At 37.7% G+C, this 72,089-nt stretch overlaps 2 protein-coding genes across 3 annotated transcripts; one reads left to right on the top strand and one right to left on the bottom strand.

The window, feature by feature from the left end:
* Positions 1–44,095: 44,095 nt before the first annotated feature.
* Mic26-27 (MICOS subunit 26/27) lies at positions 44,096–58,970 on the bottom strand. 2 transcript variants are annotated; one of them, XM_071599397.1, is made up of 7 exons: positions 58,941–58,970; positions 58,350–58,549; positions 58,123–58,268; positions 57,061–57,201; positions 56,091–56,195; positions 47,012–47,124; positions 44,096–44,342 (listed from the first exon to the last, which is right to left on the bottom strand). In XM_071599397.1, exons 1-7 carry the CDS (start codon positions 58,962–58,964, stop codon positions 44,274–44,276), a joined length of 798 nt encoding a protein of 265 aa, XP_071455498.1. In that variant the 5' UTR covers positions 58,965–58,970; the 3' UTR covers positions 44,096–44,273. The 2 variants fall into 2 exon arrangements, with proteins under 2 accessions (XP_071455498.1, XP_071455499.1); XM_071599398.1 differs by lacking the exon at positions 47,012–47,124.
* A 2,962-nt stretch (positions 58,971–61,932) lies between these two features.
* On the top strand, positions 61,933–71,886 carry LOC139701083 (uncharacterized). Its single transcript, XM_071599659.1, has 6 exons — positions 61,933–62,220; positions 62,301–62,365; positions 64,409–64,555; positions 66,919–67,122; positions 69,327–69,554; positions 71,731–71,886. Exons 1-6 carry the CDS (start codon positions 62,016–62,018, stop codon positions 71,884–71,886), a joined length of 1,005 nt encoding a protein of 334 aa, XP_071455760.1. The 5' UTR covers positions 61,933–62,015.
* The last annotated feature ends 203 nt before the right edge of the window (positions 71,887–72,089 follow it).

Raw genomic sequence — 72,089 nt, 5'->3', positions numbered from 1 at the left:
AAATACCCGGAGTCAAGCCAAACCGGAGAATATATAGTGTCATGTTCAAAATCTCGAGTAAATCTTTTTTTGATTTCTACTCAAAAAATGTCTACTTTTCCGGTAAGGGTAACTGAAGGTAAGGAGGCAGCACACAGAATATCCCGCTGTGTCAGATATTCTTCCCTTAGCGGGAAAATTTCTCTTCGTAGCTACCACCTTTGTCATCCCTTGAAAATGATGAAACTTTATCGATTACCGCAAAACCTACGGATTTTCTGAGGGTTAACGCATGGCTGTGGACAAATGAAAACTCAAATTTTAAAGGAGATGGGATGGCTGAGACAATATAAATATCGCCACAGACCTTGGCGAAGGGCAGATTGAGAATTATTTGGCAAGCAAAATAAGAATGCAAATGAAAGAGATTACGTGGATCATTCAATAAATTATGAAAAAATATCAAATCAAATCATTTTGGTTATTTTTTTAAATTTTCAGCATTATCCCCTTGTAGCTAGATACACTTTCGCCAGCGTTACGCTAATTTTTTTTAAGCATTCCAAAATTTAGGATTTCGGAAGGTTCTAAAAATAGGCAGTTGCTGAATGAGGACGATTTTTCTTGATTTCATCACTCAAGAGGTGCAATAACGAAGCAAAACACTCTCCATGTATCATTTGCCTTATTTGCAAGGTATATGATTCAGCGTTAATTCCAAAAAATCAATTGATCCTCAGCTTGTCGGAACGTTTCACCATTTTCCCCTTATTTGGATACTTATTGTCTTTAGAAGCCACTGTTTTGGCTGTGGCTTTGCCTCTGGAGGGTCATAGTGTACGTGTTCGTGTTTCCTTCAATGTTAAATATCAACAGAGAAGCTCTGATCAACAATTACAACGGAAATGCGAAAAACTACCCTCCGAATCCACCATGCGATTACGTCAATTCTCCACTGAGATAAAAAGCACCCATTTTTTCCAAGATTTTTTCCATCCCCAATTATGGTGGAAAATTGAAAACACTGTACCTTCTGATATCCCTATGGCCTTAACTACTTCGCGGACTTTGATTGGCCGATCACTTATAATTATATCATGGATTTTATCGATAAACTCGAAGGAAGTGCCCTCCACTGGACGTCCCGAACGGTGTTCATCATTTGTGGACATGCGACCACATTTAACCCATTTACCAAATTATAAACAGTCACAAACACAGGAACAAGTGTGCGATGAACTTCATCCAATTAAGGTTTGATCTTTTCCAGTGTTAAGCCTTTTAAATACGTTTTTAATCAACGCAAAAAACTATTTCATTTCATATTTCTTAATAAATGAAACTTAATTGCTTCAAACGACTAGGAGATCGATAAATACCACGTGATGCACATAGCTGAAACTTTAACAGCAGTCTAGTGAGAGATGAGGCTTACAAAAAGCAGACATATTCCGATACTACGAGCCCCATTTTTGTGATTTTATAATGAATGATTTTAAAACCCACATATGAATCTCGGCTCCAAGACAACGAATGAAAAACCAGTAGCATTCGGGAACCCGTTCATAATAAATGTCGATTACATCCTGCAGTGTATGCAACATAACATTCGAAATGTCATGCGTGTTGCGTGTGTCGCAGGACACTGAGATTTCTAAATTTGGAATACGACTGAGTAATTATTTTTCAAGTTATAACGAGAATTTTTCCATCAAAGGGCCGAAAATCAATGCATTTTACTGTATGAACATAACATGTAGGGATAAACTTCCAAATCCCATGTTATTAGCTCGCCATACTGTTTAAAAGACTCCAGACTTTAAAAACAAGGCAGAAGGGAAAATTCGAGGCAGGCTCATCGCTCCAAAAACGGATAAATAGGTTTTCCAACTTTCATATATTTCATGTGAAACCAATATCAGATACGTTAAATTGGCCAAAGGCACGACATCTGGTGAGCGCAGGTAATAAACTCGGCTCCATAAAAACTCATCATACGTCAATTAATGTGCGCGAGAGCGATTTACTCCATATCTTTAAGTGCCTCTTTATCGGGAAAACTTCGTGTGAAAACATGCGTTAAAAAAAAAAATATATATATATATATATAGAAATATATATATATAGAAATATATATATATAGAAATATATATATATATATAGAAATATATATATATATAGAAATATATATATATATGTATATATATATACACATATATGTCATTGTGATATGAATCAAATCTTTACAGCCATACTTTTAGATTATCACAATAATTGGATATTCAATAATATTTCAAGATAATCAAAATTCAAGCCATTTAACTACACATATATCATTTACAATATAAAGAATTGATACCAGTCTTGTTCATAAGTAGGTGTAAAATTAGGTTCCTAATAATAAAATTTCAAACCTCACTGCTGTTTTGACACATGTTATTAAAGAAGAAATATTTGCATCCACATTTTCCATGAATAGGCAATGAAAAGAATATATGGCACAAAACAAATTTATGGAAAATCATGCTCAATGTAAAATGTGTACTTTATACTTTTGCTAAAAATCAATATTTATTATTTGCTTTTGCAATATAGAGCCAGGAAGTCTTTCTCTTAATATGAAGTTAAAGTCTACATGCATGAGGATTTTTTTTCATGATGAATCAGAATACTTCCGGTAAAAACAGTGTACTCCCAAAAAAATACCAAAATGTAAATACTGTGGAAAAAGTATGTATATAGAAAATCCCTACCTCTTTTCCAGTGATCAAGCAGAAAACGCTTTTCTCATATTCTTAACGGAGCTTCGCTCAAAAGTTTTTACGACAATTCTTTTGACAAGAAGCACGTACGTGTAATATCCAGGAGCACTGGCCGGTAAAACCAGAGTCAGTCGCCGAAGTGCAAAGGAGGCTTCTGGGTTCACTGAGAGCGGCCCTTTCGTACAAAATTTCGAATAAGTCGAGAAAATCTTCCGCACGTAATTTTTTTCTATTGCATAAGAAATTTAAATAAATCTATGAGGGATAAACAGGAAAACTAATACACATTTTATTCAGTTCACAATATTTTGACAAAATTATTAACCGTGAACGATAGGGTGTCAGTGAAGGGGGATAATTGCCAAAGAGATCAGTATTTATAGACGAGACAATTATTCCCAGGGCATACTCTATATGCTAACAAGTCGAATACTGTTTTAAAACTTTACAAAGTAGAACAGGATAATAATAATGCATTATCTCAGAGGTTTCAAACTCTGACGTATTCATTGTGGAAGTTCCTCACGTACCGTTTTTCTCGAACTTAACCGATTCCTGGATATTTATTTTCCAGACCATCCGATTTATTGCGGAAGAGGAAACGAATTAGGCTAAAACGCAGGCAGGCTTGCTCTAAAATCCCACTTAATCGTTTGGGAATTAACGCTGGGAGCCGCACGTTCCTTCTGTTTTCGCTAAACTTTCGGCGCAACTTTCATCAACTCCAGTTTTTTAGTCTCCCTCTCTTTTCAAACTTGCCTTTGCGAACTCCGGCGCCGGAGTCGTCACATCTGAATGCAAAGTGGCGCCATCGATTCCTTCATGAGCCGACAGACGCCACCAAAACTTCGAGACTCGCTAGCAGCACACAGTGGGGCGGACAGGAGGAACTGTTTTCCCACCCCCGGTGGCCGTGAGCGGATTGTCATGACGCAGGGGAGATATTGCGATGGGACCACGGTGATTCGCGCTCGTCCCAATGGAATCACGAGAGATCGAGAGTATACACACCCCGAGCCTTTGGATGTATACATATATATGGATCTAGATTTCCCCGATTGCGCACGCTCAATGGGAACATTCAGGGTCCCAAACACGCGAGTGACGGTCGTTTGCAGGAGGCTTGAAAGAGGTCGTCTCTACTCTTCCCCACAAGGTCGGATTACTGAACACACGAAACTACCCTTTAAACTCATCCCCTGTGATTGAGCTGCTGTACTTATGGTGTAACACAATCAATTGATTTAATATTATACTAATTGTTTCTTCATCATTTAAACCATTCCACAGAGCATATACGAGACGAATAAAGGTTGCAGGGATGATATATCAATAGCTGAGTTACAGCCAAGTCGCTTTTTGGAAACATATTCCTCATTACTCAGACGTTCTTGATATTTTGAAACCATCTTCGTACCCCCTTTTCTCCGTCAATGTATTGGGAGGTTTTTTCTGTTCAATACATGAGTTAAAAAAATAAGTAATAAATACTTAATTATTACCAAAATTAACGAATGAAGCCTGGGTCTTCACAAAACCTGAACCGAGTTTATTTGGGTTGGGAAGAAAGGTACGCTCGCCGTAGAAACTCAGGTTGACTATAAGAAATCTACACCACCAAGGACGCCTGACCAATTGATTTCCCCGGACATACTTCACGGAAAAAACATACCAGGCACGCTTGCTAAACAACTCAACATTTCTTTAAAAATTTAATCACATATCTTTGGGATGATTTTTGTTTCAGTCTCTGCTCTGTCACACCACAATAGTTAGTAAAGTCGTCCTCGGTTGTGATTGATACAATTATAAACCCTATTTCCTTGTTCTCAATTTCTGCCAAAATAAAAAAATTAAGACTTCAGGCTAAAATCGCCACTGCATTCAGAATTTGGAGTGTTATTTGAAGAATTTTTTGACAAACTTTATTCATTCTCGTCTCTGATTTCAATCGCATTTCATTAATACTTTCATTGGGATGTTTTTATATCGTAATCTAAATATTGATATAATGTAGTTATATAGGCAAGAAGATAATATTTTATAGTACAAATGCAATATTTTATGGTACAAAGGGTAGATTAAAAACCCTGACGACTTTTTTATCTGCGTGGCAAATTTCCATGTTTCCTGTCCCTAAAGAAACGAATTTGAATATCACCTCGGATAGTACAGCGTTATTATGCACTTAGATTTCCATTCATTAAATGGATTACTACCGCGATATGACGTAAGTTGTAAATCTTTACCACTAAGTACAAATACCAATGTATCTTTCCACTCAACTTTATTATCGGCGTCATCCTCAGGTACAGAGTAATACATATAAAATTGAGTAAAAAGATACATTGGTATCAGTCAGTATTTACCTAAGGTTTAAATAATTAAGCTATGAAACAGAGTAAGGAGTGTATAATTAAACTAGTAATACCCTTACATGAACTATGCATATTTTCTTTTGAGAGAACTCCCAAAATTGCCATCAAGGTAGCCTAGTTGTCGTACGGAAATAAACTGCTTTAAAAGCATAGAGACGACGCTGCAACAAGTGTACTCGCGGTCCGGAGTGTGTAGACAACGGTTCGCTCGGACGGTAAGTGCTCACTCTTCCCGCGACCCATATTCATTCCATCACCGCACCCCTCTCGACGTCTTTCCTCCCTTCGTTCTCTTTCCTTCCTTCTGTTCACCCGCCCCAGTGACTCAACTCCTCCCGGTCGCTTGTTTGCCCACCCTCCCTTACCCCCCAGAAACCCACCACCTCCACCCCTCACCTCTCACCCCCTCCCCCATCTCCGCTCTCCTATCGAACGGGAGACCCCCTTCAGGAAGAGAAACTCGACTTCGAAATCGATTATACGGGAGCGACGGCCACGAAAGGGCGCACTCCGCATCTGCATCTACATATTATATCCTACAGTCCACCACCGACCCGAATGGTATGGACTGCAAAAGGCATCGTCGATCTCACAGGCTACACATTCATAGAAGGGGCGAGTCATGGATGAAAAATAAACTGTTTTCATACTTTACTCAGTCGCATAATTCGCATTTTCATTAAAAAAGTACTAATTTAAGAAATTGATCCGTAGTACTTTATATCACAGGTATTCTGTAGGACCTATAAAACGTCATTATAATTTGGTTATTCTTTTCTATCTTGGAAGACATGCTTACACTTATGGCAATGTTATTTAAGAATTAAAGGACTACGTGTGTGTATAACAAGGATAGCAGTGTAAGAACATTGTTAAAAGTTTTGGGGGTGACTTCTCGTCCAAAAGCAGAAGTTTAAAATTTAGACTGAATCTCTTGGGCTAACTTGAGACTTGAGAGTTTTCTGAAGACGTTCAGCAAATTTTTTTAAATCCCATATTAAAATGGAAGACAATATCATTCATTCAATATTAAAGAGAGAGGGAGAGACTGTAGAACCGATAGGTTAAAGATTTTCTTTTCTCCGAGAACAATTAGAAACAGTAACAGCTGCTACTCACATAAACTAGGGATTTAATAGAATCATCATTACGTATATACATGTATGTAGGTATGTATTTGTGTGAAGGCATGTGAGTATATATTTTAGTCTATGCATATGAATGCATGCAACTGTGTGTATTTATATGCGTGCATATACTTAAAGTAGTCTAGGCTATTATTAACAATAAATATATCATTAGTGTTGCATGATTTTGCTATAAATGGTGGTGGCACCATGTTCATTCCTCTGGACTCAGATAAGAGGTTGCAAGTTCATTGGCATATCGGGGTTTTTTTCTGTAGTTGTTTCTCGTGTATGGTGCATGGCTTTTCCTGTTCGTGTACTGTGGATACACCCCCTGCCACACATTAATGGCTTTCAGGGTAATATGTAGATGTATATGAGTTACATTGAGCTAAATACCTTACATGTATTATAATTTTCAAACAACACTGGATACGGTAGCTAAAACCATAATTCAGAATATTAAAAGTAGTAAATTCAACTTTGACCTCCACCCCAGGGCATTGGCATGAAGACGAGGAAACTAGTAGTCGCTGAAATTTAGATAAAACATGAGCATGTATATTTTAAGTTAAGGATCGGTTCTCCGGTAACAATTCATCAAAATGAAGCTAAAACACAATTCATAACGTTCGATAAATCGTTATAAATTGGAGGGAAATTCAAAGGCATAAGTAGTGATGCAAAAAAACTAAAACTCTATAGAACAATGGCAAGGGAATTCCCGCAGAAGGAATTGAAAATTTTGTCCTGAGATTGCCGAAGGTAAACAAAGAGGCTTAAGTCAAAATATATTATTTCAGACAAAATAAGAATATTTTGGAGAAGACATAGCTTGACTTATGAAAATCCGCAGAAGAGATGTGATAAATGAAAAGAACAAGAATTTGCAACTTAACATTGAAATAGTTAGCTATATAAGCATAGGGCATTGGACACCCACCTAAATCACCGAATGGTTCATATTTAAGCATTAGGAATAATTTTCAATCACTAATGAAGAGAGCGTGGAAAAAAATTCTACAATAGAAGCCATAAAAAAGACAAGAGAGGTTCAGACAAAATAAATGGTTGAATTTTTTTTCTTGGTGATAACACAGACAAAATAAGATAAAACTTGTTTTAAAATAAAATAAAACGATTGATACAGATTTTTTGTGCTCCTTAAAAAAGGAAAGAGATAATGTTTGTATTTATTTAACTTTTTTTAGTTCTCTTATGACTGTAGATCCCTCTTGAAAATTTAAGAAGATAATCATTTAGAGTAGTTCTGAAAACACATTCTACTTAAAGTCCCCTTGTGTCCACTTTTTATCAATAATATTATAAGACATTTCTAACATTATATATTTCAAGATACTACTTTATTGTAAAATATCAAAGAAGAATAATTAATGCAATATTTTCTTACAATGGTGCAGTAATATTCAAGCAATGACGACAAGCTTCTCTTGGAATTTCTTTCTCTTCTGAAGAAGCGCCTCGATTTACATTGCTTTTGTTAAATTTATTAGAGATCCCTCTGCTCTGTTATATCCTTGGTTGCATAAGAAGACGTTTAGTAGACGCACATCAACGTTTTCAACATTTCATCGAGGAAAACTGCTGCTCCTACACTTAGTTGCTCAAGCATAAAATTTAATTGGCTTTTTATTAACAGTAAATGCGAATCCAGTCAATCCAAAGCCCACGACTTTGAATATCGCGGCAATCATAGTGTGTTTTGCTGTTATCTAACAAATTTTCTTCAATTTTGCTCTCAGTGAACTATAACCTCAAATCTTCAAAGCACCTTAAGCACCTTTAAGTGCATTAAGTTCTGCACTCTCCTCGACGAATTAATGAGGGCAAGCACTTCAAAAATGAACACCACTATTTACGTAAAAATAGTGATATGACAAATACATTAATAGTATCACTTGATAAAATATGAGTGGAGATAAGGACTTTGTGACCGAAAAAAATTAAATGAATCAATCAGCAAGATTGTTAAAGCTATTTTTAAATTGTATATATTTCCCTCGTTATGAAGTAAAAAATATGATGCTCAAAAATATTTTCTATTTCATCGGTCACACCTGTTTACAACAAATGAATACGCAAGCAAAAGCTGCGACAATGAGGTCAATTTATTTTCAAAATAATGATCAGTCGGCGGGCCATTTTATTTTATGCTTATTCCAAAAAGAGGCCCGAATAAATTAGCTTCATGCAGAGAACCCTTTACCTGATGCATAGAAAAATGATATATTTGCAATGCATGCATGCATTAATTAAGACTGTAAGAATTGAATTTGATCTATAAAAGTAAATTTAAGCTGTTTACCTCCCCCTTCCAATTTATACTGGCCCGCTACAAGGGTACAATTCATGCTACTTCATAAATACAGTTACGGTAAACGATTTTTCAAATATAATTTCTTCAAAAAATAATGTAGTGAACATTCCAATCAAGCTGAATCCATTAAAACATATTAATAGACCGGAATTTCACAAGTTATCTTACATTATTTGGTCATAATATGAGCTCTTTGCAACAATAGTTTAAGTACCACATGTAAGCTTCATTAAAGAATATACCAATATTGGTTTGCTTTGAGAGAAGGTTTGCTCCAAATTTCACGAGAAAAATACATTAGTTGTTCCTAAAGGAAATGGATTTTTATTTCAAACCTTATATAATCCACTGAAACGACACGATTGAATGAAAAGCTTAAGACAAAGTAAGTGTATCTCGATAGACATTCAGCTGTAATCAAAGGGATCTCCTTGGATTCTTCCGAGTTTCCCAGTGTTTCTGCATTTAATTATTTAAAATATATTACATACTACAAAGGTAGCTAACTTATTGCATGTTGCTTTTAGGGTTGAGGATTAAAATGTGGGCACAAAAGTTTTCGTTTAGACTTCAGGAGTCATAAAAAATACGCACAAAAGCATAAGCATTAGCAGCTAGGATGAATTGCCTTGCAAACGAAAATGTGAAATATAATCGCGCCAACTAGGATCGCAGGCGTAAGGTGGTCGCATATAATATATGTGCCACTACCATAAACATGATTTTCACTCGCTGTAATGTAAACACCCTTTCAAGTCTCGATGAAAGAGTATCATTGAATAGGAACGAAATAAAAACGCTCCCCACACACAATCAAGAGGCAATCTTCGGCCCTTATTTCTCCACCTCCGCAGAAATTAACTGTGGCAGGAGAGCCAACTATTATAAAAATAAGAAACACGCAAAAACAGCTATTCCTTTGTTAATGACACACAACCCCCTTGCTCTCGAAAAAAAATGGCTGCCGCCATTCCGCGATATAAAGGATGCCCCAGTGGCGCCACCCAAAGGGTGCGGCCGCAGAATGAAAAGCAAACAAACGCTCGCTATCTTCACCACACCACTCGAGGAAGTCGACTGGGTTGGGGGAGGGAGTGACGGAGGGAAGGGGTGCCTGGGTTTTAGCGCCACCCGTGGAACCCTATTCCCTTCCCCAAGAATCCCTCCATAACTCACCCCTCCCCCAAAACTAAACCCTTGCTCAACTTACCCTTCCATCCCTCGCTACATCCGCCATCCTTCTCCTAGAGGTACAGCCACCCAGCGAGGTGGTTAGAGTGTTCGCTATTTTCCCCGGTTGAAAGGACTCGGCTGATCAAGGGCAAGGCGGGACAACGACCTCCTTCACCCAGTTTAAACCGCCCGTATCTTCGTCCTTGCACCGCCGAAATTACTGTTGGCGATCACGTGAAATGATTCGCGGGTCCCGACGAGGAACTAAATATGTCAAGAGGATCGCGATTTACAAGATTACGTGGGCGGTGTGAGGAATTTGAGAAGAGAATTTGCGTCGCATGTATACGGAGGTACAAAAAAAATACGAACCGACTCCAATTTGCATGCAACGCGGCCCTTAACCGGGGCACAGAGAGATAAAGATGACCCCTCTCTCTCTCTCCCCAACCATATTTCCTGTTAACTCAAAACGGTCATGCCATGGCATGGCAACGCTTGATTCGTCATGACGTAATATAATTTGTATTTTTCCCCTCACGGATTCGGTTCGTGATTTTTGGTGTTCCCTATCTGACGCCAATAATCTTCCTCGGAGGATGCAGAAAAAGAATAATAGAAAATTCTCTAAATTTCACCATAGTTAACTTACGTATTAGCGTAAAACCTTATGAACGAAACGCAAAGGTCAGAAGTATATCGAAAAATGATAATCAGTGTCGCACCTAAGATCGAACGGTATTAATGTGACCTGTACTAATTTTATCGTAGAACGCAGATCAACGATAAATTATTATTGTTACACAAACTCTTTAATGCTACGAAAACATTATTCCAAAGCTAAACAGTACAATGGTATCTTTACAGTTGTAAGTTCATGCGTTTCAAAATATATGAACGGTAACTCAAAAAATAAATCTCACTAAGCAGTTGCATATGACATAATGTTCAAAAATTTATCTTCGTACACATTCAAATTTGATCTTAATATGAATAGCAAACACATTAAGTTCTCATTTTGACACGTCTTTTTTTGCCTCACTTTTCTGTTTACACGAGGTGAACCTCAACTTTAGCGTCTTTCCACGCCTGCAAGCTATATATATATATATATATATATATATATATATATATATATATATATATATATATATATATGTTCAATATATGTTCAAATAATTAATCTTTGAACTTTAAGTCTAATATGATAAACGTGCCAAAAGTGAAAATAGGATGTGATTATTTAAAATCTAGGGTAGAACTTTGTGAAAAGTATGTTAATATGACCAGCAGGTTTAAGTATCAAACCTAAGGATCCTACACATATTATATAAACTTTTAATTAAAGATAATATGATCTAAATTAAGCAGTTGTGATATTTTTTTATTTTAGCCTAGGGTATCCAAATTACCTATTAGTTATAATGGAAGCTGTCTGATGAACAGTAAAATTATAGTGCGTGATTAAAGAGAAAAGAAATTTTATAAACTTACCAGATTTCAACGCACTACATGAAATAATACATCACTGAAAATTTCCAACGCAGACGGAGCAATCAATCGAAACACGTTCCGTTAATACCTAAAGCCTCTCGTCCTTCCCTTTCCTGGAATCCACTGTTATATGCTCAGCCTTGAATTCACGCTCAGAGCATTTGAGGGATAGGCATCAGCGCATCTCATAGGCCTACTTCTACATGGATGCTACTTTAAATACTTAAAATAGAATCACTAAATTAAGCCCAGATAAAAGTAATGTATACTCAAATTTCTCACCTCATACTGTTTCGACAGAAACCGTGCGAGTGTACTGTCAACAGATTTATCAAATTCAAGAGTAAATACGATTGATTCGTCATGAAACGGTTCATTTTTCCATGAGCAAAACATATCAGCGACGAATTTCTACTCGCTGGACACATTTATGGATACATAAACATGCAGAAAAATAAGAAAATGCATTGAATATTTGAACAATGAAAATTATAAAGCAAGGAAGAAAAATATACAAAACGATTTTAAATCAGGAAAGGATGAAACCTGGACCAAAAGAAAACAAACTTTGAATAGTAATTGTGTGTCATAGGTTGAATCAACTGCAGAGTTCTCAGAGATCGTTTAAAGAGTTTACATTGTCTAGCCCTCCAAGACAATCTCAATTTTGTTTCAAATGTATTTATTTATCATTATTTTCAGTACTTTTTCGTCGGCAGTAAATCGTAAAATAATATTATTTCAGAAGTAGAACGGCATTCATTCATCAAGAAATGTTTGCAGTTAAATATTCTCCCTAAAGTTTACCGTGCCATTCACTCGCCTTTATCTACGACTAAAGCACAATAGAAATAACTCACGAAGATATAAAATTAGAACAACAAAGCCCCAAGTTTGCCTTGCTATCAAAAGAAATCTCATGCGAAGTGCGTAGATAACCATATTCACTCGCTAAATTCCGTGCAAATGCTATGCTATTTGTTCCCTCGACAAATATTTGAAACACAAAGATATCGATTAAGCGTGGCCTCGACAGCGGGATGTGTTTCCACGAAATGTCTTCTCATGTTTCACGTGACAATAGCACATCCCATGAAATGGTCACAGATGTGACCAAAGTGCCCGTGAACATGCATCCGTGTAAATCCCTTATTCATTTGGTTATCGGGATATCATCTACATAAACTTCAACATTTTTTAGCATTTACAGAGCCAACGGATAAATATTTGTGTAACTGAAAAAATTATTTTCTAACGAACGAGATAGCTAGCCTTCATTTTTACCGTTTGAGATTTACCGTTTCTCCATGCATAATTATCTAAATGGAAATTTATTCTCGATTCAGAAAAGGCTAAGAGCTACGGTATGAAGAGGATAAATTTTCTGCATCGCCTTTTCTTCCTGAATAAATTGCAATAAATAATATATCATCGCATTCTTGTGACACAGACGCAGCAATCAATCGAGGCAGGCGCATTATTGCCTTAAGCCCCATATCCTTCCCTTTCCGGGAATCCAATGTCATTTGCAAAAACCCTGAATCCTTCCTCCCTCTCACCCTCCCTCTTTTTATCCCTTTTATCCCCCCACCCCTTACTAACACCCTACCTCCATCCCTGTCTTCCTAAATCCCACGTTTTGCTATGCCCGCTCTCCCACCCCTTTATCTCCGACGGACTCGCCCTCCCGATGCTTGTAATAAATCTACAGAATTCATCCCTGTGGGAGTTCGAAGCTCCGCTTGCGATAGGATTGGGGAGAGAGTCTCTTTTTTTAATAAAATTCTTAAATATATATAACGAATACCGATAAATATCTCTCGTTTATTTCTCCGAAATTAGATAACTCGGTATCAGGTACTGACAGTAGGAAATTCAAACCATGCAGGTTCGTTTCGATGACGAATTAACTGACTTGACCTGATAAAAATATTCGGCATAGCGAGGATAACATTAGTATTTAAAATTGCAAAGAGGCTGCACACAAAGACGTGAATCGGTGCCAAAATTTAACCTGTGATGGTGATAACTGATCACGCTATTAAGTAACTATAGTAAGTCATTAAGGAAAGATTCATTGCCCCTTTGTTTATTTATTCACGAATGCAGAGTAAGAACAATAAAGAAAATAAAAGGTTTCTCCCTAATATAAATTAAACTCATTGCTTATAAAAATTGAATTATACCTACTTTAGACTTGATTAAGACGGAGTCATAATCCATGGGGATGAAAGTCCTGAAAACGATTCTACATTTGTCTTCCATTAAACCTGTACCACTTTGGTATTTTACGGGAAATGAACGACATGCGTCCGAACGCTAACCCATTGATGACTTTGTGGAAACCTTACCTCGCCGCCAACCTTATGACCATTCCACTTCAAACCTTTTCCCTCCTTCTCCTATGCCGATTTTTTTCAGCTAGTATACGTAGTTCTTAGTTAAAGGAAGAGTGAGTTTCATTTCGACCTGACAGTCATCAGCGTATTACTCTCATCATCAATCAATATTACCTATCGATACCACGCCCTAACAATCGGATTGTGACTCTTGGACGATGAGCATCGTCGAAATCACACAGGAACATGTCAAAGAGAATTTTCCGGATGGAAACTCACGCAACCTGGACGAAATGAACACGTCGCGGGAGCGCACAGAGCCATTAAGAGGCACCCGACCCATTAACTCGCCACCTGACTTCCCCAGAGCGTGCAATGTTCTCTGGATGGCTCTTTAACCGTAAAATATTTTAACTTCCTTTCTAAACTTGTATCTCGAATAGCTTTCGGCGAAAATCAATTATTTCCCAAATTGATTGAGGAGTTACCATCATGAACAATAAAAGGAAATTTTCTTAAGTGAAAACCCCATATGGAAACAGCATACCCCATTCTTTGCGTTAATAATTTTAGAATCTGTATATTGTCTCTGTATGTTAATGAAACATCACCATTCAAAAGGTTAAAAAATATTCTTTCTTTGATGAATGTTTCTACACTAAGCTAATTCACATCAACAATATCCTGTATGAAATAGTGAAAAATGGAATATTTTTCCAGAGTTAAAAGCCCATAAAAATATACAGGGTGCGTTTCCAAAGTAATGCAATTGAATTTCCCGCGCCGATCCTATTAGTTGGAGTGGGATCAAACTACATGGAGTTGGAAGTGCCGGTCTCAGTGCTCTCCAGGCTGTGGAAGCTGCAGGACGTCAGTTATTTTAAACCTCTGCGCGCCGACCGTGTCACGAAAGACCAACCGAGAAAACATTTTAAGTAAACCTTTACAACGTATTGAAAATGAACCTGATTATTTGGACAACGCCATCACTGGTGATGAAACCTAGGTTTTTTTAATACTACCAGGGAACAAAACGCCAAAGCTCTGAGTGGCACACCGTCCAGTCCCCCAAGTCCAAAAAGGCAATTTTTATTTCGTTAAATAAATACATTTGAGCTAATAATATTTACGCCATATTAAATATTGGTTGCAAAACTTTTAATATATTATTACCATTAATACACTTTGTACTCCTCTCCTTCAGTTCAAATACCGAAAATTACAAATACTATATGTAGCGAAAGCTTATTTCTACAAAACTGGCCAATGGACAAACATATTGAACGTTATTTAGCAAGTATAATTATTTACTTCTAAATATCACAAAAACTTTCTCTGTTCTTCCTACGTTACAAGAATTTGTTCTTTATTTCCTCGTAACTTCTGCATGCCTTCGTGCTGTCTAGAAAGCCTAATTATCTTCCTTCCCCTACCCTTGTTATCGAAAATTTTCCCTTCTATCCCCGAGTTCAAAATCCCATTATTTTTTTAATAATATTTCCTCGGCCTTCTTTCTCTGCCTTTTCCGGAAAGCCTATGTTCGCCAAATATATTTAAAACTTCGCTCTTTGCCTTCCTTGATGTCCAATCTATTGTCTTCATTCTCTACCACATTCGCATCTCAAAAGCGTCCAATCAACGCTCATTCTCATTTCCTTCCGAATAATCCTGTCGGAAATGCATGTGTCCTCCTAATATCCCATCGCAAATCCCAAATGTATAGACTGCTGAACAGACTCTAGTTTATTCCTTCCTACTTGACCTTAGCTTTCCCAGCGTCTCAAGAAGATCTGTTTTCTGTTCTGTTTTCTTCTTTTGGTTATTCCTCGTCTCGTCTCTCTTTCATTGACCCTGTAAAGCAATGACTGAGCGCCCGTGGCTGTCTGACTGACTGTTGCTTGATCTTCTGTAAATTTGGCTATTAATTATCTCGCCAACATTTTTTTCCAGCTTAAGCCTTTCTCTAGAGCATATTATCGTCAACAGTTTAAAATTCTTACGAACTCTAAAACCATTAAATTACTTCTTCATTTTTCATTTCATCTCTGGAGTAAATAATTTACTATTTCTTGCAAGATTTAAAATATGAAGCCGGTGATCGGGGATATATTTTTTGAGATACATTAAAATTTATATTTTCTTCAAGTTAATTGAAATTATAGCTGTAGAATAAAATAACGCTTTAATTTCACCTATGCCAATTGACTCTTATTCTGGATTACTTCTTTTCCCATATTTAATTTCGTTGGTCACCATTTCACTAATTATTTAGGACCAATCCATGGCTGCAGGATAATAAGTTATGACAATCTTCAACGCACGCTCGCCAATCAATTCAACGGCGATAAAACAATTGCCGGTAATGGACCGAAGTATGCTACAAAGTGCATCAGTTCCAAAATGTCTTGCAATATGGTTTTAAGCGTATTATATTAAATTTACAGCTGTTATTTAGCAGCTTTATTAATGTCAACTATAGTTTTGAATAATGAGTTAGTTAGAAAAATATCGTACAAGTTAGTGCTGTAAGTACTACTAAGCTAAAAAGCTTTCATTTTTTTGGTTTTGGTTCAATACTTTCTCTCATTATTAGAAATGAGAAAGATCGCGCAATTGTCTATATATATATATATATATATATATATATATATATATATATATATATGGTCGCGGTAGTCCAGTGGGTAGAGCGTTGGACTGCTGACCGGGTCCCGGGTTCGATTCCCGGGCAAGGCACTCTGGACACCTGCAGCTCCACCCAAGCTGAAGTGATTTTTCGGGTACCAGGTCTTCCTGGGAAACCATAACCGGTACAGGGAAAGGAACTGGCCCCTCTACCCTGACGTGTGAATTTTCACAGGCCGTATAGGGCTTAGTACTGGGTGATCTCTACCATCACCTACTAAACCGACCTTCGGGTTGATTACTGTGTCTACTATGGTCACATCTTTTTAATATTTGAGTCATATGATATTAGACTTTACTTCGTGGCAATATGATGGAGTATATTTCTTCGTGGGAACCGTGAGTCCTCATTAAAAGACGTAATCGGCTGACTTGCGCGGGAGGGTCCGGAAAAACACCGGAAAGGAACCGAATGAGGAAAACACGTTTTCCGCGTAACTTTCATTTCTATTTCGATCTAATTCTGGGGAACGCGATAAATTACCGAAGGGGTTGGGGCCAAGGCCGGGGGGCTGGTTGGGAGGGAGGGAGGCGGGGAGTCGTGGGAGTTCATCAGCCACATTGCATTCACTTGCGGTGCGGCGGAACGCGTGAGGAATAAATGATTTCAAAAAGAATATGAAGAAAGGTCAATTCCCCACCCGGGGAGAGGGGCGATGGAGTAAATGGGATAAGCTTTGGGTCCCTGCCACCCGCTTTGTGAAGGGTTCTTTACCAACACATCGTCATGATTATAACGAATTATGGTCGCTTCGACCGTCTTTTTTTATCTTCCCTTCCGTCCCTCCCCTCCCCCTCCACGTCCTACCTCCCAGCCACCCCGTCAGCGCGCCCTCTCTCCCTCACCGTAAAATGGGTCCGGCGACATTTTACGAATTTGCTTTTGTCCCTCCACCCTCGCTCCGCTCCCCGCGACAACAACGCTTTCATCATTTGGCCTTTCTTCCCTCCTTCCCGCCCACCCCCCCTCTTCCACATCACCCCATTCTCCTCAAACACTCTCTTAACCCTTAAGGCTAGCTCACATGCACGCGTTTCGGACTTCCTAGTGTCCCAAGGAGAGCCAAACATATGGCAAGAAAAGTCACGTTTGAGAAACTCGTCCGCTTGAGCGAGCAGAGTTAAAGAAGTTAAATCCCTACACGTGTGGCGCTTTTAACAATAATATGGCGGTTTAGAGTGTTAGAAGAATGAACTCTACACAATCCAAACTAGGATGCGATGAAGTGTAATGCAAGGGATTTATTTTATTAGTTACCTCGCAAATTTGTCCCTGGTAAAATATATCGAAGAATGAAGATTATGAGGTATTTTTTCACAGACTTTTATTGCAAGTACAACTAGTTTCAACACATGGGCGTCATCTTCTGGACAGGGTCCTCCAGAACACCTGAATTATCATTAAAATCTTCAGTCGTCATCTTCAAGACCTGAAGATTACGCCTATGCATCGAAACTAGTCGTACCCGACATAAAAATGCGTTGAAAAACACTTTGTACTCTAAATTTCTCATAAGATGAATTTCTACTTATTCAAGCCTCAAACTATACATATATTTTAATATACAATTTTTTTTACACATTTTTACAAAAATGCAGTACACGCCAGTCACGCACAATTCGTTTCTCTCGTTCTCTGTTTTTAAATTGCTCTAGGAGCGGTCACGCATGAGCTGTCGTCAAAGTGTGCGCGGCTTTTATGTGATCTTAGGAGTGAATTCAGTGCCGGACGGACGAATACACCTACGTGCGCGTACGAATAAAACGAGTGCGTGTGTGTGTGTGTGTGGGGGGTCTTTGCACTAAACACACAGGCGCTCACTCGCGCGCCAAACCTTCCCCCAACAATCCTTTATGCCGACCCCATTATATTCCCCTATACCGTTCACCAACCCATTCTCCTTTGCCCTAGTATCTCGTCCCTCTCTCTTTCAGCCTCCCTCCCCCTTCCACCCTCTCCACTCCACCCCTACCATGCCCTCCCCATCCCATGCGACCACCTCTTAATATGTTTGACGGTCGTTTTACGTGGGTTCCGACGAGAAAATAAAAAACGCAGAGGGTTCCCTCCCTTTCACCCCACCCTCTTGGCCAACATCCCTTTACCATCCACCCCTCTCCTCCTAACCCGAGTAATGTCCGCCCATTAAGCGAAAACGGCCCCCGTAGCTCCGGGCCAGCAAAAACCTCCCCCCCTCGCGCGCCACACCGCCAAACAACCATTCTGCACAATTGTGCCACCGCTCTTCCGCTTAATTTATGTAAAGTGTATCGTACATGATTTAAGTCATGACTGCGTCAATGTCACCCCTATTTACACTGTGGGGCGGGAAGAGATTCTTTCAGTTACTATTACAATTAATATCATAATATTTTTCTCGGAAAGGGTCCGTTTTTTCAGGAAGTAAACGAGGTAGGAATGGGTTGAGGTGCTCATACGGTCCCCTCCATGGCACTAGGCTCCCATAGTTCGTCGGGATTCACTGAAAACATGGAAGGCGACACTTGTGAATAAATCATTTTTATGAATAAATTCAACCTCGTACAATGCAATATCATACTGATCGAAGCCATTTTCGAGAGAAACTCACTTACGAAATAAACTTATCTAGTTGTTTAAAATGATTGTTAAGCACAATTTATTCGCAATTTACACCTTCGAAAATTAAAATATTTAGCATAAGCGAAAAAAAAAGCTCTGCATAAGATCGCAGCTAATAGATATAATCCAGGCCTTACATATGGTGGTAAAATTATCTTCCTACATCGCACAAAGGAAACGTCGTAACCGAGGCTAGTGCATTCAGCTAAAATTAGATGGCACCAGCGTACCATCGAAATGACGACTTTGGCCAGACTTCTCCCAGAGTGGGGATCTAATCGTGCGGTCCGAGAGCACTTATACAGTGATAGCATCGTCAACTGAAGATTAGGGCGCTCGTTACCCAATTTCGTTCGGTTGCATTCGAAATGGCGAGTGGTTAGGATCTGAAGAGAATGTCGGAGAGAAAGGGAAAGAGGATGTGGAGGAGGCACTCCTGTGTGGAAGGGTAGCTCATTGCCATCAAAAATTTCGTGCGATCAGAGACACTGGCTGGTCATTCGGTGAACAGTGGACTGCTGGATTTTCGTAATTTCCATAGACACAGGTACACAATGCGTGTCGGAATAATTAGTCGCATTTATTTTTGCGTGTTTTATATTTCTCACGTGTGGGGTATAATGCCCCGGACCATAATGCCATGCGGACCAAATGTGCAAACTACGAGAGTTACTATTTATATTTAGAGCCTAATAATGAAAAGACAGTAATTTATTATTGAAAATGGCTTTAATGTGTTTCGAAATATTCTCCATGATAATCAATACACTTTTGCATGCGCTCGAACCAATTTTCGCAACACTTTTTATATCCCAGCACTTTTATACTTTAACACTCGTATATACTCGTATTAGTAATACCTTCATGTTCATTTCATGTAGGCAGATATAATGCTTATATTATACTTTAATTTTAATATTAGATATTAATTTGTAAAATATAATACTTTGTATTAAACTATGCCTCCATATCTACATGCACGTCATTCAAATCAGTGAATGGTGCATGGCAGGGGGATAAGGCATAAATTCAAAAGAATGAAAAATGTTCAGATGGTTGCAAGGAATAAAATTAGGACTTTCATTTAAGTGGTTGTCATCGCATATTTTTCAGCTGATTAAGACGGTCTATAAACCTATATTACCCCTGTTATACATTTCTCCAAACTTATACTCTTCTCTCTATTGTCAAATAAAATTTGAGCCATGAGTAACCGAAGTGCGAACCCACCGGCTAACTTTTTTTCCGATCGTTCCAATAGGGGTCCCTCTAATGATTCCCAATTTCCAACGCCCATAGTTTCCAGGACGTACCGATTCCGAGAAATTTGCAGCCTGCCTGAGAGCCACTAGTCCCGCATTCGGTGGGATCCTCACCCGCCACTCCTCCTTTAGTTACCTAAATTTTAATCGTGAGTTATTCCTGTCTCTAGCTAATGAAGGACTGGGATATAAATTGATTAAAAAGAAAAAAATTAACGTAACCGAAAATGTGAAATTAAATAAATATCATGCATCACCCACGAGAGAGACGAGGGATTTCAGATGATCATCCTAAAAAAAAAAAACCGATGACCGCAGGGTGAGGTGGAGGCCCACCGCAGGAAGCTTTCGCTCTGCCCCACCTTCAAGGCCTTCACGCGGGAATATTGGATACGTTCACTCATTAGAAGGGGAAACCCATGAAATGTTTAGGCAGTGAGAGGTTATTCGATAGGGTAATTGAGCAGAGAGCTGTTTTGGGGCTGGCTCATGTTGATGACCACTGATGACTCTGAATAAACGGAAGCCGTACGCGTCCAAGCTGAACCACTAACTAAAGGAGAACATTCACACACATCTACACGCGGGTATACATGTGTGTGCATGTGCGTCTTTTGAGGGGGCAAAAACTTCCTCCTGCTAAGTCCCTAGCTTATAAACTCGCATAAGAAAAAGACTGATCACTTAACACTGCACAAGGAGCGCCCCACGAAACTGACCACAACTTACTTGCTACGCGATACAAAAAGGAGTCCGAAGGGCTTCTTCTTCAGTTTATTGCTTGTTTTGCGTATTTTTCGTGTTCGGTTCCCCGGGTATATTCGTCAGCCTCATTTTTCTTCCTTTCCCCTGAGAAACCAAATCATATTTGAAAGCAGGTGACGTTGTACATGATTTCAGTTGAAGTTATACCAAACATATACGTGAGTCCTCTCTCGCAAGTTTCCATTCGTGAATACCTCACGAAAGATATATCTACGGAAACCAACGATGAAGTTCTAGGCATGGTAGGGGAAGAGAGACTATTGTAGGAAAAAAACTGAAGTAAGCGGGGCAAGTAGATACAAGGAATACTGAGAAAGGACATTCGATGTGGAGGATGTTGCTATACACGGTATTGTATTGGGTACGCGAGGTAGAGGAAGGTAAAGATCAGGATATTTGGATGGAATAAAGGGAGGTGAAAAGTCTGAAGTGCTAACGTTTTTATTATATTTAGAGCCAGGATTAAGTATACTTTGTGACGAGTTAATTGGGGAAAAGCCAAATGTCAATGTACAGCCCCAGGGTTAATCAAAAAACCACCATAATCTGGTAGACTGTTGCAAAATAATATCACCGAAATAGGGTGAGTAATTCTTGCAGAATAATTTACACGACTCTTTCTATGTAATGATACCCCGCACGAATTTCATTTGCTCAAATGGCCACACACAGGGCCTCTTCGTGCCATTAAGAGCGAGCGACAGTTGAGTGCAGTAATGATCGTCTAAAACAACATCCCGGAAATATTACGCTTCGCCAACGGTTCTCCCGTTCTCGAAAGCATTGTCCGAAAATGGAGCAGGAAGTCTTTGAGGCCGAGACCAATTAGGCGGTGTGACGAATCATGCTGACTTTCCGTTTCCAATTCTGACGCGCTCAGCTACAGAGGCGTCCATAAATCGAAGGGAATAGGAATATACGTTCGTACAAAAAAGTTGTGTAAACAGAATTCCAGACAACACTGACATTAACCTGAAAATTCAGACCAAAAAGTAAGTACCCCTTACTACATGAAACTTTGATCAAAGACAACGCATGTACACTGCAGGGTCATGCGAGTATAAAATTCCCCGAAATTCACCGGAAAACAAATGCAGGTGGCGATGCAAATTGGGACAATCGAAGCTAATTTTCACCGCAGGAAATTTCCAAATCTTCTGCTATAACGGCTACTTTGATAGTAACTACGAAACCTAAACTTAATGTAATTTAAGTTACGGTTTGGTAAAATAACTAAAAACCCAAAGTTCAATAGTATACATTTATCTCAATTGTTCCCGGTTCAACTTTGTGGAAACTCATGTTAACTAAATGAAGAATACAATGTATGAGGACAGTTGAAAGATACATTGTATTCTTCATTTAAGTTACATTTATCTCCTTGAAAAATGATTTCAATATTATGATTAAAAATAAATTAACTAAATTTTATTAGTGAAGAACTGAGAATTATTTGCACTGCAGAGAATAAGTTTCATCCCTAAAAGTATTGGATAAAAAACTAAATAAAGTTGAATAAAAAACTTGGACAGCAACAAATAATATAAGAACACAAAAAGAACACTCTTAATAATGTCGACGGAATTTAGCTCTGTCTTCCTCAGAAGAAAAAGTAGTAGTCAGTGTAGTCAGTCAGTGGTATACATATCGCATATGTATGAGGATTGAGGGAGAACCATATTAGTCAATAATAAGATGTCATGGGGTCAAAATGATGTATGAAGATGAATGCACTTAGTGCACCTTAGTGCTCAGTTTATTTTCATCTTCTGTTTTTTTCCGGATTTTAAATTGTTTCACTCGCGAACCCGAGAAACCTAACATTGGCTATTCAGAGAAAAATTTACACGGGGCCCAAGTGGGCTTCACTTATATCTACATTATGAGCCATTAGTTGAGAATGTAGAATGAGATTCAATTGTGTCTATTGTTTACTGCAAAACATAGTACAATAAATATTCTGGCACACATATTGCCAAAATTGGAATTTTTACATTGGTTTTGTGGAGATGCGAATCGTGCGGGGCAAAAAAATATTTTAATCGGTCGCTTGAATTGTTTCTTTTTTCATTCGGATGGGCTTGTCCGGCGGTGCAGAATATAATTTGAACGAGTCACTCCGTGCATGAAAATAAACTCGAATGGCTCGCGTATGTACGGTCCCTTAAAAGCTTTGACCTGGCCAGTTGTTATCGATGCCGTTGGTATCTCTCCTTAATGCATCCAAATATCTTGGAAGACTATATTCGTTTCAAAAGTATTCCTGATAATCTCTCTTGAACGTCATGCAACCCGCAAATAATTCATTTTATGAGCTAGGAATGCTCCCTACGTATTCCCACGTGACGAAAGAAGAATAGGCAATCCCTATTTGAGCGTCGTACATAACGTAGAATAAAACTCCTCCTTCACTGTTGTGATTATAGCTGTAATATTTGCTCACACACCGATGTTTCTCTCGTCTCATGATGAAAGCATCATATCATCTCAGCAGTGAATTTGGGAGTATAAATAGGAAGGCTAAGGTGAACATCAAAATTGTTGGGCATTAATTAGAGCACGTAGGAAAGATCAGCTAATTAGGAAGTGTTTTAGGTGAAGGTTTCGCGAGGTAGTGAGAACATAAAGAAAGAACTGCATGAGGAAAAGAACCATTTACAAAGAGGTTGGAAGAGGCGATGATGGCTGGAACATTAGGGAAAGATGTCAAGAGAAGACAAATAAAAAGGAAGAAAATGAAAGTCAAATAAAATAAAAAAGGACAAAAGAAAAATAAAGAAAGATTTGCATGGAAAAGAGGTAGGAAATTACGATTATGGCTGGGACCATAAGTAAAGATGCCAAGAGAAAGCAAATTAACGCTTTAAAGTGAAGCGTAGCGTTATGTGCCGAGAAAACTTGGTCACTGAGGCAAGAGGATAGCCATAGATTGGATGCTATTGAGATGTGCGTTTGATGAAGGATGGGCATAGTGAAACAGACGGAAAGGAAAACTTGAGAAAACATGTAGGGGAGGAGAGAAGGTTGTTGAGAGAGACTCAGAGAAAGTATGAAAAGTGGATTCAGGGTATATTGGACGGAATGAAAGGAAGCAGGGAGTAAAGGGAGTCGAATAAAGGTTAATTGTAATCCAGATTTTAGAATGTGTATTTAATTTCGTGTTAGTTGAAGCTTAAATATACAAGAGCGCTTTGGCAACGGATCCATCAAAAACATACCCGTGCAACTCTTAAAAGTTGGATATATAGATGGAATCGTAAATCACACTTTGGCGAAAATATAGACATTAGGAACATGAGAAAATCATAGAAACGAAATCTAAGGTAGATTTGATTCACTGAATACATAAACTTTGTATTCTGCCACACTAAATTATATTACACTGCCACAGGTTCTAATATATAGGCGACATCATCAGGCATTGCTATATTTTATTTGTCCGTGGTAGAAACTGAAATCATGTGAAAACTTAGAGCGTTTGAAATCGACACATCAAGATTGCCTATTTGCCCACAGTATGGGAATCATTTCCTTTCTCTGTGCTGCCGCAGTGTCCAGGAAAGATCTGGTACATTGAGGATAAATTAGTTCGGATAAAATTAGGCGTCGTTTAGATTTAAACCCGAAACCTCCAGTCAGTAGCCAGACTGGAGGTTTCGGGAGTGCTACTCTGCCCCCTAGAGTAGCACTCGCGTGAAGGGTGGAATGAAATCAGTGGGTGTGGATGTGTGTGGGTCGCGGCAGTCCAGGGGTAAAGCGTTGGACTACTGACCGGTCAATTTCACTTTAGTTTCATTTGTTCGCTCTTCATTATTATTCCATTAATCATGTGATTCTCTCACATTTATTTCATACAACCTTTTGTAGCTTGCTGCATAATGTTTATTGATAAAATAACTATCATATACACAAGCTATCGTATGTAATTTTCTGCCTCTACTGTCTTATTTTGGTCCTAGGATTATTGATTAGCATATGTTTGTATGGTTTCCCATAGGCCCAGAATCAGAATATGCCTATATCTGGGCAAAGAAAACACGTAACTTTTGCTTTAGAAGTGGATCGCGATAGACCAGAGGTAAAGCGTAGAACTACTGACCGGAGGACCCGGGTTCGATTCCCGGGCAAGGCACTCTGAACACCTGCAGCTCCACCCAAGCTATGTGATTTTTCGGGTACCAGATCTTCCTAGGAAACCATAACCTGCACAGGGAAAGGAACTGGCCCCCCCTATCCTGATGTTTGAACTTCACACGCCGTCGAGCTTAGTACTGGGTGAACTCTATCATCACCTACCAAACTGACCTCAAGGTTTATTACTGTGTTTGTATATATACATACACACACAGACACATAAACGTACATATGACCATTAATACTGTGAAAACATAGAATGGAAAGCAAGGTCCACTGATAATAGGAGGAAGATTTTAATTAGCAATGAAACCTGATGTGTTGTAAGAAATTATCGATGATAGCACTGTGTTTCAGCAAAAAAACTCTTCAACCAAGAACGAAATGTATCCGTCAATGGGTGGGTACTGGGCATCACTTACCAGAGTTCTGGTCGTGAGCTCGTCCCGGGCGACGAGTGCTTCGCTGCTTCCCGGGACGCCTCGTCCAACGGGTCGACGAGCGAGGGCGCGGCATGACGCCGCATTCCTCCCACCCGACTTCGGCCGAAGAGGAAGAGCCGGCCCTGGTCTTCACCAAGAGTTGGCTCGCTTGCTATGTCTTCCAACGGGGTCTCCACGGGTAGACAAATAACCCTGACATTGCACGGGCTGTCGGAATTTTCGTCAATAGTAATTGTTGTTCTCTGGTCGTTTAGAGACGGAAACGATAGTTTCCGGGGAGTATTGTCTAAAATCCTAGTTATTATAGCTTCGGTTGCCAACTTCAACAATATCAAATGACGGTTGTATCCAAATTGGATCGCCACTATCACTTCGGGTGTGAGGCCCAGTGGCTCTATCGTAAAGAAGTGCACCTCCCTCGGGGTAGGGGACTTCACCTTCTCGTCTACTTGCAAGGCGAGCGTGTTAACGCGGCCCACAGCCATTAAAAAATCCAATTTAGCACGCTTACGTGAAGAAGGGAAGCGCACTAAAAGAAAGAGCACTCTAAAGAGAAAAAACACACGTGTACGCTCCCTCCCTAGTTCACGCACCCGACAGTGGTAAAATAAAAGGAGTTTAAGATGCACACCAAGAGATAAGCTCCTTTTTAAACCTGTAAACAAAACAAAAGCGAGGCCTTCCTGGTGGAGGAAAGACTAGAGTCAAACCTTACACTTCATGAATACGAAATAGCTAGGCGGTCAACCGCCACACGAAAACAAACACGATCGGAACCTCTATCTTCGACGGAGTCCGGCAGTGCCGCTCTCCAAATCCCGGCGGCCGAGGCTTCGGTCGCCGGCAAAAAAAAGCGCTCGGTAAAAGTACCCACGTCCTAGCTTTCGAGGAAACGTAAATAACACTGAAACCTGCGAGGGTTTTATGCAATCATTTGCCCCGATTCTATGGCCATAAAATGGCATTGGGAGCTATTTCACCCAACAAAGGAGAAACGGACAACGACACAAAAGGAATTGATAGTTGGTAAAACTATCATAGAATGTCATAAAGGATAGGAACAATGCGTTCCATGGCAAACTTAGCCAGAGGAAGGAGAAGGGACACATTTGCCAAAAACACATTCAAACGCGAAAAAGCGCCACATGGCGAACACATATTCATTCGCATGGAAATAGATATAAGGAAAAGGGATAGGGACACATTTGATCCTGGAGGAAGGAGACCCTGGTGCCGAGAGTGCAGGGCGCTGTTGACGAACTGCTGCTGTGTTGCTGTCTTACCGTCTATGGCGTTTTGCAGTCAACGCTCAGAAGACGGAGGCGATTGTCTTCCATACGGGATGTGGAGGGCCGCTATGAGCGGGCCTGTCGTGGAATGGAGTCATTCTACCGTGAGAATCCAAGGTTCTCTACCTCGAAGTGCACACATAGCCAGAGGAATGAGACGAGCCACCGGAACCCCTCTGGAATTCTCAAGCGCTTCGTGCGAAGACATTCGCGGCGCTTAGTAGACCGATTATTCGCCCGCCTGCCCTGAGAATGGAAACGAAGCGTCGACTGTATCGTGCGTGTGTTTTGCCTGTCTTCACGTAAGCAGCGCAAGTATGGTCAGGAATATCGCGAGCGAGTCTCGCTCGAATCCATGTGGTGCAGCATTCTGATCTTCGCTGCATCTTGGGGCGCGGTCTTCATGCCCTCGTCTCCGAAATGCACGAAAATGGGAATTTGGAGCCCCTGGACACCCCTTTGCTGAGAATCTCGGCAACCTTCTATGAGAAAGCGGCGGAGTCAAAGGCGCCTCTCATCCGGAGGGTCGTCGACATCCAAGTCTGGCCGTGAGACCGCCACAACCGTGACGGTTTGGGCACTGCGAGCGCCCTTCCAGCGCAGAATAGGCCAAGGCTGCCCTGATCTGGGAGGAATTGGATCGCCCTCACAACGCGGAGGATTTTTCTTCGCCTCAATCCGTAGCCTTGGCGGCGTGAAAGGTGATTGACACCGGTCTCATGGTGGACCGATGCAGCAAGCTGGGAACACATGTAAAGAACCAACACAGGAATGGTGGGAAAGGTGAAATCGAGCAGATCACAAGCGTAAAAACGTTTTCTTGACCGGGACTCGAAGCATGGATCTTCGACTTGCCGGACCGATACTCTAACACACAGTGTAATCGAGATACACGAGGGTCACTGTTTAGGAAACACATCCGAGTGATCGAGTACGTGATTTTCAATTTTATTCTAACTTGTCGACTGGTTAACGTACCACCTTAAACAAACCTAGTGGCAATCAAGTTGGCTATTTCGATTTTCCAAGCTTTCACTAGGGATAGGGAATGGATGAAGGGGTCGTGGAGTAAGGATGTCAAGAAACGGCTCGTCAAAACTTAGATATGGGCATGGTTTTGTACGGTGAGGAAACATGGTCAATGAGGCAAGATGATAGGCGTAGATTGGAGCGTTTTTAAATGATATATAAAATGGACCGAAAGGAAAACAAACAAGAATTTGCTGAGCGTGGTGGGGACGGAGAGAAGATTGTTGGAAGAAATCCAAAGGAGGAAGGAAAAATGGTGGCAGGGTGTTTTGATTGGCCATGTGATATCCAATCCATTAAACTTTTCCCTATGCAAAACGTGCTCCATCCTTCCCTGACAGTACCTTCTTAAATATCTCCCGTCCTTTTCGACTACTTCTCGCACTTAAAAATTGTCATTTATCTTCGAAAATGAATGCTCCATCCAGGTTTTTATATCGGCCAATTTACCACTTCCCTCAAAATTATAATTGTAATAGCTTTGATCATTGCATCAATGTAACCATTTTCCCGTACTCCCCTCTACTGCCGTACCAAACTAATAAAGAACAATAGACTTGAATTTGGCTATTTAGGTTCACTTTCCACCCTCCCTGGCTTACCCTATCACAATAGGTAACATCTTGCTCTCCTGTTCCCTCAACGACAAACCTTCCACAAGCAAATCACTTACCACTGCATATCCAGTCCTACATGATCATACAACGCAAAATGCCGCAAGGGTGTGTGGCTTATCCTTACTATTCCTCCCGTTACTACTACTCGCGTTAACGCCATGGAGAGAGAGGACAGCATATTTAATATAATACTTATTTGTTTAAATATAAGGAACACAAAAAAGGATATTCTCATTTAAGCTTAGACGCTTTGTCCGTCACGTCACCTTTGTCGACCGGAGTTGTGTTACTCTTACATCCCCATGCTTAAAATCCCAGTTGTTTTTTTTATCCTTTGTGGGCCCCCTTTGCTTCCTTTCCGTTGCCTGAGGAGGGCAAATCGATGAACTTTTTGTTTTGTCATTTATTTTTATCACAGCCCCTCGAAATATCCCTCGTTCTCCTCGGGAAAGAGAGAGAGTGAGCGAGCTCCGCGGATTTCGACGCACTCCCGCGCACGTGGTGCGTATCGGACTCCGCCCTAGCGCAGGACGGTGGCGTAGGAGTGGGGAGGGCGGTAGGAGAGAGGGTGTTAGGGGGCGGGGCCCGCTCGCTACACGTCTAACGTCCCTTATGCCACCACCCCGCCCCTCCCCCCACCCTGCCAGGTCCATTTTTGTGATAACGGGGTGCGGGGGATGAAGGTAAAGGGGGGTAGGAAGGGAGGTTCTCCTATCTCTCTCCCTCTCTCTCCTCCACCTTAGTTGATTAGCGGTGGCGCTGCGGGGCTCTCCGTCGTTGCTATCGACAGAGGCTCCGAGGGACTTAAAGTCTCGGGAGAGCTCATTAGCGGTGGGCGCGGGCTGGTTTCGGGAGTGTGGCGGTGGGTGTGGGGAGAAGACGGGGGGGGCGAAGGGATGAGGTGGTTTCGTGGGAGGCAGGAGGGAATCCAGGAGGAAGGGATGTTGGGGTTGGGTGCAGGACCGGGAAGAGCGGGGCGAAGGAGAGGGATTTCGGGTGAGGAGAGGGACAAGGTGAGAGGTCCTCGAAGAAAGATCCTCCCAGTGATGAAAGGGGACCAAAAAACAAGCGAGGATGCCAACTGAAAGGTGCACAGAACAACTGTCGACGATGGTGAAGTTAGTCATCGAAACTTTGCAGGCTGTCCCAGTGGAAAAGCCGCGAAGACTACCCTGGAATTGTGCGCCCGGGAAACAACAAAGTCCTACAGTTTGTCCCACGGTCGTTGTGCTGCTTGGTAAGCCTGCAGCGTAGAGGAGCTAGATTTTTAAAACGTTGTTATGATAAGCTGAGTAGCTTATCGAAATTGTTAAAGGAACTACGTTTGGCAGTCAAACATGGAGCGAAGGTAGAATTACAGATGAAATCTCTTGCATAAATTGGAATAAATCTCTTTCGGTGATTTTGAATAAGTAGTATCAGATCCATCACACTACAGTAGGAGAGATCAAGTAAATGAATTGAGAGATTGAGTGTAGAACGAATTGGTTTTTGTATGGTGCCATTTTCCCACGAACAATAAGGCATCAGAATAACTTTGTCCGACCGCGCCAATGGGGGAAAGCATTTTGTTTCAATAGTAGTCTGGGTTGTGATCACCACCTACCACTCACCCTTGCGGTGGCCTGCAGGGCACAATATATAAATGTAAATAAATAAATAAAAACTATCAAGGCGATGAAGAATGGAGAGATTCTGTGAGGAATCGAATCATGTCTTAAGACTATTCTCTGCGCTGCGAATTCCTTTTGGGCGTCGAGAATAAGAAAAGCGAAGTTTGTTGTCTCAGGCGTATGTTTATGGAATTTGCATAACATATTGAAATGAAATAATTGACTTTTTTGAATTGACGCACCTGATGATGACGTTCAACGTCGAAACCTGTGTCGTGTTTTTAAATAAAGTGTGTGGAATTACAAAGTCGATTATTTCATGCCATTTCAATAAGAAAAGCAAGTTTTAGATGCATTAAGCAACTTGACTTTTCGATACCTCCCAAGATGCAATATCTGCGGTTTATCCCTTCCCAGTCATAGTCGATTTCTTAATGCTAGAAGTGACATAAAGAAAACATGTAGATGGCAGGTGAAAATGTCATACAAAGGTAACGCAATGAAAAAAGAAACTCAGAGGCAATAATATTCATTCAAAGAATTAATTGATATCTAGTATTTTATCAGGGCAGTATGTGATCTGACTATCCAACAGCTGGTCTCGGGTTCAAACCCCGGACGCCATCTAAAAGAATCCAAATAATCCAATTTTCTAGTTTCCAGAACATTGTGGGAAACCGAGAGGGTGAAGTGAACTGAAAGGAAAGCAAACGTAGAAGCGCCAGGCAAGGTGGGCGAGGAAAGAAGATCGTTGGGAGAAATCCAACGGAGGCAGGGAATATGGATTGAGAGCATAATGAGTGGCGATGGGGGATTGAGGACTGTGATAGAGGGGAGAACGTTAGGTAAGCGAGGAAGGAGCAGGAATAGGATGTTGGATGGAATGAAGGGAAGAATGAAGTATATGGAGTTGAAGATATGATTATGGTTGTGTTTTGTTAATAGAGCCTGGGAAACGTGTCGTTGAGCCTTTTTATAGCCTTTGAGTACAGCCTTTGCCCATCTAATGCCTACCTTAACTAGTAGAATTATAATGATAATGGAGTAGAGAATTAAGACTCAATGGAAGTCAGACGTATCGAAGAAACTGTGCCACAGTTGGATTTCCAGAAGAAATTGGAAAGAAATGGAAAAATGTAGCAAAACAGGAACAATTAAAGTTAGATGGTACGTAATGAAGACTGGACTTATAGTATCGGCAAGAAAGAATATAATAGGAAACCTGGGAAAAGGAAACCATGGATTACTGACAAAATTCTAAACCAAATAGACGAGAGAAGAAAGTACAAAAATTCAAAAAATGATTAGGAACAGATATCCAACAGAAGTTAGAGTAATGAAATTAGCAAAAAGCGAGAAGAGGCAGAGAAGAACGGATGAAGACTCTGTACGAATAGGTTCCGCATGACCTTGTCCAGGGAAAAGTTGAAGAGCGTTCAGAACCGTGATACCCCATTTCAATAAATGCGGAGCAAATACGAGTCAATGTCTTTCGGTGTTGCAATGGTGAAATTTTGACAAACCGAAGTGATGGAAAGAGTATTTTGAGAATCTTTATTTGGGAAAAGGAATGAATGCAATGACACTGGAGTAAGAGAATGCCAAAGATGATGAGAAAGGACGCAATATCTTTAGATCTGAGTTTGAACCTCCAGTAAAGGACTTCAGAACAAACAAGACACCTGAGAGCACTATATAACTCTCGAGCCTAGTAAAAAATTCAGAAAATAAGGATCTGACCTAGCTATACAATCTAATCTACGATATGTATATGAGAGGATAAACACCGATAAACTTTAAGAAAAATCTAATCGCACATATTAAAAAATGCAGTATTGGTTCCCCACCCAGAGGGCCCGGGTTCAAATCCCGGCGGCGACAGATATTATTCAATAATATCTCGATCCCTGCTTGAGGTGCTTTCTGGAGGGCACTTTGAGTGAGTACGCCGTCCGTCGGATGAGACGCTAAGCTGCGGGCCCCTTGGCGCCTTTCGTAAAGAGTAGGCTATTGCCGACGAAATTGTAGGCTATTGGTTTCTCTCCACTCGTCATCCTTTCCTGTCCATCCCTAATGGCGCAAATGACCTTAGAGCTTGGTCACCTCCCCTAAATACTACTACTACCAAAAAAATGGCTGAAAAATGTAAAAACTTCCGAATCTTAACAGGCAATAAGAATATATTTATTTATCGACTTAATTGGGCGAGATTGAGACTAACAGCCCCTTCTACCACCTAACCATTAAACATGACATTGAAGACAATTACATACACCCATGCCCAAGGTGAAGGAAAATCCACCAAGGGAAAATTGAGCCCGCAACCTTTGGGTTGACAGGCGAGGACGTAACTCCGCCGTCACCGGGGCCGACGGGATAAAGTCCTCGTTTAATTACATAATGATAATTGGCTTAGTAATTAATAATCTTAATTTAATTACATAAAATTAATACATAAAAGAATGGAAAATAAAACACAATAGTGAATTAGTGAAGACCAACTATGATTAAGAAGAATCAGAAGAACAAGAAAAACTACTCTCGGCCCTAAGAATACTAGTGGAGACGATCATGTACAATAATCAACCGACTTTAACTTCTATAACGACGATTGGAATATGATTCCACGAACCCTAACCCTAACTGTACTGCTGCGACGAGATTGACACAAAATAAAAAGATAAGACAGCAGTGTGGTGAAAGAGGAGAAGAATCTAAAGTACAGAAAGGAGTAAAGCAGTACCGCTCATTAACGCCATTGATAATTAACATGCATAATGTAATGAAAAGGCAATTAACAATATCAAGGAAAAGATAAGAGTTGGTGTACGATTTCAAGGAGAAAGGATAAGTGAGCTGCGATTTGCGGACGATATATCTATATTAGAACAGAGGAAAGGGAACCTTACCATAACACTGAAAGCTTAGGGATGGGAATGAAAACTTGTAACCTCAAGATAAAAAAGTTTATTACTATGCAAATGGTCGGCAGTCAAAGTAGGGTTGAAATTCTCGACGCACGACTTGGAAAAACTCACTGGAACAAGTGGAAGAGTTTTGCTACGTGGGTTGTTTAATAATTCCGTAGAAACTCAAAGAGATTACGTTTGTAGTAACGGAAAAGGCATGCATTTAGTAAACCACATCTCTCACTAGACTGCTGTTTAAGTTTCAGCTATTTCCATTACGTGGTTTAATTTTCATAGTCGATTGAAGCAAAACACTGTTGTTTATTAAGAAAAATGGAAAAAATGAGTTTGGTGTGGTGATCAAACACTTCCATTTTAAAGTCTTAATGCTGAAAGAGACCAAAGCCTAGTTGGATGAACTTTATGGTACATCTAATCCTGTATATGGCCGCTGTTTTTGAGATGCGCGCAAAATCTTCATCATCAATTACTTGCAAAAAGGACAAATAATACATGGAGAGTATTATGCATCGTTATTGCCCCGGTTGATGAAACAAATCAAGAAAAAACGTCCTTTTATGGCAAAGAAAAACAATTCTCTTCCATCAAGACAAAGACAATACACGGGTGCACACTTGTGCAGTTTCTATGGCAAAAGTTATGGAATTAAAGTTCGAATTATTACAACACCCACCGTATTCACCAGATTCGACCCATAGTGACTCTTTTATTTACAAACTTGAAGAAATGGCTCAGCGGAAAATCATTCAAGTCAAACGAGTAGGTCATCGTGAACATAGATGCCAATTTTGAGGACCTTTCAAAAGCCTATTTTTTGGACAGTGTAAATAAGTTGGAGAAACTCTGGGAAAAGTGTATCGAGCTAAAAGAAGATCATGTTGAAAAATACGTAATATAAAATCTACCCAAAATAATTTGTTTCCTTTTTTTCCTAAGGGTTTATTGAACGATCCTCGTATTTAAGAAGTAAAAGTACTGGCGACGGATGAAGCAAGAGGGATATAGTGCGTACTTCGAGTGAAGAGAGGTGCCTATGGAGAACACTGACAAGAAGATGAGGGAGTGAACTTAAACTGAAACATGAGAGATAACTAAAGATCATTACTGAAGGAAATATGAGGAAATTAATTACACATGAAGGCCCAGGATATTCTCCACATTCTTCTTCTATGCCTAAACTTGGACTAATATCTTTACCGTGTACATTTTATATGCATTCTTTCTCAAATATTTCCTGGTTCAATAAAAGTGAGCACGGATTTACACTTCTTACTTCCAAATATATCTTTCACTTTTCTACAGAGCGCACCAATTTCATCCTCCCTTTGTTTACTTTCCCTGACCTCGCACTGCGTCCTGTCACCACGATTCTTTCGTCCTAATAGTTTCCCGGCTCAGTTTTTTGATGAAACACCATCAGCATAATTGGAATTCAGTGAGGATTTATTATTAAAAGCAGTCTACCGCATTTTGCAGATGTATTAGACCTCGACACTGCCCATACTACTCATTTAAATTACTCATTCTTTAGCTCTGCATACTCTCTACCTCCCTAAAATAATATTCTTTTCCAGCGACTACCACTTGTTTCCCGCTCTCAAAAAACACCTTGAAGGACAGAAATTCAAGTCAAACGAGGAAGTGCAAGAAGTAGTCGTCAGTTGGCTTCGTGATGCGGCGGGAGAAAGGTACGACGCCGGTATTGAAAATCTGGTTACAAGGATGCAAAAAGTATTTGATCGTCAAGGCGACTATGTAGAAAAATAGCTAAATGCTCAGCCTTTCCTACGATGCACACAAAGTTTAGAATAAATTTAATTTTCCATGCAAAAATACGAGACCTTACTTTTCGAATTGCCCTCGTAATTGAATCACTTCTATCGTAATTTATCCCCAAGGTCTCCAAAAAATAGAATCTTCCAATTTTTTTCAAAAATCGAGGTACAAATCTGTTAGCATTTTGTTAGCGAAAATGTATACAGCACACAGAAGATACCAGATACTTAGCGCCATTTTTTGATGCTCGCAGCCGATGACTATAGCCGCGATATTGCAAAGAAAGGCGCACGTGATAGCTTGGTCGATTACGTTTCCACCGACACACGTGGAAGAGTAGGAATAACATTAAAAACAGCACAGAAAAAGTATCGCATATTCTGATATTGTACTTAAAAGCCAGTTGGGAGATAAGCAACAGGTCACATAGGCACTTTGAGGAGAAAAATCTCGTTTAGCTGGACCTAAACATTTTTTCCATGGAGGGATTAATAGAGGAAAGGTTGAGATGTTGATACTGAGAGTGATACTTTTCAAGTTCTCGGGCGGCAAGCTGCTTGGTAACTTTATTCTCTTGGAGGGGGGCCACCTTACAGTCCACTGTCATATTCTTTATGATTTCCACCTGATGATGACTTAGTAAATCGAAACCTAGGTCGTGAACAATAAAATATATGTGGAAGAACAAAGTATTTTCTTTTCCGATATGAATCAATTCCACAAAGTGACCATTGTGACCATTCTAGACATGATTCTTGTTGGAGTCCATGACTCACCAATTTCTTTTGTATTAGGCCATTAAAGTTTTATTTTTTATTCATATTTAAATGATTTCTTCATGTCAGGGATTTGATTAAAAAGTTTGTGAAAATATTGAAAAATACTGAGGTACCGTGATACACGTAAGCACGATTTTGTAACATACTTAAAATGATTTGAAATATGCATAATTATAGATTTGCCTTCAAGTGAATTGTACCAAACAAGAAAATACTAGACGGAGACTATAATGACATAGTATACACATTTCCCTCGCAACTATTCCATTCTATTCAAGATAATAAAAAGCTGATAGCATGGCAGAAGCCTAAACATGTCTCGACTCTGTGTTACCGAACAATTCGACTAATCTTTAGGTCAGAAACAACGACAAAATGGAAATCTCTGAAGATATTGTTAAAGTAAGTAGCAGCAAAAACTGTCGGAAGACGTTTTTATTTCTCCCGCAATACTTAGTACGGCAGTAGACGTGCAAGTGATAAACGCCAAAATGGAGCAAACGAGCAGTGCGATGACTCCATCAAAGATAACGGTTATAAATGATTCTTCATGCGAGTTTTGAAAATTCAAAAACGCTACTCGGATTCGGAATGAACGACTCCGAAAACCTGGTGATACAATTTTGTAACCACATATTGTATAATAACAGCTTTTACATTAAATGACAATGCATAAAACGCCATTGAAAACAACTTCATTCAATAAAGAATATTAGCATAAAATTAGGAAAGGAAATAATTTAAGTCTTTTTGTGGAGCGCCGCCTAATATGGACTGGAGACCTGGGCTATAGAGAAGAAAAAGAGATGGAAACTGAATGACTGCGAAGTTTGATACTATTGACAGATGTTCGTAATAAATTGGGTAGACACCGTTGCAAATACAAAGGTGTTTGGAGGAGTTGGAGAGGAGGGCATGTTATGGTATAGCATAGTGAAAAGAAGAGAGAAGCTACCGGGGCATTTATTAGGGCATGATCAGGTCACGTCCAAAATATGTTTGAGGGAATTTTAGATGGGGTAAGATATAACGGGAGGCCAGGACTACAATCGTTCAGAAATTGAGGAAGGATACGAGAAAAATATCTTTCGAAAAAATAAAAAGTAAGGCTCAGAAAAGATAATATATTAGGTTTTTTACATTCAATCCATTCTGACGATTTCCAACTCCGAGAAGATGTTTGCATTGTAAAAGTTTTTTTTGCAAAGTCGACTCTCGAGTCTGGCTGCAGGTAAGCATGATATCGAAACTCTGCGAAATATTTAGATCAGAGTCGCAGATTTTGACCGAAAATGCTTATACCCGATCCTAACCATTTTAAGACGGGCATAGGACTAAAGGTCTCTTGCCATCACAAGTGGGTCAACTTAATCTGTTTTTGTATCGGCGTTCACATAGAGGGATGGAGTATTCCAGTCTCCTCCCACTCCTCTCCCCCTGTAGATTTTTTACGACATCCTGCCTTCCAGGCCGTGGAGGATTCCCCGAAACCCAAAGGGTCAAAAGGGGAAAGGGGGATAGCCTGAGCTGTTGAGGGGAGGGCAGCGGGTGGGCGCGGGGCAAAGGGCAGCAAACCTCCGCCCCCCCCCACAAAAAACCACCCTCCCTCCCTTGCCTTCCCACTTCCCCCGTTATGATTCTTACCCTCTCTCCATTCCCCAACTCCTCCCTAACTCCCGCCCGTCCCTCAAAGGGCCGATCGAAGCGTGCTAATGGTGGAGGAAGGCGAGTTTTCGGAAGACGTGTTCTGCACAGAGGGGAGGAAGGGCGATGGTCCTCATCCCTCTCCCACCCCCGCCCAACCCTCCAACTCCAGACCACGCAACCCGACTGGCGACGCCGCCACTGAAAACCCGAAAACTTTAATGTCCGCCCGCTGGGCTAACGGGGATGGACGACATCTGCCTGAGCGGCATGCGATGCGCACGCGGTGAGATTTAGGGGTAAGACGTGAGATATGAGTGCTGAACCATCGCTCTTGAGGGGGGTAGCCATCCGTCCAACCCCACGGAGAAGGAGCATCCCCGGTGAAGAAATTCGATGGCGACGGGGAACACAGAATCGGTCAGCGGTGATCGGCGGAGTGAAGGCAGAACGGATCATGTCCTCTTGATCGAGGAGTGGCGGGGAAGACCAGGAGGCACTCGGCTGTAGACTCTACGCCATTGACACCAAAATTCTACGTCATTTACTCTTTGAATAAAAAATAGTCGCCGGAACGGCATCACTTGTAAATTCATAATATTCGGTATTCTTTGGTAACTTTAAGGTATACCATTTCAATTATCTATCCTTAAAAATTCTTATAACACTACTGATAAAAACAAAATAAAACTCATTCCCCGACTTCAATGAATAAGCACCGTCTTCAATTTCAATTCATGATGAACACCTGAAGACGGTGCCAATTTGAATTCATGATGACGATGGTCATTGGTTGTGCTTTTTATCTTTCGTGATGTTGAAGTTTTTTTTAGTAGTAGTCTGCCAGGTTATGGTTATTTGTTGATGGTTTGCGGCACTACACACTACTGCACACGTAAGCCATTACTAAAATGACATAAATATCCTTAAATTTAATATCACATATTAAAATAACTCATTACGAGGATGAAGAGGGACTTGTTGTACAGTAGGATGTTGGGTTCTGCTTTGCTAGGATAAAAATATTTACTTGGTCGTTGTGTTCATCCAAAACTTATCTTAACCGGTAGATTGCCTAATAATAATGATACTGTGTCAGGAGTATTTCAGATGGAATGGACACATTCTGAACATCGCCGCGTTTGAAGGTATAAAAATAAACAGATGTTCATTCCCACGTTTGTTAGTTTCGTTCAACAAGGCACACATCAACACTCCTGTCAACAATAGGCCCCACTTCAACTATGCATACTTCCTCCCTCCCTTCATTCCAATCAACATGCCTATCCTATTCCTGCCCCTTCCTCGTTTGTCAAATGTTCTCCCCTCTATCAGTCTTTAACATCCTATTTCCAACCAAAATGCTCTGCATCCACCTTTCCTACCTCGTTTAGGTTTCTTCCAACAAACCCCTCTCTCTCCTCACCATACCTATCACTTCCTCATTTGTTTTCCTTTAGTCCATTTCACCTTTTCCGTTCTTCTGCACACCCACATTTCAAAATCGACCAATCTAAGTCTATCATACTGCTTCAATGGCCTCATTTCCGCACCGTACAAAACCACGCTTCATATCAGTTTTGACGAGCCTTTCCTTAACATCCTTACGTAACGTCCCTCTCATTAATTCCCTCCTTCTCGTGAAATCTTCTTGGCCGAACGCAATTCTTCCTGATGTACCCACTGCTTTAGCCATCTTTGTCCAAAACACTGTCAAGATAGGTAAACTGCTCCTACTGATCAAGTTTTCCCCACATATTTTGACGTTTAACTTGGTCTTCTTCTACCTCGAAAAGATATTCAGATTTTTTATTATCGTATTACGCATGCAGTCGGAGATCTGAGTGGACATTGAAGGGAATTCGAAGGAAGATCTGCATAATGTATTTCAGGATCGGTGATGAAGGTGACAGGCGACTCACCCTGGAACACATAGACGGCAACTTGGCCCCTACAGATAACTTATTTTTTAGCCAACCCCTCTCCTTGAGGGAAAATTCGGCCACCGTTTAATACCCTCGGCCATTTATATCGACCTCATGTGAACAGAAACCGAAAAAAGGCGGAAAACCTCTCTTTTTTTATATTCTCATCACACATCATCACGATTTCCTCAACGGAGAATGCGTTATTTCCAAATGTATCCATCACTCACTCCACCAAGATATACCGCAAACTATTTGGTCACTAACTGACTCCACATCGAAGAACAACGAACGAAGTGGAGGTTTGGTAGGGTCTCTTGGTTATACCAACTCGGCTATGCGGAGAGCAGGCGTGAATGTGGGTGTTGCTGGTCTTCCCTGTGTGATACATGAATAATACCGAAAAATGGAAACAAAATTTAAATACGGACACCTAAGGAAACTATTTTTAAGGTGAGATACGAGACATCCAGTTTGTCCCTAACATTTCATACTATCATATCATGGCAGTCCAGTTAGTAGAGCACTGGACTACTGAACAAAAGGATTTGATTCCGGATGACTCCTCTGGGCACACTTAGCTTCAACCAAGCTGAGCTGTTTTTCGGATACCGAATCTTCCTGGGATACCACAGGCAATACAGCGAGATGAACTAACGCCCCTAGCTGGATGTGTGAATTTCACACGCTCCCGCCGTTGGTTTTAGTACGACGCGACCTCTAAAGCACTCATCAAACCGACTTTCGGTTTAATCAGTGATTTTGTCATCTTTTAAAGAAGAGTCCATGAAAATCCTAGCGAGATTTTCATTTCAACTATTTTTAAGGTGAGATACGAGACATCCAGTTTGTCCCTAACATTTCATACTATCATATCATGGCAGTCCAGTTAGTAGAGCACTGGACTACTGAACAAAAGGATTTGATTCCGGATGACTCCTCTGGGCACACTTAGCTTCAACCAAGCTGAGCTGTTTTTCGGATACCGAATCTTCCTGGGATACCACAGGCAATACAGCGAGATGAACTAACGCCCCTAGCTGGATGTGTGAATTTCACACGCTCCCGCCGTTGGTTTTAGTACGACGCGACCTCTAAAGCACTCATCAAACCGACTTTCGGTTTAATCAGTGATTTTGTCATCTTTTAAAGAAGAGTCCATGAAAATCCTAGCGAGATTTTCATTATAGCTCATGATTTTCCATAAGGTGAAAAATATTTATGAACATGTGGTTGGGAGTGAGTAAATATGCATGATTATAAAGCGTCTTCCATTTCGGGAGAAACTTACTCCTTTACTCCTGCATTCAGGATGTTCACTATCCTATATTCACTGTGTTCCAAAGTATTCCAAATTCCAAAACAATTTTGTTTCCATAAATATTGGTCATGTGTCAATAATAATTGACTGCAAAGTTATAATGGCAAGGGACAACTGGTATTTTCGCCGTGAACCCGGTCGCGTAACATAATTTACGAATGTGTGCCGGAACATACGTGGGAGTGAAAGAATATCGAATGTGAGCATCACTTGAATCAGAAAATCTCTTGTGACCACAAGTTATTGACAGGACCCTACCAAAAAGGAACAATCACTTCCTGTAAAACTTTACTGTCTGAAAGAATAGCAATTCATCGTTTAACCGAAATCAAAAATGACGCCAAAAGTTGCTGGATAAGCTTTATTTCATTGGCATTACAGATTGATCATCCCCATCTATCGACAGGAAGTTTGAAATACTCGGAAGCAAAGGAAAAATACGTCTTGATCACTGGATGCCCGAGGAACAAAACTAAATATTTCCTCAAAGTTTAGAAAAATGACTAAAACACAAGTTCCACAGTAAATATGAGCATAAAATAAAACGAATGCAAAAATAAAAATGTGCAGAGAACATTATGTTTAGATCCTCATTTTCTGGGAAGCATGAACCTCTGTCTAATTTTTTTGCAATCTTAATTTAAGGTCTCTAAATAGAAGCTCAAAGCAGGCGAATAAGAATAGAAATACCTGGACACAAATTGGTGACATCTCGAAACGACATGTGGGAAACTTTAATAGGTAAACTGAGTTCAACACCGATTTTTCCTTAATATCTGCCAGATTCCCTTTTTTGTTACACCTTTTCAAAGTCGCTGAAAAAACAGAACCAATTTCAAGTTGGGGAGGAACATAGAAATTTTTAAACAATACGAAACAGTCGTTTAAAACTGAACCGACGGTGCATTAATTTGGTGATTTTGGTTATTTTCCCATGTTTTTCGACCAGCAGCAACTTTATTCGTTTAGGTATCTCTTTTGGGATTGCCAAGATGAAATTAATCATAATAATATCAGCTGCCGATACCCACTGGTGGTCAAAAAGATAAAATTTACAGGCAGAAATCTAGATATAGGAGACAGTAAACTAATATGAATTTGGCATTCAATAAGTGTCTTTTCTGACTATATAATATCATGAATTTTCACATTTAATAGATACATTTCTGACGTTGCAATCACATAAATTTGGTTCAATGGTAATTTAGGTAAAAGGATATGACTCATAAGTCTGAATTTCAGAAAATAGACAAAAAATTAGATGAATAAATATTTATTAAAAAATATGTTCTTGTGATATAGCTAGTGATCTCAGTATTTAAGTTTCTTAACCACTCTACTGTTTCAATTATTCTTTGTGCTTGAAAGTGAGATGAAGAGTTTAAGAGCTCAGGTAGTCAGTCTTCTACTGATAATAATTAGCTCAGGCTTGCACTTGTGAATTGTGACACGAGAGTTCCTACATGAAGCCCATCAGGCAATCAGATATGGGTGATGTTTTCATGCTGGTGTATATGCGTTCAGAGATGTTGTATCCCATCAGCAGTATGGCAACATTTAATGGGGTGGGTTAATAAACAGAATCTCGTCATTCACATGTCAATTTGAACCAAAAATTTTATGTGCCTTCATTGCATCAGTTTAAAATTTACTGATGCTAATCGAAGAACAAATTTCAACAAGATTCACCCAACTTTTTAGGAAAGATACCTCATCGATATTTCATATTTATCAAGGAATTTATTTGCTTGATCCCCAAGTAGTAGTAATTATGCCATAGGATCAATGTATCGTAGAATTCACAAACATATCATATAGTAGGTAGGAGAGTGACTTCATAGATGATCAAATAGACACAAAAGCCAGACTTTAACACAGACAATCATTGCTTGTACTTATTTCTTTCATTATAAGATAATAGCTTACGTTCCAATAACAAAAAATCAATAATTAACAAAGTTTCAGGCAAAAACAGAATGAAATAAACATTAAATTAAATTAAGCCAAATTTCCAGTTACTGCCATGGGATATGCCGCAAAAGTAAATTTTTAATGGAGTCATCTACTAGGTGTGCATTGCAATGCCATAATTTCAGTCTGTAAAAATCCCTGTCAAGGAAAATGATTTTTACACACTGAAATTATTGCATTGAACTAAGCCTTTGAATATGTATGGATATCATTATATCATCAATACTATGGGCTATTAATCCATTGGGTATTGTAGCAGCTCATCTTTCAGGAAGAGTCACTTTAAGATATAACACCTATCTGTTTTCATGACTTATTAAAATTAACATTTAATTTTGTAAAGCATTACATATTGTATTATTCATTTATTTTGCTTTTTTCTTGATTTAGTTCCTGATGATATCCATTTCAAGCAAAGTTAATATGTATCCTTTGCTCCATTAAAACATTCTTAACTCTTAGATAAATTTATCTATATATTAATTAACTCCAGTTTCATCTTCCTTGAAGTGATGACACTTCAACATTATGTTTTGGTGATCAATTCACAAAGGTTAATGATTCCACACCTTTGACTATAACAAGCATGAGTGCCAGGTAGGTCAATAACTTACAATTAAATGAAAATAAAACGTTTTCTGAATTTCAGTAATAAATCTGTCCTCCAATTTCGATCCACCTTCTCAGGACTGATACTAATAATCAAAACAACAATCTGGTTCCACAAAATTTTTGGGACATATATTAAATTATACTCTTAACTGGCAATCTCACAAAGTGGATACGATTAACTAAATGGCAATAGGAATCCTCATGATTCATAAACTTGTCCAAACTACCTCTTCAGTTGTTCTAAAGTTAGCATATTATGCCAAAATCCATTCATATCTGTCCTATGGTGTAATATATGGGAGAAATAGTGGTGCTGTTGCCAAGGTATTTTTCATTCACAATAGGTCATTTGAAGCTATGGCTAAGAATCCATCAGCACTCCCGGAAGGCCACCGCTTTTTGAATTCAAAATAATGACAGGAAGTGACAGGTTTATTTTTGCCTAATTCATTCGTACTTTGTTACTTCCCTTGTAGGAGAAACAATATACATATAATTCATTAGCCTTGCTCTGTATCTATCAAAGGTCCTTATTACTCTCCTTCACTTATTTTTAACAAATTGCCAATGAGTATACAAAATAAATCCACTATTAATAGGTTTAAAACTGAACTTAAGAAGCTACTATTTATCAAGTACTATTAAAACGTGGATGAGCTTATGGGCAATTACCTGTGACTGCCAGCTGTAAACCAAGTAAGGGTGTGTATGCACTATTTCAGGGTATTTTTCTGAATTTTACATGGGTCTGACTGCTATATTCCATTGAAGTGTGTACTTTCATTTACTGTTCTAATTTTATTTTCTTTATGTTTATGACTATCATTTATGTCACATGCCTGACCAATAAAACAAATAAATAAATGTTTTTGAGGAAAATATATAGTACAGTAATAGAGGAAACATTGAATATACATGGGGTTTGCCTAAAAAAATTACCAGTTATTCTGAGAGTTAAAAAAGATGAAAAGACTCCCTTTCCCTGAAAAAAAAATTCGACATCATCTCTTTAATTCTCATGGAATCAAACAGGAAGCATGCAAACACTTATTAAAAAATTTCACTTTTTGTTACTTATAGTTCCATCATTATGGAATCAAATGCCAGGTAATTTAACATAAGTTTATTGGCAACATAACTGTACAGAGTCAGGAAAATGTCTTTCAGCAGACATCTTAGCTGACTCAGTGACATCGGCTATTTACACAATTAATTTACACCCAGGGAAGTAGAAGTTAACATTCTCGACTAATGCAATTCTCAATAAACTCCAAAACAATAAAACCCTAACTTCTGGTTGTATACATGTCCTTATCTGCTGGGTTGCTCTGATCATTTTTTGCCACTGTTTTGTTCTGGAAAAAAGTAAAACCATGAGTTTAAATCAAAGCATCCTGGAGAATAAATTGCTTTTTAAATAAGTTAGCTACCACAAATGCACTTGGATTTGTAAATCTTTATATAATTTTTAAATAATTCCTCACACTGAATTTAGGGAATTGTGTAAATCAACTGATCAAAAATAATCACAAATAAATTGTGAAACACTTGTTTGGACCAGCTATATCATTCTCAGCAAATACTAAATATCCTTAGCAGACATCTTATTTATATGATCAATGGATACCCTAGTCATCAAATAGATTATTAACCAGTTCTCCACCCACTACATTACCACAAACCACCAAACATGTTTCAAATAATGGCTGCTGCTAGTAGATTAAAAAACGAAGAATAAAATTAAATAAAGTGGAAAGCTGAAATCAAAGAAATGAGTGTGACAAATACAAGGCTCATTAATGACCATACATGCACAAAAGAACAAGGAAAATTTAAATAATCAATCAAAAAAACAAAATGTTGGCATTGGACAGTAAATTCAAGGAATGTCAGTGAAATAAAATTTATACAATTCAACTTCTTTGATAATTTTTGACATAAGCATGTGCATAAAAGAAAACCCCAATTTAAAAACTATATATAATAAATGCTGTTAAAAACACAAAAGAAAGCAAGAGAATGTTAGTAGGGAAAAATCTGTACAACGTTTACAGATACGTAAAATCGTGTGCATGTTCAATGAACGTATCAAGAGCGGAAACTATGAAACAACAATAAATAAAATGGCATTGCTAGGCAATCATAACAGCATCTTATAATACTATAAATAAACTGAAAATTCGGTGCAATATAAGAGGGATGGTGTCATTTCACAAATACTTGCTCATTTGTACGTGAGCATGTACTGTATGTAATTTAAGAAGTTCGATTTCCTCATCACTCCTCAAGGATCCCACCTTCTTTCTGACAATGTTACCTTTTTCACTTGACTCTGCAGTTCAGTTAACAAAGGCATTCTTATAAAGCCAAAAGAAATGCTTATCAACTGTATTTATAGATGACCATATGGAATTGCATATGGGTGTCTTAAGAGTACCTAATAATACACATTCCATGAGGTCTTGCATACATGCAAACATATTTCATTACATTAAAGAGTCTAGATTTACTCTAACATCTGAATGAATGGTGAGTCAACAATTATAAATAAATTTTTCCATCAAACATTTTTTCAACCATCCAAAATAAATTTTTGTTACACATGTAGAACAAGAATCAAGATAACCTCTAAAATAATTCACTTTCCTTAAGGTTAACTATCACATTTTGCAACTCTATTTTAAACATGTCTCATTACAAATTTTTTAATTAAAAAATATTGCCTAGAATAATTCTCTTTAATTTCAATTGTAATAATAAATATTATGCTAAAATAAATTATGGGAGAAATAATTAAACAAATTTATCATAACAAACTAAAAAAAGTTGTTTAAAAAATATGGGCAGCTAAATTCATATATTAGCTGAAAGGTTTTGAGAAATGTATGGTGTCTCTCTCTAACAACACTTGGGTCCTAATTACCAGCTTAAGTAGGATTGCTATCTTATCTTTATGCCTCTGCTATATATTTAACTAGGAAAGAAAGAACAATCACATTGATTTTGAAATTATGAACAGTCAATATTAAAACTTAGGTCAGAGTCCACACAATATTTATTTCCAGGGGTCCTCCGATGAAGGCAAGTACTGAGTTAAATTGTGAGATGGTGTGTTCTGGTCTCATTGAAACACCCAACCACCATCAATTGGTATTTTAAGAATCAAAGCAGAGACTTCATCCAAAATAGAAATAAGACAGGCCATGTTAAAAATGATTCCCTCAGGGATATCACCAAGAATAAATAGTTGTTCTTTCAGATAAAATAAGGTTTACAAATAATTCCATGGAATTTTTCAGTATTTTATCAGTCCCTCATGCAATGACGAAGTGGATTCATTATTAATACTATGACAATGAAATTTACTCTGTGCATTACACATTTTCCCCAGACCTGCCTTTACCCAATCCGTACACCTTAAATCTCATAGAATTTCCAGCATTTCAGGTAAGCATGTATGATGAAAAAGCAACCAAAGATTACATTGTTCCCAATCATGCAAAAATAAATGAAAGCTCATAAATACCAAACACATAAAAGGCTGCGCTCAAAGGAATTAGTAGCCATTTACTCCACAAAGCAGATAATGCATCATAATAAACAGTTCACAATTTTCCATAAAGGGGCCTTAAACACTGAAAGCTCACACAACTGCCTGCTACATTTGCAAATGCCATATGGATTGAATATAAGGCCTAAAGACAATCCAATAACAATATTAAATAAATGTGTTAAACAAGTAAACAAGGTTACCATTGGAAGTTAAAGAGGAGCAGGAAGCAGGAGGTGGAGATCCAGGAAGAGACGGGTAATGAATCAGTTTAGTGGGTGGCTCAACAACTGGAGGTGGGATGTGTTTGAGGTGCTGGCTCCTAAGGTCTTCTGGCAGGATTGGAGAGGAAGTGAATGATCTGGAGGTCAAGGGATTGGATATTTTCATCAGAGGTAGGGTATCAATGAGCTTCTCTTTTGAAGCATCCACTTCCTTAGTGGGGCATGCAGGAGTGGTAGAAGATGTATTTACCATGGGCTTCGGACCCTTGGGATCGTCTTTTGGGGCTTGAAATTGAGTATTAGATGTAGATTCTCTTTTCTCAGGATGATGATCCAAGACTACAGCCTTACTTTCAGGTTTGACTGGAAGAAACAATACTGCTGAGTTAATTATGACAGCAGGATTTTCCACTAACTTCCCCTAATGATTCATGCTGCAAACTCTAATCAGGGTCATAAAAGAAGATGAATAAATAACAGCACAGAATTGTCACATAAAAATAAAATGTGATTACTACTAAATATCTACCCAGATGGAGATATATATCAACTAATAAACGACTTCTATATTATAGACAAGATAATGCAATATTGTGTACATTTTCCCTTCTACACATATTGGTATTCTAGTCCAGGCATCTCTGTACTTTCAGATGGTCTGAACTTAATGGTAGACATTGAAACTGAGGAATGTCTCAAAAGAGGTATAGAGTGGAATTCAGGTCATATGGGAACAGCAAACAAAGTTGGTTTGGTGAAAGAATATGATAAAAATTTCAGCCAAAGGTTAGGGTAATAAGCTACTCTCACAACAAATACTACTTCTACTTGATTTCTGCAAAATGCATGCAGTTGTTATGCAACAAAATGAGCAATTGTCCAAAGTATATGACAAGAAAAATTTCCAAATTTTGAGTAAAATAAAAATTATTTTCAAAATGGAGCAATGGTAATCAGTGGCAGCAGCGAATGCTATTGATTTGAGGAAGGAATGACATTCCTGAAATACCCACAAATTATTAAGGCAATTCACAATGGATCTAGGTAATTTATTCTACAAGTAATTGAAATTCAATCCAGTTTCATATTGGTATAGAAGTGTGGACAACAGACAACATATGAACAACAAGAAATTGAATTAACATTCAAAAGATAAAATTTGCAGAAAAAGGAATCAGTACAGTTGCATCACTTGGATAAATCTACCTATAACCGTGGACATTAACCATGATCAGCATTGAAGAGGCCTCGAGCACAGGAACTTAACTGAACTACTGCAGGATTTTAAATAACTATACTCTTGTACATCTAACAGGGCATATTGTCATATTTAAGGAGGACAGAAAAAGAAAAAGATACCATCAGCTGTTCTTGATACCTATGCTTACGTCATTCCATGTAAATTTCCTTGTGGCTGAGAGGCAACCTTGTTTAATTATGTACTCGTAATCTTGGGGAGTTGAGATTTTATCAGTTGCATAAATAATATGAATGCAAGGAAAGAGAATGGTATTACAGAAGGATAAGGGGTGTATAATACAAATGGATGAAGAAACAGGGTTCAAATGACTCAATACCTAGTGCCACTAAGTATTTTATGAGCTAGTGAACTTCCTCTCTTTAAAATGATAAGATATTAAGGCAGTTGAATTCAAATAATTTTGGGGCAGAAGATTCAAAAGGAACAACCCACACACTGATGATCTCCTGAAAAACATGTATTAAAAAGTACTAGGTGCTATTGCCATGTATAATCTTAGGAAATATTGAAAATGTTAACATGAACCTGTTTAAAATTGAGGAATGAAAAAAAATTTTAGTTTTCTTTCAGTGAATTTTGATGAGAATATATACGTTTCAAGAGTAATTTAAAACTTTTAATAATTGCATTTTTAAACAAAATGATGCACACTCACTGGTAAAAATTGCGTACTTATGGCCACACAGCAAATACATGCATAAAAACCCATTACATGAATGTCTGATATCAGCCAAGGTGTTCTTAAGAATCACATTTGTTTCAAGTGTATTGTGTGATAATGAAAGTCTACACATTCCAACTTTATTTTTGTATTTTAACACTAAAATGTTCCGCTTCATCAGCTCATATCTCACATGGTTATGTGATAAAGGCTGACCTGCTGCAAAGGGACTTTAATAAAACGGTGGATTAGATGACAAATAATGTGATGGATATTAATGTTAGCAAATGCAAATCCATCACTTTTAGTAACAAGGTAAATGGAACCAATAGGGACTACAAATTCTTGGAAAATGTCATTCCTAGCTGTAAATAGCTGTGATACTTAGGTGTACATTTAACAAAGGATTTAGGGTGGGGGGCTGAACATGGAATTTCCTAATAAAACAATTGTTGATTTGAACATTTTACCTGCAAAACTATTCTATCAGGGTAAACCTTTCCTTACAGGGTATATACTTTTAAGAAAAGATGTAAACAATTAAAATAATAATTTGATAGATATGATCAGTAAAATTGTATGCAACAGCTTAGTTTGGATTTTTTTCTTGTTGATTGGGAAACTGATGTTAATGAGATGGGGATTTTCTTTTTTTTTTGTGTTAGAAGTTGATGCTTGGATCTTTCCATTGAGTTGTTTTTTCTTTTAGGCTGATTTCATTTATTATCTTTTGTGATAGTAATTGGATTTAAGATGTCATACTATTTTTCCACGGCAAGTTTGATTGTCATACTTGGGACTAGTATGCCACCTGACATTGTTTATCTCTACATGTGCGTTTTATATAATTATTATTATTATTATTATTATTACTGCACTTCAACCTATTTCCTTCTAGAGTGCTATCATCTTCAAATATTATTAAAATGACATCAATAAAAGATCTGAAGTCAGTACACGAAATGCTATAAATGCTAACACATAGACTCTCCAAGCATTTCACTACTCCACTATCAATTATGTGCACACATTGTTGAAAAGTGACCACCACCATATTTTGTCTCTGACATGGATGCAATAATTTGCAACTTCATTTCCATGCAAATCTGCTCCACCCACATGTATATTTTACTCATGAATTATTCAAGGTCGGGTGATGATGATTATTATGATGGTAGGGCTTTCTCTATCTCAATACCAAGTATGTCTACGCTAAGCTAACCTAATCAATTTCATGCTCTCTTCTTATGCTATAACTGATTTCCCTTACCTAATATCTTTACTATACAGTTCTTTATATCTTTCTTACAACACTCTTCTGGTTCAATAATTATCCTAATGTATCTCAAATGGTGAGAATGAATTTTCCTATTTTACTCCTAGACAGCTTTCACATTCCTGTAAAGCACACCCATTTCACCCTGCCTCGGTAAACTCAACACATTCAACATTACTCTTGCCAATGAGATTTATTCACTCTATTAGATTCTCATCTTAGTTCACTATTTTTCTCATTATACTTTCTCCTTCCTAATTCTAGTAACATTATTCCCATTTCCTGCTCTCATCTTTCTTTCTAACCATCTCCCTCCTCTTATCAATAGCTTACTACTCCTTTTCTAAATTACTGTTTCCATTGTATCATTTGTAGCTTTCAATATGCCACCCACTATTGAGATATCTCTAACTTTTTTCAATGAGCCCATCCCTCAGTCTGCATCCAAAATTTATCAATGGATTCCAGGTATTCCTTCGCTCCTTTCAACATTTCATATCCTGATACTTCTTCCCTTATTCATTTTTCTGAATTTGATGTTACCATATGCTTCATAACCATTAAATTATGATCTGAATTCACACCCACTCCCAGGAAACTGTCTAATTATAATGCATTCTATGTACCTGGTATCCATCTCCTCAACCTCCCGACATCTTTCGTGAGTACCTGTCTGTATTGCAGTGTCCAACCCAGGTGCTAATGATAAAGAGTATGCGGTATTTTTCATGCAACACTATATTGTTATCGCCCCCAAGTCATTTATTATTTCTAAATCATACTCTCCTATTTCTCCCCTCACCCATCACTACATTCAAAACTCCCATCACTATCAAGTATTCCCTACAGCAACACGTATAACTATTTGCTCTACTTGATGGTGAATACTGTTTAGTTCTTTTTATTCCTAAGGTTACTTGGTGGCATGTATACTCAAATTAAAATGAAGTTTGTTGATTATTTATCCCTAAAATTAATATTCTATCACTCACTTGCTCTGCTTACTACTCTTCTTTCTTTTTGTTTAGAACAATATTACACCCCTCCGACTCTCTTTCCTTCCTCTGTACTGGCCCTAGGCTAATTTTAATACATAATTATATCCACCATACTATATAATACACAATATATACACGGTACACATGAGACATTGTATATTCATCAACATTGGAAATTGGCTATGGTGATTGCTGCATTCAAATAAAAACAAAAGAGGACGGCCATTCAAGCATGGATAACTCATGCCCATGACTTAAGTACAAGTTTTTCCATGAGCATATTACCTTATTAAATAAAGACAGAACCAATCATTGACATGATAATATCTTAAGTGATAATCATGAAACAGTGCACTGATTTCCTTTTTTAGTGTTAGGTGTTTGAAAGACTCTTCTTCATATCAGTAATCAAAATTGCAATGACCCTTCCTGATATTAACAAATTTTCTAAATGTTATTAGTCATCAGTGTTCATATAATATAGGCACTGCCAATTAGGCCTGAATCAATTTGGAGAGGAAAAATGAAATCATGTTACATGATTTGAACACAAAACTAAAAGTCAATGCTTTCTTTTATTCAAAGAACTGTGGGAGATACCATGAGTTACTTGTAACGGAGTCATCTCCTAATATGCATTAAAATGCAGAAAATTCAAGGAGTAAAAATCACTTGTATTGGCTGGGATTCAAGCCCAGATCCCTCAATGTCTGGCCGAGTACTTTACCCACTTAAGCTATGGAGGCAACCTCTTAAACTCCAAACTTTTGCTCCGAAGCTATGTTTCAATTCACCCAATCATTTCAGTACATTTAATTTATATCTACTATCAGTTTAGCATGCATAATGACAAGGGAACATGAGAATACTTCAGAAGCACATCAATAAAATACCTATTTTAGCAAACAAGACACAAAAACGTTTATGGCACTGAAACGGTGTAACACAAGATGAAACAAGAAAGAATAAAGGTTACATGGAACTTATATCATGATTTTTACTTTAATTTTAATATAGAAGCCAACAAACCCCAGAAGATGGAACTTGTAGGATGATAACTTCTTCTGAAACATTATAATAAAAATCATGAATACTGGCCTCAGGATCATAAACCCCTTCCTATCTTATAATGGCCTCCAAAAGAAGCAGTGAAATAGTCTAATGAGCAAATTCCTTGAACTCACTGCGTGTGCCTGAACAATACATTTTTCGTTATTCATCCTGAACTATGTTGAACCAACAACAAGTACATTTCCCTTTCCATCGAACCTACGAACAATATGGAGCAGCTAAGATGATACACAAAAATAGAATGTGTGTATTTATGAGTGATATACATGGAGATTGCAGATAAACCCCAATGGATATTTTTTGTTGGGTTTCTAAAACCTCCTTCTCAACATTCTGAAATCAGTGACTGTAAAAATATAAACATTTACAATTGAAAAACCGATCCACTCTCATGGCAGAAATGTGTATATGGTTTTTCATTCGACTACTGACAGCTTCCTTCACGATTAACTGTTAAAAACTTATCATAGCACTCAGTCTCTTTATGGCAATATACATTTATCAGATATTTTATCGGAGTGAGGATTTTTCCATACTATAAACTAATACAATTATTTTATTTTCAACTTGGTATCGCTGATGAAAATGGAAATAAATTTGCTATACATCATTGCAGAACAAACTGAGTAGTTTCAGGCATGACGTGGTGGAATTTAACACAATAAAGAATAGATAATAGCAATTTTCTACTAGATAAGTTTAACTGTATGACTGGGTTTCCACATACTACATCATCTTCAAGTAACACATCCTATTGGTTGGTTATCCAACCTTCCCCTCAACCACGTCCTTCCGCTCCTACCACATACACCCCTCCTCCCAGGAAGCAAAAATGTATACAGGGTGCGGCATCATAGCTTCCTTTTTTGAAAGTGTTTTGCATTTAAAAAAAGGAAGTAATGCTGCCGCACCCTTTTTAAGATGGCATTAGAATGCATTTTGTTACCTGAAGGTGATGTAATAAATTGAAACCCAGTCGTACAATTTCACATATCTAGTGAAAAATTGCTACCATCCATTCTTTATTCTCATTGAAGATTGTTTAACGTTTATATACCACGTGTTTGTTGGTATCATTATTAGTGTTCAAAAATTAACATTCCGAACAAAAACAAATGGATTCAAATGGCCAAACGTGCTTAACTCCAAATGATTATTCATTGGGAACTCAATAGCAGCAACGTGGGGAAAGACTGCTGCTCTGCTTGGAACTGCTTCTCTCCTGAATTCACCCACTGAGGTAAGAAGGGAATAAACAAGTATGGTATAGAAAGGAAGGAATGCCTGCTGGAACCTACTCTTAACATACATATTGAATAATTAGATTGGTCTTCTGTACCTTCACGCAATATATATACAATAAACACTTGTTCATCAATGTTCATCGAAGCACCAATAATCGAAAAACATGGATAACTGAGATGCATGGAAAATATGGTGGTAAACTTAATGTTTTGATTCTGCAATATTAACTTGAGCTCTTTTTAGCAATAGAAAGTACATTTTTTGCATCTTTCAGCCATTTTATTAGGGTAGAATTATAGATTTACAGTGGGTCGCGGTAGTCCAGTGGGTAGAGCGATGGACTGCTGATCAGAGGGTCCCGGGTTCAATTCCCGGGCAAGGCACTCTGGGCACCTGCAGCTCCACCCAAAGCTTAAGTGATTTTAGGGTACCAGGTCTTCCTGGGAAACCATAACCGGCACAGGGAAAGGAACTGGCCCCCCTGTTGTGTGAATTTTCACACGCCGTATAGGACTTAGTACTGGGTGATCTCTACCATCACCTTCGGGTTGATTACTGTGTTTATGGGTTTTTTTTATAGATTTACAAGAATACAAAAGTACCATAGTGTGAACACAAAAACACATTTTCCTCGGGAAGCTAAACCAATCACGTAGCCAGCTAAAACAAATGATAGGTGAATTAATAATTTTAAAAAAGGATCGCTGATATGGATTAATATTTGTTATATGATACCAATTAAAATAATGCAGTGTAGGTAGTTGATGACTTATTTGCCGCACAGTAAAACTACATATTTGCTCATTTTAAAAGAGAAAATGGAATTCTCAGGGCCAATGAATGCCAGGGAAATGAAAACTGGAAAGTATCAATGTATCATACATCAGGGTATTCTGTGAAATTAAAAACTTTATAAAAAGTTTAGGCATTATAAACTTGTGTTTTCAAAAGTTCCAAAGCATTTAATTATGTTAAGGATTGTAATTTCAATACAATTTTGAGATGCTAGGAAGAGAATTGCATAGGTAATCCACAAAACAGAAAATTAGCATTTATTGCATTATGAATCACACAAACGATCTATAAAAATTGCAATTTATTAAATTCCAGGAAAAATGCTTTGGGTCAAACTATACATTTATTTCTCAGATGTTGAGAGATTAACTTCGAAACACACATTATAGCAAAAATTATGGTAAATATATAATAAAATGGCAGCAATAATTGGGTTTCAGCATTTAACAGTTTTCCTTCAATTCAATCCTCCTGCCGCAAAGAACACATATAACTTTTCAGTCCCTTTGAAAATATTCTTACCAAAAAATACTGAAGTGATAAGCTAATTTAATTGTAAGCGTTAATTTTTAATTCATTTTTTTACATTTTTCATCCACAGAGCACAACAAGAAAGTATTATGTTATATGAACGGTCATTTTTTAAAGAACTTCCTATCTGAATTATAGCTTTGAGAGTCAGTCCCCAAATTCTAGAAAAATTGAAGACCATATGAGCTAAAATCAGTATACTTGTTTCCACCTTTTAAGAATTTAAATTGGTTCGATAAATTAATTAATGCAGTTTTTACCAATGATCTAATGGTTCCTGGCTCAACTTTGTGGAAGTTAATGTTCATTAAATGAAGAACACATTGCATTTTTCCACTGTTCTTTACTATGATGCCTAGACTTTGAAACTAGCAGTACCAAAATAAAGAACAGCGGAAAAATACATTGTGTTCTTCATTTAATGAATGATTTAAGGCTTAATTTTCAACTTTGCAAAGCGATAGGTAGTTTGGTTTTTGCACAAATCCTACCATATGTATATCAATTGCTTAAACATTTTTTTAGCAGCAAAACAAGGAACATCATTAATTTTGTAATAACTCCCAAAATTCCTGAGTTTACACCTGAATGTAAATATGTAAGAAAAGGCATCCACATCCACATAGCATAAATATTCCTACCATTATTTAGCATATTTTGTTATACTTATGAAAAAATGGATTAGAAAACATTTGAAATAACAGATATTACGCATATGTACAACCTTCACCCAATTCTAGGTGCATACTAGTACGTGTCCCAACTTTCAGCTTTCCAATCCTCTTGCTTTATGAGTTACAGGATAAAATTATGTAGAAAGATACATGCATTTACAGATTTCTTTTTAAAATAGATTCTGTGTATGAAAAATATTCATATTTTTTGTTTGTTTTTTCAAACTGATATAAATGTATTAAGGCATCAAACATTAACATGATTTATTTAATAAAATATCTCCAAATGCACAGCAGCAGCAAACATAGTAATGATCTTCCACGCAGAAATGAATAATTTTGAAAAAAGAAAAGCAGCAGTGCTCTCAGAAATAAGCCATACATCTTAAAACCATCATTTTAATTTGATACATGAACTTTTGATTTGAGGGCTATCAGACTTCCAATTGCACCATTGGAAGGGCTGTAGCCTAACACAAAATGTCCTAATGAAGATGTGCAAAGGCTCTTCCATGTCAAATCATATGATATTTTAACGTACTAGATATTTATCCTCACAAGGGAGACTACGGCCCCATGCATGGAATCAAGTTGTTCCAAAAACATTGTTGTTACAGTGCCATACTGACGGCACCCACCCACCAAGGCCCTTCTGTCAACTATATTTGACAGAAATGAATGGAGTCAAAGTGAGGGCTATGGGCAAGATTCATAATTCCAATTTTGATGAATACCAATTTGCAAATGAGCTATAACTCTTTTCTTCTGCTCTATTAGACAATCTCAAAGAAAACTAGTATTAATCAATGTAACATACCTCCATTGACAAAATTGTATCCTATCAAAGCATACTTCTTAGCATTCTGAACAGCTTCTTTGGAGTAAATGGCAGCTTCATTTGGGTAGCACAATGAAGCCATCGCTATAAAAGGATAGAACAAATTAAATTATAACACCTAAGTTGGATGACGAAAATCTTACAGTAATTTTGGTATTATGGTAACAGTGATGGGCTTCAATTTTTTATTAATTCAACTTATAATTCGTTTCACAATTAGAAATTTAATTGCATTGTGTTTTGGATTTTTCCATAATATACTTGGAAGGAAAATACACTTTCAAAAAATACACACTTTTATCTAGATGCCTAAATCACTTTATAACCTAAAATGGGCAGAAAACAGTTTCACAAGCAATCAAATGAAAAGAAGTACAAGAATAATTAAGGTTCTATTCCTTGATACAAAGGTTTGATTTGATAAAAAGGGTTTTTTAATGGAAAGATAGGTAAAAGAAATTTTTCTATTGAAACTGAAATGCCTACAATTTTTTGTGGTATTGTGGAATGGATCAATCTGTCTTGTCCTCAACCTCATGTCAATCTTAACATTAGAAATTATAGCTCAGGAGTGAGAGAGCCAAAAAATATTGGCTTGGAATTAAAATCCAACTAAGTTCAACATAATAAAAGTAGGGGTGGAGAGATGCAAGATTTATGGTGAGAAGAGGAGATTGGAACTTTAAACCTACCCTAAGAAATGCATGAATCACCTGCAGATACCGTGCCAGCTGCCTCACCAGTGCTAATAAAATTTGACACCATTCCTGTGACCTCTTAAGGCCTCAAAACACACATTTAGTTTTACAAAGGCTTTGATAATATAAGCATAATATTTTCAAACATTTGTTAATTTAGTAATCAACAGGAGATCTACATCTTACCAACTAGAGTAATACTAGTACACTTGGGCACAGGTGTTTCAGTGGAGAATTAAATTCAAACTAACCAAGAGCACCAGTAGAACCATAAAGCAGCCGGCGGAAAAAACCTCCTCTGAGACCAAGCACCAAACCAGTAAGACCACCAAGGCCAATTGCACCAGCACGAGGTAAATAATTATTTTCTTCTTTTAGGAAGGATATAATAACTGAACAAAAAAGAGAAAACTTCACAGTTACGAATTGATCACAAGCAATAAAAAAATCAGGAATAAAATACAAAATTCATTGAGTAATAACAATAATTTTTACAATTCAAAATTTACAAATTTAATATTATAATAACTGCTTTTTTCCAATGGCATGTCTTATAGATCTCAAGTAATTTTTTGCCAATCACAGAAGTAAAATCTCAGTTTTTAATGGCTTTCTCAAGTATACAGTTACTAACATGCTGTGGATTTTGTTGATAAACACCAAATGTGAACAGGTTTGCAAACAAATAATCCTTAGCTCTTTGGTAATATTTTATGTATTGAAACCAATGACAATAAGAGACGGAAATAAACACCTTGAGACTAGAGCATCAATGCAAACTGATCTATAGCACAAAAAGCTTATATGAAATTGCGGTGAGCTGTTCATCGCTGCATTAAAATTTGAATGTAATACTGTGAGTAAGCAAATTATTTTATGAAAATTACTTGAAACATACAATAATAATCAATAAAATTATCCTTTTAACGATTACAAATTGATTCTTTTCTTAAATACCTGTATTAGTTAAAAGTGATGTCCACATTACCAAAACTACGACTCAAAGAGTACATTATTCCAGTTTTTTTTAGTAAAAATGCTGCAGCCAACAATGAATTGATATCATTGAAAGGTATGTGAGAAGTCACCATTCCAATCAAAAAGGAGAAGGATCATCATCAAGGTAAATTACTCTGGATGGTGGTGATTTAACGGAAGGACCTACCATTTAAAGCAGGAGGTCAGAACTTGAAAAATTCCAAATGTACACATCCTCTTTCCAATAAATTGAAAAATCTGGTAAGGTCCGCTGTCTGGCGTTACTATTGAAACCAAATCCATAATAGCAAGACATAATAACTTAAAATACATACACTCTGAATGAGCTTTCCCTGTTTCCACGAACTCCACCACCTTCTGTTTATACCGATCAAGGTCATCAACGTACACCCACAGCTCTTTTCTGACAACGGATACCGCTGCTTCTAAATCAGACCTAGACCTCTCTTCCGCAGTATAGCTGCAAATAACATGCACGACAACGTTAACATGGTAATGTGTACAGAGGAACTCACATTTTTTATATGTTGGTTTACTTTACCATGGGGGATCTGCATGGTCATAAATAGGCAATTCACTCGGTTTAATTTTTAGAGGACCTATATGGCACTTTCCTTCCGCCGGCTTTATTTCTGAAGGAGCAGCAGTAACCTTTTCAGGTTTTTCCGCCGCTTTGACGACTGCAGTGGCAGCAGGACATATTGCCGCAACAGAGACGGGTATCAGAAACTTTCTCATGATCTGTCGATTGCAAAATAACAAATTAGAAGGGCTAAATTTCGAACCCAACGTTTACCAAACCTAAACACGACTGCACATTCACCGCTATGTACAAATATTACGACGATATTACATCATTAAAATCGTTATTTGGAAGGTGGCATTGATAATGATTTTGTTGACACCCTATTATTCACAATACATTCCTGAAAAGTAAGGAAATTAGGGGGAAAACTCTGGAACCACTGATTCAACCCGGGAAGCTAACGTGAGTTAAAGTACCATCAACTTTAGAAGATACTTCAATCAACTCATGACCAGTAAATTTCACTAAAATCAACTAATAAAATGTGCAATCTATGTAATGAAGTCATTTCAGGTCCAAAAATATTAGTATTTCTCTGACACTAACTTTTGATACTCTGGGGGCAGCCATTTTTTTCTGAAGGACGAGCGGATCGAAAAACGAAAATGTGCCTCCGAAACCGCGCCAATTTCACATTTGTTAGACAAGAAGCATGTCGAGGGAATTGCGCTTTCACCCCAGTCTATCTCAAAATAAGAAATAATCAACAAAAATCATTTCAAACATATATCTCCCGCATCTTAATGACCAAAATTTTTTAAGTTTAAGTGAATGTAATTCACATAATGTCCCATGTATTCCCTAAGGTGAAGAGCTTAACGAAAGAAGACGAAACTATACCTTACTTACTTTGAGCTCCAAAAATTCAGTATATATTTCAATTTATTAAACTGGGAAATTCATATGTCACCGGGGAAGCAGTGCTCGTGCAATGAATTTTTAAATGCTGAAAATGAACAATCCCAACAACAATGTGCTTAGTATCGCTTACGTGCATCCAAATTGTTCCTAATTTACAAAGAATTCCAGTCTGAGAATTCAATCTAGTTGGCTCAAAATCAATAACGTGATAAAAAAACTCTTGAATTTTGTACATTCCCTGGGTAATCCAAATATCTTCAGTTTAGTTTGTGTGGTCAAAACAAGTAAATTTTTTCTGTCCATTGTTGCGTACTAAAAGCCAACTCATAATATTAGTAAATTCATTTTTTTCTAAAAATGTGGACCAAAATTTGGAAAAAAAGCTTTTGTAGCCTTCACTAAGAAATCGATGTCACCTCTCAATAATTTATTCCTTCGACATTTCTGGAGGTATGCAACTCGAGTCAACGTAATTATATCCAATTTATTTATCCAAAAGGACTTCACGAGCGAATGCAACATAATTCACGTCACAAAATTCGAAAACAATAACTGATTTTGTTTTCCATGAGCAGATGCAACTATCCCCGTAAGTCCTTTTCCTTATTTTGAAGATACACCACACCAGTCCAGTCTTAAGAATGTATTGTACTGTAGCCACTTTACACCAGGCCACAAATTTTACTTTCCATTGGTGACTGGTTCTTCTTGCCCAATAAGGAGTGTATGCCAAAGGTCTCAATTTACTTTTCTGGTATGGGCATTGATTTTTTATGCTTTTTTTCGATTTTTTTGCCAAAAGTTTACTAGAAGACGAACAAAAGTTCTCCCAGCCTAGGCGGCCCAAAGGAGTCCTTAACTAGGAAATGCAAGACATCCGTTATGGACTTCACAAAATATTTTTTTAAATGAGTTTTTTTTACTTTTCGGTGTAGTAAAATGCAGATTTATGGGTAAAATAAGTTTTAATTGAGAACTACTACCGAAGTAGTCTATTAAAACGTTCACGCAATACAATAAGTATGAGTACATTATAAACTACTCTAAGGTATACTGGTAGTTTCATATAATAAAGAACCAGACGAGTATTTTTAATTTCAATGCACAGTTATTGTTTATATTTTAGAATTATATTGTACAATTACTTGAAGAGACATATTTGACACCTTTAAGCAAAATTCGACATATATGCACTTAATGTACTCGCGTACACGTTTAAATACTGTACGATTGTAAAAAATGAAAGAATATTGGCAAAATAATTTGGATCGCGCTAAATGGCATTTGACTTTAGCAAAGTTTTATACATCAATTCAGTTTATTATGTGAAATCATAGAATAAGCATATGGGAGATTACTAATAGGATTTACACTGGAACTAATATCATTTATAAATAAATTAAATAACAGTACCCAAAATGGGACCTGGAGATATATTTCCATAAGAACACGCCAGAACAAAGAATAAAACTGATGAAAGGCAGCAAAATATTTGGCGAAAATTTCCTTATTAACTCAATGGATTAAAGCCTTAGAAAAATCCATTAACTCCTTTAAACCTTGTCGATAGAAACGACATTTTAAAAGTGGAAAGACAATGAGTTAGGAAAGGTTGATTGTCTCGTCAGACACCATGCTGTTTATCAATGAGAATATTGCCACATATGGGAGATTAATTGTGGATAACTCCCCAAAACCTCAGGTAGTTCGGATTGAACAGTAATTGGCCTGTAGTGATACCATGCTTGTCACTACTTCAAAGCAAGCAGCGTGGCTTCACAAGATCGTGATAAGGAATAATATTACTAACTTATCTGATAATAAACATCATAAAATTTTGGCATATTAGAGTATTGTGACAAAACTTTAATTAGAAGGGGGAATTGAGCCAACTCCATAAGAATCACACCAAAATGTTACATTGAACAGAATGTCAATTAAAAATTTAATATTTCACCAAAAGACATTTTTCCACTGGAATAGTGTGCGTTAACAAATTGAGTAGAACGAAAAATGTCAGCAAGATAGTCAGCTATAAGATTGGCTACGTTCTGACAGCTATTGTCCTCGCCGTTATTCAAAATCATCTCGGTTGATAATGAGACCAAGAGTTTTTAAGATTATACGGTGTGTCGCACAGGAATTTTTCATTGTATATTCAGTGATAAGAATGAACAACATACTTTCATCAACATTTCACATACTTTGCATAAAATTCACGGGAATCCACGGGTAAGTGAATCGATATCTAAAGTTAACTTGCGGGTTTTTCCTTCTGAAATCTTTGGTTTTAACTTGAACCAACAACTGCAAATTTGGTTCGGTTTTGAGAATGTATCCTAAATTATTTTTTGATCAATTACTTTCAGCGTCTTAAGATCGCTAGCAACCTCTATCTGCCTCACACAATAAGCAAATGAGTGCCAAAAACAAACTACCTTTTGAAAAGTAAAGACTACTGGTTCATTGCGTTTCCTCGGCAAAGAGTATTAAAATGTGAAGACACATCTTACAACTAGCATCTACTATATTTTTTTTAGTTTGATATTGTCATTCAATATTCACCGGTAGAGGACAGGAGTTCCAAGTTGGATATCGTTTGTCAGTTCGTTATCTGCCCGGAGTTGGATTTTGGCGGTAAAAAGTTTGCACGATACCAGTCTTGGAAAATACTTTTTACGACATCTGTTGACATTTAGTCCTTTTTATGTTTGGATTTGACCTAGATTTATTGACAGTACTGCATTATATTTAAGTGCCATGACCGGAGCAAAGCGTAATGACATTAATCGGCTGAGGGATCGCTTAGTGATTATCCAATTCAAAGAAGCAATTCTATGGAAAGATGATGATTTACAGGAGATTATTCTTTCAAATTCGTCGTTATGGTTCAGGCTAATAAGTTGGCTGCTGGAGCAGTTGTCCGGTGACTCTTTAATAGCTGAACCTAAAGATACACAACTGGGTAAGTTCTTAGGAAGACGTTGACTGTATGAATAAATTTCGTCCTTAAATAGCTCTAACGAGTTTCTCATTTTAATCTAGTAATCCAGAAAACTATCGTGGGGCTTGGAATCTGTAACAGCAGCAAAGCGGCGAATCTTATATCGGTAAAATGGTATTTTCTTTTATGTTTTGCATAGCTATAAGTTACAGTAGGTACTTGTAATCCACCGTACGGAGTAACCACGCAATTGAAATAACAACTAATAATTGATTCATCTGGTGGCCTTGTGTGTGATAAGATTAGGGCATCGAAAGCTAATATTCAAATATTTACCGATAGAAAAACTTAATGTCTACAATTGATCTGAATACAATCTAATTAATATATTTAACATTGGAATACTGAGTAACGTACAATTTGTATTAATTACGACGTTCGTAACATCGACTTCAAGGAAAAGCTTAGTATCAGAATGCAGTTGGCTACTTCACAGCACATAGTGGACCCGATTTGACCTAAAGATTTCTCTATGGTAATTTTTTTAATTACCCACATTATTTAAGTTCTCGGTCACTGTATTAATATCGTTATTATATGGCAAAGTTGCTGTCACTCTTGGGCTACAATCTTTGATGAGCCATTTATATGTTAAACTGTCTGCAATTCGCCCTAAGGTTTGTGGTTTTACAGTTAATCATTTAGATACCTCAGGCCTATTGGCCTGGTGTTTTTTGAGTGCTGATAGGCGAGAGAATATTCGGTAATTTGATTTGTCACCATAAACAATTGTAGCATTCCCTCGGTTGGGTTTAAGACTACTTTGAAATTTATTAAAATTTTGAGAATTTGCTGTCCAACTTGTAATACTCTTTGATGCTAGCAGGATGTGCATCACTACCCACTATTGGAAATGCATTGTGAGATAAGTAAACTGATTGAGAGCCATGTCAATAGAAAATTAAATACATGCATTTCTAAGCAATGTGAACTTGGCAAATGAAAAAACTTTTTCTGTTCTTTGTATTATGTGAAATAGTAATATCTCTAACAATAAATTCATCTTGCAAAAGTTCCCATGTCTTAAAATGAGGCTAATAATATTCTCAGAGTATTGACGTCATAAAAAACAGGGTTAGACTATTTCTTCAACAATGTGGTAATGTCAAATAATTCTCAGCACCAGAGTTAATTAGGAAATAAATCGCGTCAAGTAGTGCATTTGATAGCCTCTACCAATACTTAATTTCCCAAATGAAGATGTGTAGCATTATGTTAATATTTACCTCTGTTAGGGCACCAGCTCCCTTCTCTTTGTGGCTAGTTGACTTTATTCTTGTAATTGGCATTCTACTGGTTGAGTTCTGCATGTGCTCAATTTCGTATACTTCCTTCTTCCATCCAACATGTTTTTATCATATCTTGGCACCATCACTAAATAGCTGGGGCTGCAAAGCCATCTGCCCTACTTGGGTCAGATGGCTTTCCAGTTTTCTCATTGAGGAACTGATGCTGCAGGGACTACCTTTCATCTGGATCCTACCCTTTGCCCTATCTGACATAAGTTACCTTATCAGGAACAAATGTCAATGCTCCCTCCAGCATAGATCTACAGGTCATCAGTATGCACAAGCCCTTCCACCATGTCAAGGTTGTAGTCCATGGGGTGTTAGTTTACTTCTATCACATCTAAATACATAAAGCATGGTCAACTCAGAGGTAATAGCATCAAAATTCACAGCTGCCCTACATTGTTCAAATGGTATGTATACCCTTATCACTTGCCCTAATATTATAGTCTGTATGAACTGTTACTAAATAGGAAACGCATGGGTCTGATGTGAACTGTTTCCAAGTTAAGCATATCATTGCCAAGATTCATCATTTCAGTTATTTCCTGGCTGATATAATGTGCACAGTGTTCTCTGTAAAAGAGGTATTGTTTTCAATACTTTCTTCCCAGTTCATTGACTTAATTTATTTATATTGCCACCTAAAATAGATGTTTCAAATAATCAAATACTAGTCATGCCAAGGCTCAAATTGTAGCTGTGATGATAGAGGGTGAAAAGTAGGAAGTTAATATTATTGTTAATTGGGACCATCTACTTTAAATAATTAGATTTCCACAATGGCAATAAATAGTGTTATTGGTTGCCAGTGTTTATTTTCTTAATGTCTGTAATTTAAAAGATATTTTTATTTTTAGGGCAAATTGACTGTTGAGGAGAAAATAAAACTCCTTTCACGACTTATAAGCCTGGTTGAGGCTAAAAGCAGTGTTGAAGATGACATAGAAAATATTAACGACATTGAGGCAAGAAGAATTGACCACATTTTAAATGCATGGTCAGAGGTTTGTATGCTACATTTTGAAAACTAATGATACAGAATATATGAACAAATTGAGTAGCTTCAAGCGTGATGTGGTGGGAGTCAAATCTAATGAATAACTGATTGTAGCACTTGATAAAATTTTTATTTTACTGTAAATAAAAATTATCAAGTGGAAAAGTGCTACGATCAGTTATCCATTCAGAATATACCAAATTTGCTATGTTCTCACATTTTGCTCGGGTAGGTAACACTTAAACAATACAATTCCAAAAGAATTATTTGTTTGAACCTTTGCTATTGAAGTCAAGTTCTATCTTCTTACCTGTTTAAAGAAACCCAAAGTTTGATGCCAAGCCCTCTTGAATTTCTCAATTTCTTGGCTTATGATTAATTCACATTTTCAGTATTCAATTGAGTCTTCACCTTCTAAACTAACATATTACAGATATGGTTTCATATTTTGAAAGGTTTCTCCATAAGCCTTAATAATTTTACTCTAACTATTCCTCACATAAATTGTCAGCAAACATTATTTGTCATTACCCCTGCTTGTATGGAGTTGGATAATACTCTCATAGTATCTCTGCTTGCCTCATGAGGTGACTAAAAGACTGGGTGGACAACCTTGGAAACAAATATCCAGTTTAGTTCAGGTAGCAGCCAAAGATACTGTGACCCAAGTATCCAAGACTACAGCTAATACTGTATGAGTCTGCTGCTTGTGAGGGGCTATGGGCACTGGTCCACCAAATTGCTAAGGGTTCCCTGGAGTTAGAGAGAGGGAAAGTGGGCAGGAAAGAATTCATGAAAACTTAATAAAAATTTAAATGATCATAAATAAATGGGAACTAATGAGGGAAGGAGAATAGACCTTTATAATGGAATAGAAAGAGGAGCTAAAAGACAATCCAGGGAAGATAAAGGTGAAGAGAAATAAATAGCCATGGGTCATCAAAGAAATGATTACTAGGATGGAAGAGGGGAGGCAGAATAATTTTGATATATATTGGTATATACTTATAGAGTTGACCAGAGGTTGGCAGAAGAAAGTTCAGAGAACTGAATAATAAACTTGGTTAAGCCTCATATGGACCAAGAAAAGTGGTCAAAGGATTGAAAGGATATGGAAATATTTTGGAATCAGGAAAAAGTGGAAGAACCATACAAGGAAGGAATTGTCTTGATTTAGAAAGGGAAGAATTATGAGGTCTGTCTGTAAAGGATCCAGTCATGCAATAATGTATTGAGAATAGCCTACCTAGAAGAATGAGGCCTTAGTACCCTTTGAAGTACTCCCCTTTAGACCTCGCACACTTATCCCAGTATCTCTTCCACTTTTCAAAACAATTGGCAAAGTCTTTCGGAATAGTCATCAGCTGCCTCTTTGAGCTTATTAATGCCAAGAATTACATTCTGCAGTTGCATGGGACTTGCTCCAAGCCACAAACAATGAACCAGTTTTTCTAAAAAAATCATAATCATCGATCAGTCATGGGTCTATGGCTGTGTGACCCTGAAACAAAAGCCAAGTCTCCTCAACAGTTGGTGTGCCTTCTTTTTTTACTCCTTTTAATGCGTCAACATTTCACTTTTGCTTCCTCCCAACCCTTAAGAGTTTTAAGGTGTAGTGGCCTTGGACCTGATATTAGTTTCTTTCTGTGGCAACTCTTAGTTGCTTTTTTCATTTTGATCATTATGAATTCCTATAATGTACTCTCTCTACCTCCCTGTCATCTCTCGGGGATCAGGATGATGCGATGGCTAACATACTGGCTTCCCACCCAGAGGACCTGGGTTCAAAGCTCGGAAGTGAAAGATATTTTTTATTGGTATCGCGATGCAAAATTAAGGTGCTTTCTGGAGAGCACTGAGTATGCCATCCGTCGAATGGGACATTAAGCTAGGGACCCCTTGGCACCTTTCATTATGAGTAGGCTCATGCTGATGCCAGGTTTATCTCCACCCTTCATCCTTTCCTGTCCATCCCTAATAGCACTAATGACCTCAGCTGTTAGTCGCCTCCCCTAAATACTACTACTACCACCTCTCACCTCTCTATTCACCCACACCTCTATTTCAGTCCCCACAAGCATTATTTTACATTTAGATGATCACTGTAAATTATTTAATGAAAATTGGGAAATATAAATTTAATAAGAATATTGTTCTGTGACATTGAGAGTATTTTGTATGTTTCATAAAAATATACTTTTTATTGATTTTATAATTTTGGTGTGTTTCCAACTGATGGGAAAAATAGAAATTTTCCTGAAAACCCCCCACTAGTGAAAAATGATTTTTTTTCTGTGTGAATGGTAGGAAGGAATCCAATGAGTGTGTGTGCAGATTTTTAATCTTGGTGATGTAATTATGATAATTTAGGTTCTGGGACCGTTGGACGACAATAAAGACAGCCCTGCAGGAATGAAAAAGAGAGGCGTGCCAGCAGAAATGAAAAAGAAAGACGTGGTGCAGGATCCTCCAGATCTGAGGAAAATAGAATCTTATGAAGAGGATTATTCTTTGTGCAAAGAAGGAGTGGAACAAGCGAAAAAGAAGATAGAAAGGTTGAGGAAAGAACTTGAGGTGAGGGATGCAGACTAATCTTTTTCATATTTTTGGAGTTAACTGTTAAATGTACAGATAGGTGTTATCATAAAGAGGATAGATATATCCAGTCAAGTAAAGGTACTGCCTTTAAATAAAAAAAAAGTGGAAAACTGGGTGTTTCATTGAGATATCAGTTAGATTATTCATGTCCATATAAAGAAGTTTTTAATTTTCCACAGACTGTAATTTATTATACAATGTGTTTTGCTGACTTGTGGTATCATCAGGTACAAGTTTTGTTCACATGTTAAATATGTATCATTAGGACGTGGAGAGTGGGGTGGCTATGTAGGAGGAAGAGGGAGGGTGCTAAGTTAAAGGTGGGGGTTGGAATTATTGGGGTAAGGGAAGGACAAGGCGGTGGTGCCTGGGTTATGACATGGCATTGGGTAGGGTCAGGGGCATAGGAGGGGAAGGGGCGAATGGGTACGTTGAACGGTTGGATTTGTTTTCCCTCGAGGTCAGTTTCTCAGAAAGGAGAGGGGATTGATGAGAGTATAATTGCTCATTACAAAGTATTTTTTTGGGGTCTGCCTGGTGTCATCTAATCTTGATTTGCTCGAGAGCATCCATTTTTAATCCTTTAATCCCATGGCCCTGACCCCACCCAATGCCACATCATAACCTTGGCACCAGCACATTTTTCTTTCTCTTACTCGAATAATGCTAGTCCTACCTTCAACTTTAGTATATTCGACTGCTGCACGAGAACAAAATTTGTACCTGATGATGCCGCAAGTCGGTGAAATGCATTGTATCGTAAAATAAAGTAAATTTACAATTTACTTTGTAAAATTTAGTTAAAATAAATATAAAATAAAATTTAATAATAAATAATAATAAAATTTAGTAATTTACTTTGTAAAATTACAAACTCCTTTAATGTCGACATCTTACAATTACACAAAGTGAAGCCTGAAAGCATTCAGTATATAGATTATTCATTGTTATATACAAATTCTGGATGTGTAGTCAATGTGCGAGGTTTTCCAGGAGCTTAAGTAGTACCAATTCATAATTTAGTGCTCGTGAAGTGTAATGTCAAATTTAAGAGAGCTAACAAGAGAAGGCAGATGAGAAAATGAAATACAGAAGATTTAACTGGGATGCAAAGGAAGAGTGCCAGAAGGTGGTGGAAGAATTTCTGAGTAAGAGGATGGGTACCGTAGCATGCAGGTGGAATTTTCTTTGAAATGGGACTTTAAAAGCCTCTAAAAAACAATAGGAACAGAATAGGTGAAAGGGAAAGGCTGAAGAAGCCATGAATTATAGATGAGATGATTAGGGAGATAGACAAGAGGAGGAAATGGTGAATGTAAACAGTATCAGGTAGAAGAAAGTACTAAGAGATAAATGCTAATATACATAGTCAAGAAACTAATTGGGTTAAAGAAACATAATGGATGAAACATGCTAGCAGGTGGAGAGTTTACAAAGGAATAGAGGAAGTAACCTGGTAAAGACCAAGCTCTCTATCAGAGATACAACAGGAAAGTTATTGACTGAGAAAATATTTCAGAAGATATGGATAGAATACATAGAGGAGCTATTTTAAATTGTCTTGTCATATCTTACAGGATAGTTCCTGGAGGTATACCCCACCAGTTCCTTAATATTTTCATTCTATACTCTCTATTCACAACTTAATGCCCACAACTAAGAACTTTTCTCTGTGTTTCTTAGTTTTTTGTATTTGCACAACATAAAATTCCTCATTGTTCACTGAAAATTTTCTATGAAATTAATAACACGTGTGCTAATTTTGTGTTCAATATCTGTCTGAAAATCAGTAATACCATGATTTCATATGCATATGCCTACAGACAGTATTACCCTGTTAGCCTATTCGCTCCATGGATAGGCAAATTTTTAGTTAATACTCATTTAATTTAGTTAGGCAGTCATGTCTTCTTTCTTAATCACAGAAAATTATTACATCAATTGCAAATTTGCCAGATCAAATTTTATAGTGTTTTAATGATTAATGTTAAATACCAGTAAAGGTTTTAATGGCCTAATACTGGAATGTACGAATTATAGAAGTTTATTTCAAGTTACAATTTTTTCAGTCCCTTCAATTTTGAAATGATGAGGTTGTTACAGATAAATATGATAATCAAAAACTCTGGTCCATAATAAACAACTATTAATCCCCATGGTAATTCTGCATTTCCTTTCAGTTGGAGGATGGTGTTACCGCCGTGGATGCCATACAACAGCTGAAGAAGGAAAGGGAGGATTTAAGTGATAAGATTTCTATGCTGGTTGAGTCTTGGACACCATTGCTAGAGGAGGTGAAAAATGTATATGAAACTGAGCTTAAAGATCTTTTGCCAGTAGATGTTGCAGACCCTATAGAGTTGACTAGCGTTGATTCTCTGTTTCAGAAATTGGAATGTATATTACAAGTGAGTATAAGGAAGCATTTCATATTTTGATTATGTTTGTTTACAGATCCTATCCTTTATGAGAAGGAATAGTCCTTGTTTGTTAATTTCAGCCAAGCTTGGAGTATAGGTGGAGATTTTTGAAGAGTAAATTTAAATTGATGAATCAAAAGTTTAAATATCATTCGTCCCTATTTTGTCACATGAAAATTACATTTTGCTCACTTTGAATGCTGCCTCATGTGATAATTAGGAGTGGTCCCATTATAATTATATCCTTTTTGATCCAACATCAAGGTTCCTTTTACAAATTCCAAAGAAACTGTGGGAGATGCCGCAACAGTAACTTTTAACGGAGTCATCCGCTAATGTGCATTTCAATGCAACAATTTCAGAGTGTAAAAATCATTCGCCTTGACTGGGATTAATTTTGGGGCTTTTAAAGGAACTAGATGTTATGACGAAATACCGTACATACAATGTCACATGCATTCGTAGTCGTGCGCGAGGCGCCACTGTCCACGAGGTTAAAGCCAACTTTAAACACTTATGGTGTTTTCCCTTTGACAAATTCCAAAGAAACTGCGGGAGATGCCGCAACAGTAACTTTTAACGGAGTCATCCGCTAATGTGCATTTCAATGCAACAATTTCAGAGTGTAAAAAGCCAAGTCAAGGCGAATGATTTTTACACTCTGAAATTGTTGCATTGAAATGCACATTAGCGGATGACTCCGTTAAAAGTTACTGTTGCGGCATCTCCCGCAGTTTCTTTGGAATTTGTCAAAGGGAAAACACCATAAGTGTTTAAAGTTGGCTTTAACCTCGTGGACAGTGGCGCCTCGCGCACGACTACGAATGCATGTGACATTGTATGTACGGTATTTCGTCATAACATCTAGTTCCTTTAAAAGCCCCAAAATTTCGGAGTTTAGGAGGACGCCTCGGTAGCTTAAGTGGCTAAAGCACTCGACCGGATATTGAGGGATCTGGGTTCGAATCCCAGTCAAGGCGAATGATTTTTACACTCTGAAATTGTTGCATTGAAAGGTTCCTTTTATTTTTTAATATTGTAACACTATTGATCCAATACTTCTAATGCTTTGCTGAAGTTTAAATTAGGAGTAAACTTGGCACCCAAAGTTGTTCACTACATACTGTATGCCCATTGTGCAAAAGAGTAATTTCCTCTCTGTGTTATAAAACTTAAAACCAACTTTTAATTCTTGCTTCTCCAAATCCCAATGATTTCTACAATGCCAATGATGTGTTAGCTGATTATACCTGTAGAAGAGCTATAAAATATGAATTTTGACTCTAAGAGATAAGCCTAAGGAATCTTGGAAATTTGTTGGGTGTGTCTGTAAAATCAGTTTTGGTCACATTTTTGTGAAAAATATTTACTGCTTGGGCTCAAGAAGCTGCGAGGAAAGTCCATTAAAAGTCATCCGGGTGTTGAATGAGATTTGCAATGATGGTTCTAGTTCACTTTTTATTTTAAGTTCCAGTAGCTGATTTTGTTCATTTTCCTATTGCCATTCATTTGCCCATTTTCACCCATGTTAACGCAGAAGAGAGGAAAATATATGGGATTCGAATTCATTCTTTTTCATTTAGAAGGAAATCACAACACCATAATTCCACATATTGATCTTGCATGAGCAGAAATAATTCATGTATCTGTCAAAGATTATCCCTCATTCTGTGACTTGAGAAAGGAATGAGTCCATTCAATTTATTTGGGAGATAGTTGAGGCCAATCATTTGCGGAAATTCATCAGTGAAGCACAAAGGAAGAATCAAAAAGATGGACATCACGAGCAATTGGGCATACTGTTATGTGTTCAGAGAAAGGAAACTATCAACAACAACCACCTTTTCCCCTTTCCACTCCCCCCTCCTAATAAATTCCACAATACATACCTAAGAACCACTAATGACCTCTCCCCCGACCCTGAAATCAGTGCTACAGTGCTGCAAATGCTGAAGACTATTTGCTACAGTGTAGCAAATACAGTCTTAAGTAATAAATTCTTTCCTGTGGACACACATAGTGTTCTTGATTCTTGCTTTGTGCTTTACCATTCTATTTATGTGACAGTGGTGGTTTTCTGCATGAATTTTTGCGAATTTTAATCATTAAAAGTTCAAGCCAGCTGTATTTTCAATATGTTTAATTAATTATTTTTTATTTATAGGTTCAAAACAATGATAAGGCATTAGAAAGTAGTGTTACAACTCTAAGGAACAAAATGTACAATGAGTCCCCGAGAGAAAACTGGTCAACGAAGAAATCCTCATCCCTTCCTCTTTATCACCTTTATGAAGACTCACAACATGCATTATTGAAGTGACTGATAGCTAATTTATGTTTCAACTTCGTCTGTGATTTGACTTTATCATGTTTTTATGCATTTTTCCCCCTACTTTTATGGGTTAAATGACAGTAATGTATTCTGATCAAGACATGTAAATAATATTTTTAATATCAATGTGAAAAGTTATTAAAATGAAATATCTTAAGGTAAATGTAGATGTATAAACCCTAATCTTTATT

This window comes from Hetaerina americana, unplaced genomic scaffold, assembly GCF_022747635.1.
Source record: "Hetaerina americana unplaced genomic scaffold, ioHetAmer1.1.p SCAF_11, whole genome shotgun sequence".
Lineage (NCBI taxonomy): Eukaryota > Metazoa > Arthropoda > Insecta > Odonata > Calopterygidae > Hetaerina > Hetaerina americana.
Note: the sequence above shows the minus strand (reverse complement) of the source record. Positions and strands in the feature narration are given on the sequence as shown.

What these genes read in the sequence shown, in the direction of transcription:
- Mic26-27 (XM_071599397.1), bottom strand. Translation starts at nt 58,964, where the DNA reads ATGGCTGCCCCCAGAGTATCAAAA. An exon ending in ATACAATTTTGTCAATGGAG is followed by an intron (nt 47,125 to 56,090) that starts GTATGTTACATT and finishes TGTTTCTTCCAG; the next exon opens with TCAAACCTGAAAGTAAGGCT. An exon ending in CCAAGGGTCCGAAGCCCATG is followed by an intron (nt 44,343 to 47,011) that starts GTAAATACATCT and finishes ACTTTTTTCCAG; the next exon opens with AACAAAACAGTGGCAAAAAA.
- LOC139701083 (XM_071599659.1), top strand. Translation starts at nt 62,016, where the DNA reads ATGACCGGAGCAAAGCGTAATGACATTAATCGGCTGAGGGATCGCTTA. An exon ending in GGTTGAGGAAAGAACTTGAG is followed by an intron (nt 67,123 to 69,326) that starts GTGAGGGATGCA and finishes ATTTCCTTTCAG; the next exon opens with TTGGAGGATGGTGTTACCGC. An exon ending in AATTGGAATGTATATTACAA is followed by an intron (nt 69,555 to 71,730) that starts GTGAGTATAAGG and finishes TTTTATTTATAG; the next exon opens with GTTCAAAACAATGATAAGGC.